Source organism: Aythya ferina, assembly GCF_964211825.1.
Source record: "Aythya ferina genome assembly, chromosome: 9".
Lineage (NCBI taxonomy): Eukaryota > Metazoa > Chordata > Aves > Anseriformes > Anatidae > Aythya > Aythya ferina.
In genome coordinates this window covers 24,493,361-24,565,449 of record NC_140305.1, presented here as the reverse complement: position 1 = coordinate 24,565,449, position 72,089 = coordinate 24,493,361, and the positions used below count along the sequence as shown (strand labels likewise).

The 72,089-nt window shown below is 37.4% G+C and overlaps 2 protein-coding genes across 21 annotated transcripts in view; both read right to left on the bottom strand.

Moving 5' to 3' along the window:
• LOC311441264 (uncharacterized protein) overlaps positions 1-11,761 on the bottom strand; it is a 119,289-nt gene extending 107,528 nt beyond the window's left edge. The window contains exons 1-5 of the mRNA XM_084529170.1: positions 11,695-11,761; positions 11,538-11,606; positions 10,534-11,328; positions 9,609-9,629; positions 9,445-9,510 (exon numbers count right to left, since the gene is read on the bottom strand). The gene's annotated coding sequence lies outside the window, so the exon portion shown is untranslated. The remainder of the gene's footprint in view (positions 1-9,444; positions 9,511-9,608; positions 9,630-10,533; positions 11,329-11,537; positions 11,607-11,694) is intronic.
• A 19,519-nt stretch (positions 11,762-31,280) lies between these two features.
• Positions 31,281-60,941, bottom strand: ZBBX (zinc finger B-box domain containing). 20 transcript variants are annotated; one of them, XM_084529157.1, is made up of 21 exons: positions 55,990-56,184; positions 55,266-55,399; positions 54,741-54,832; positions 53,547-53,634; positions 52,615-52,728; positions 50,754-50,847; positions 48,450-48,498; positions 48,185-48,294; positions 41,582-41,749; positions 40,929-41,103; positions 39,547-39,667; positions 38,899-39,035; positions 38,564-38,679; positions 38,164-38,270; positions 37,002-37,033; positions 36,178-36,425; positions 35,252-35,411; positions 34,548-34,703; positions 32,593-32,829; positions 32,115-32,253; positions 31,281-31,510 (listed from the first exon to the last, which is right to left on the bottom strand). In XM_084529157.1, exons 4-21 carry the CDS (start codon positions 53,612-53,614, stop codon positions 31,435-31,437), a joined length of 2,307 nt encoding a protein of 768 aa, XP_084385283.1. In that variant the 5' UTR covers positions 53,615-53,634; positions 54,741-54,832; positions 55,266-55,399; positions 55,990-56,184; the 3' UTR covers positions 31,281-31,434. The 20 variants fall into 20 exon arrangements, with proteins under 20 accessions (XP_084385283.1, XP_084385284.1, XP_084385280.1 ...); XM_084529154.1 differs by having other exon boundaries at positions 31,283-31,510; positions 35,252-35,405; positions 37,002-37,171; XM_084529155.1 differs by having other exon boundaries at positions 31,283-31,510; positions 37,002-37,171; positions 48,185-48,249.
• Positions 60,942-72,089: the final 11,148 nt, after the last annotated feature.

The window sequence follows — 72,089 nt, the reverse complement described above, 5'->3', positions numbered from 1 at the left end:
AGAGGAAGAACAGCACAGAAAAAGGAAAGCAAAGTAGGAAAACCTGAAGAGCACATTGCCGCAGAGAGCTCTTTGAGGATACAAATCTATAGAAGCAGAAAAAGTTCTCAGGAACTCAAAAACCAAACTTTAAAGGATGGATAACATTTAGAACTACACAGGAAATGAGTGAAAAGGAAGCAAGTAGAGAAGACTGAAAGATTAGAGTAACAGCTGGAAAATCATGTTTCCCAAAGAGAAAACGCGTTACTGGTTCTGGGATGGAGAAAAAGGAGCAGAATCTCTGGGTTAAAGTTAAAGATGGGAGTAAATAAGCAGTTTTGAAAATGTGTGTGTCACCTCAAAATTTATTCAGGTAAGAGTACTATTAGAATATAATCTGAATAAACAGAAATGTGTATTGCTATTGTGCATTAATGAGGATAAATGGTAACGTTAGAACTTACTTTTAAAAGATTTCAACACAATTTCCTACAGCTTAAAATAATGCCTTAGAGAACATGGTTCTTTCATGCTTTTAATAAGTAGCTTTTTTAGCAGATGATTTGAGAACTAATCTTTATCTTATAGACCCTTAGCACTGGAATTTTAATCAAGTTCTAGTGCTAGCCAGAACTATCACGAACTTTAATAAACTGTGCCTACCTCAGTATAGTTCATCTCCAGAACGGTAAGTAGCAAAGTCACTGAACAGGAACAAAATACCATGGATCTTGGTTATCCAGATCATTCCTATGTCATTTCATATTCAGCTTTCCAAAGACCATGATGAGTTTAAAATAATAGATGATAGCAAAAGTGGGCAAATCAACTACTTTGATACTTCCTTCAATATCTAGTAGCACATATTAAATGTTTAGCTTTCAGTTTAATGCCCAGTTTGTCTCTGGGAATTTAAGATAAATATTTGGCAATCTTAGAGTGATTTGAATAATTCCCTATTTTTTCTATTATATTCATTCACCTACAAACAGTAATAACTGTATGAAGCTGATTTGGATGCTGAGCTTATGACCAGATCTGAAGAGTGGCTCTCGTAATACATTTGACTCTTCAAAATTATATTACCTGTAAACTTTAATCCATTTCCAGAGCCATTTTCAAAATCCAGTATTAATGGAGGATTAAATTTATACAGATATTCATTGCAAAACCTTAGTGAAGGTATCCCACAGTCCTGTATGAGTTTCAAAGTACCAGACAAGGCTGGAGGTAGGTATGCAAGCTTGTAAGAAACTGGACCCTCAGCCATACTGCGTAAAAAAACTGTTTGATTCTAAATAAGGATTTCCAATTCTCCTCACAACTGAAGTCTTAAAAAAATAAAAATAAATAAATTAAAAAAAGCAGTTCTTATCATTTATTAACAAACATGTTAAGAGAATTTCTGAGACATTAAATGAATGTTATTTGTTGATTCACTTCATGATGTGTACTCTCTTTCCAACTTCCTAACCTTTAGAGTGCAAGGGACCAAGACCTTAGAAGGTATCTTCTTCCCAAAAAATACTAGATAATGAGAGTAACAGTAAGACATACTATAAAATCTTTATTTCTCATCCATATCTGAAATAGAAATTCAGTTGGAAAAGACAGAAAAATCATCTTATCTGTCTGTTCTTCAGTATTTCATAGATTTACTAGGAAGTGGCAAATGATAAGCAATTAAAAACTGTTAAAAATAGCTTTTGTAATGAAAGAGTAACAGAGCTAGGACCAGGTGAGGTTAGAAATCATTATTTACAGACTTTACTTTCAAGAAATTGTTTATATATCGTTTCTCTTTTGCCTTTTTAGACTGTCATTGCCATGAGAATTAACAACTCCAATCTCAATCAAGCAATTCTCGATTTTGAGAAGTAATATGCATTTATACACATACACACACCCCTTAAACACATATATGTATAATCCTTACATATGCCACTAACTCAGACTAGAATATATATATATATATATTCATGTGCATTTTTCAACACATATTAATAATTTTCTTGACAGCTTTTTCTTGTCTGTGTAAATATATTGCAACACTTATCTCGGTATGTCCTCTGAGTAGTCATCCCAGAAGCCAAAACATATTAATGAGAGACTGCACAGCCCAAACGCTTGTTGATTTTCTCAGTCCATCCTACGGATGATAAAATTAGCAATAGACATCTTTGGATGCATATTTAAAATTTGCAGTTTTCAGCCCCTGTGCAGAAACAAAATAAAAAAAAATAAAAATAAAATAATAATAATAATTAAAAAAAAGAACAGTAGTTATTATTCTTTGATATAAATTATTTGCAGGTTATTTCTGTATTTTTTCCACTACGACTATGATAAATATATAAAAAGTCTAAACTAAAGAACAAATCATCATGAGAAGAAAGCCCATACACAAATGACTGTTATTTGTACTCAACTGCTGTGAAAAGTTGAAACCAAATATTTCACCAATTTTGTGTCACGGATTAATAGTACATAACTGTACACAGCTTGTATGGGAAGACTTCAACCATTTCATAATCATCCTGACCAGTAAATGAACTTTAAAATGTCAAGGAGAAACCATTCCAGACACCAAAACAAGGCCTTTGATACTACAATGAACATTCAATTACTGAACAATTGTTTATAATGATGAAAAAAGTAGTGGAAAAACAAGTATAGAGAAGTAACTGACCAAGAGATTATGCAAACCAGCCTATAACCAGCAGAACAGAAAAGCCAAGTCTTCAGACTGCTGGTTGCCAGTCCCATCACAGAATTCTGCCTTACACAAGTATAAAGCTAAGAAAGCGTTCCACTTGTCTTCCTTGCCTCTCATTAAATATGCAGTTAATGATGCACAAAACTTAAGTATAAGTGAAATCAAAACTTATTTCCAATTCCACAAACACACAAAATAGCAAACAAAACCTTCCTAGCCTTAAAATACATTCAAGTACATAGTATCTTCAAAAGGATTTCATTTATCATGCTGAATGAAAACAAATGTACTTGAATGACAGTCTTCACTGTTGTTTGTTTTTTTTTTTTTCTCTACAGTTGTCTGCACCAACTCAAGAAAATAAACCAACTACAAACAACTCTGAGATACATAATCATCTTAAGGATTCATATGGCATAAGTGTTTTATTGATCCTTGTTATGAGATGCCATTTAAGACAGAACTCATTCCATTTTCAAGCACATACTTTACTAGTTCAATAAATGTTTCTATACTTTAATGATCAGATTGCATACATTAAAGCAGTCGTTGCTTTATCATATACCTTGGGGACTGAGATTCATAATGCATTGACTGAACTGCCAAATTTTCTAATAAGATGCCTGTTCTCCTGATTGAACTGTGAAGTCTAATAATATAATTCACTTGGTATGGCGTATTTTATCGATGTCTCACTATAGCTCAAACCACAATAATGCGGTGTCCAATTAGCATTTTGTAGTGCATGTTCAGCTGCTATTTTCTCAATAAGGAGAGGTTTAATGATATCTTCTATGAGAGCCTAGGCAACCGCTGGAAATTTTTCAGTTCAGCTTAGGCAGATTGGTACATAAATCCTTCCAGAGGGTGGCTTTGGCAGCCAGGTCAGAGTTCACATCTTGCATAAGGTATCAGACTTTGTTCCTCATTACCACTTGTCGAGCTCAGTAAAAACTAAATTTCTTGTTTCAACTAAGTCTCACTATGAGCTTTGTGTGTGTGTACTTTTTAATGTCATACCCCAAATTTGTTCTGCTGATACCTCAAGCACTTCTCTTTGCCTATTTTAACTCTCAGTGATATTTTTGTTTTCCACCTGCCCAAACAGAATGCAGCATGTGCACAGAGTCACACGCTCACCAGCACTGCCCTGAGATCTCTCAATTCTTAAAGTTCAGCTGCATAACAGGATCACATTGTCATATTAATGGGACAAAAACTACCCTGTAACTCACAGTTCAGCTGTATTCTAGAAATTGACACAAGAACATGAAATCCATTCCATTTTCCCATTTTCATCAACAGTGTCAAATAAATTGAAGACATAACTAGTTAATGGAATAGGTAATTCAGCTGACAGCAAATCTAATAAATCTAAGCCAGGTACCAGCTATTTTGCACAGATACAGCTTGACCAGAATATCAACAAAGACAAAAACTGACAAGTATTTTATATATATATATGCACCAGGACAAGAAGGATATGAACATAGCTGTTGAAATCTGTAAAGCAACATAGTTATGAATTATGTAATTACTCATCACTGTAAATGATAAACAGCTTCAAAATAAGCTAAATTATTACATCTTAAGGCTTGCACTGTAGATGGGAATGTCTGGTTAACAATAAATTTAAATAAGTATGAATTCTATTCTATATTGGACACAGTACATGTCACATGGACATAATATTTCTATAACTTCTACATGAAAATAATTAGGATATAAGAGGCACTTACAGCTGCATCTCACAAAAGTTACTACAAGATGTGATGACCCATACCATACTTTGAACCGCAGTGCATGTGCATTCATTCCTGATAAAGCACGGAAATGAAGCAAATGACTACATGCATTGTAGAGAAGACACAGTCTGTAGACACAGCAAGACAGTTAAGGACATTCATTGATGTTTTTAAAAAGAAAAGGTTCTTTATAATGTCCAAAATCTCAGTAAGATGATGAAAAATTCATTACCAAGTCAAAACATTTGACTGGTGCCAAGACCATCCTGTGTTACTTGCTGCTCTACTATGTTGCCAAATAATTTCTTTTGTCACAATAGGGTAGGGCTTAAACATGCCATGAACATCCCCTTTATACAAGGAATTCAAGTTCAGGTCTCACTCTAATCCCTGAGAGAAATACAGCTTCCAGTTTCATTCTGTCCTCACAACACTGGTTTCACGGCCTTCAGCATTCTGAATCAATAGTACTTTGATTTTTACAGCACATTGTAGAAAAATGAAATAAAGAAGTAGAAAGAACAAATTGTTCTAGATAATCTGTCCTGCTACATTTCCCTATTGTCTTCAGCAAGCCAAAAATTCTTTTTTTTTTTTTTTTTTTTTGGGGGGGGGGGCAAGAACCACAATCCTGGTTACATTTGTACACCGCGTTCCCAGGATTGCTTCATGTAAAGAGCATCGATCGGTCTTGTAAATTCTGAGTTTGCCTTTCCTCTCTCAGAAACAAATGAATATACCTACAAAAGCAGTAAGTGCATCACTTGAAGTCTCAGTTAAAAGAACATGGATTACAGTGCAAAGAAAACCAACCTTGCTTTCACAGCATTCAGAAGCTTGAGCTTCTATTACACTTATCTTTTTTTTTACATACAAATATGGAATTTTAGCGGTGATTCACATGTCTAATAATCAATATACCTACCACAATATATATACATACATAAACTACAAGTCTGAGTGCACTGTCTAATCAAATGAAACGTAGAAATGAAGAACTCTCTGTAGCAAATATATATAAATGGCTATGCTTTCTCTACCTTAAGACAAGTCTTCAGGAGCTTTTAAACAAGCTTGTGCTTACTCATGCATACAGTAGCTATATTTTTAAGACAACAGACAGCTATGTTAAATGAGCACTTACAGGTTTTCAGAATCAGTGCCTACAATGGAGAGTATCTGAAGACTATGTATTTTCTGTCTGGTAGTTCAAAAAACATTGAAGGTGCTGCAAAACTAATAAATAAAAATTAAAAAGCTACACACAGCTGATCAATAAAAGACAGTTTAGCTCAGTAATCCTCCTTAAATCAGCATAGGCCCCTGAAGATATATAACACCAAACTATATTTTCCTTGAGGATCTGTAAACATTTTAGAGCTATTTACATTTTAAAATTAAAGGCAAACAATGTCAATGTAACAGAAGGCAGATGGCCAATCTGTCAGTAAACTGTGATTTCTTTTAAAAAAAATTTAAAATAATTTGGATTTCCAGCTATAGCATATTCAAAGTTCACAAGATCCCAAACCTACTTACCACGTTTTTTCTTCAGGCATCTTAAGCACAAAAGCAACTTGACTTTCCTTTGTATTTAACGATTTAGCAATATTAAACTCACCAGACCATTCTTAGCAAACATTTTGCTCCCAGTAAGAACCTCAGGTCAAACTGAGCCTTTTGAGGAACTCTGAAATACCACCTTCATCAAGTTTGCTTTCTAATCCAGCCAGTGGATCCTTGCAGATCTACTTGCTTCCTCACAATGTTTTAATGCCCCCTCAAACAAACTGCAAGAATTCAGAAACTGCTAGATTCAAGGGTTCCCTTTTCTAGAACCTGCCATCAACTAAAGGAAATTATATATATATATATATATATATATATAAAATATATTCCAATTACAGTGCTCATTCTTTTATTACAACTAGGAGATAAAATCTACACGGGGCTTACATTCATGCATTCCCAAAGATTAGGAGCTTCCTTCTCAAGAACCTTAATTCAATTTCCCCTCTAAAATGGTGCTCTCTTTTTTTAGTATTACAAAAAACAATCTCTTATTCCAATACTTTGGTGCAGTTGATGACCAATTAGTATTTCATAAGGGTACAAATTTAATACAGCTCCTCTCATACAGGTTAAAGATAGTGGAGCTGACGAGGTGCATGCTGTATAATTAACAAGCCATACCTTCTCGTTGCCTGAAAAATAAACAAAAACCTAAGACATCTCATAACATCAACAATTCTTATACCAGTACAACTGAGGTCCCAACTTGTATACCAAGGACTATATAAATGAATTTATAGATAAAAAGGAAGAATATCTATTCCGATCAAAATCACACTCAGCACACATTAGGAGTGACTGAAGCCTAAATGCCTCTTCTCTTTTTTTTCAGAGCATGAAAAAAACTAGGAAAAAGCTGTTTTGCTGTCCTTACTGATGTTGACATGCAACCAAGAGAAATATAAAATAAATTGGAAAAAAAATAGTATTTGCCTTAGTTCCTTCTTAATATCAATATGATACCAAGCTGCTGCCCTCATGATGATCACTGAGGTTGCTGCACTAACACCTGCTGTAAGCATGAGACAATAGCTACTCTGGTTTCTTTATCACTGCTCTTAAGAGAAAATGCTTCAGTGATGCCAGCTGCAGATGGACCTCTTCTGTCCCCCCATGAATTTTGTGATGGAAACAAGAGAGTTCAATTGGTGGGGGTACTCCTGCCAGGGAAGGCACCACCATCACAGTGCTCCCAATGCAATTCTTGCTGGGCACTGTGTAGAACTCCACAGGTATTGAATACAAGACTGGAACCTCAATTAAAGGCTAAAGATGCCCCTTCCTTTTATCCTTCCTGCTGAGTTTTTTCAGAATTTCATCTAAAATAGAAGAATAATTTGAGCCTAAATTAAGCAGAAGAAAAATAAAGGCCCCAAAAATGCACTTTTGAACTCACTCATTTCAAGGAACAAAAGAAAAATGTAGTAAATATTTCAGAAAATATTGCTGAATACACAAAGATATTATTTTTTTTTTTAAATGGCAACTTGGTAAAAGAATTCACTAGTAGTAAGGAAGCAGTCCAGTATTTCTCTGCTGATGAAAGCTGTGCCAAAGCACAGATGGTGCTATAAACTTTCCAGATATAGAGCGTAGGTTATTTTTACCATTTTGCACCTGCATATTTCCCTCCTAAAAATCCTGCAGAAGAGCAACAACATACAGTCCATTCCTCACGCAAAAAACCCACTCCTAGTATTACTCACCCTCTCCGTCCCCCTTCTCTATTATGTTTGTGAATAGAGAGATGGACTGAGCTGTGAGAAAAACAAGCATGCAAAATGTACTGGGCGAACCGCAAAATCAAATTCTCTTCTCTTCCCACCTCTGGCTCTGAAGTTAAGGGCACAGGAACCCAGAAGACAGCTCAGGACAGGGGCAGGCAGGACAGCAGCCTGGCTGTGTGCCAGGGGAGGAAAGCCAGAGGAAACTTCTGGGAAGCTGGGAGCTGGAAACTTCTGCAGTATTTCTGGTGATGTTTACATCACCCAATGCAACGTCATGTACAAACAGCACCAGTTTGTGCTGAAGGAACACATTCAGGTGTAGAAGGCAGCTTGCCTGAAGGAGAGAAGCACTCTGCCAGAGTTAATGTGCTTGATTTCATTTCTAATTCCTTGTGTACACATAAACTTGCTCTAGCTAATTTAAGCAAGCGTATAGCAGTGCAAAATCCTGTGAGGTCTGCAATTTTAGTCTAATTTAATGGATTATTATATCTTAAGCTAACAGTGTTCCTAGCTGATTTACACTAACCTGAAATAAATGTAGTTTATGCTGAAATAAGAGTGGCAACACAGTCTATTGGACTGGTTTAATGACACTGATTTTAAATTACACCTTAATTTAAAGAGGTACAGTAATGCATATGAACAAGCCCTAATGTTATGGCAAGTAATGCTTTGAATACAGAAAGAATGAATATAAAAAGCTATAGACATTGCTAGATTGTACATCTCAGCTTCTGAAAGCACAGCTCTGAAGAACACAGCATTAAATCTGACCTGATAGTTAGTTGAGAAGAATAAATTTAGCATAAGAAACAATGTAATTAATGTTAATTTCTATGTGGACTTCCTGTAAATTATGCAAATTGAAAAACTCAGTACTTCTAAGAATCTCAATAAAAAAGGGGAAGGCCGCATTCATGATACTGCATATATTTGCTTCAGTGTGGTAGGGGGAATGCTGTCAAGTTCATTCCTTTGGGACTGATCCTAATGCTCAAAAAGTTTGAGCTGAGATACCATCAATTTCCTACTGGAAAGCAATCAAGGAACAGAAGCAAGAGAGACTGGGGCCATGCGTACGGACTGTAGTTGAAGTTATGAAAATCTGTCCTTTATTAATTGTTCTTTGGGGGAAAAAAAAAAAAAAAAAAAAGTAACTGTAAAAATAGTTTTGTTAGTTACACATATAAAGGAAATGAAGTATTAACACCTACTTCAGCTCAGTTTGCTTAACTTATGCTGTGTTTCAAACAAGAGTCGTTATTAGCTATTTCTGGAATTTTTATGTCTCCCAAGATTTAGTTCATTATGCTGACAGAGAGTGCAAATAAAATATAATAAGGAGAAAATGGCAGTATAAAACATTGTGTTGTACTAGCTTTAAGACTAGCCTTATCTTTCTTCTGCAAAGCATACTCCATTTTCTTCTTAGAATGGGATCATATATAATTTTAAGAGTTTAGAAATAAAGATTCCCATTTTAGTATCTGTTTAATGTCAGTTGCTCACTATTTCATGGTAGGCATTGTGACAGTCTAATACAGCAAGACAAGATACTCCCACTGCCTTGCTAATTTAGTCAAAGGTGGTGATCACAGACCTTAGAAGTTGACCTCAGATTCTGTAAGCTCTTTTATTTCTTTATACCCTTCAACTATAAGCAAATACAACTTTTTAAACAAATGAAAAAAAGACTTACTCCTCTCCATGGATATAGAGCAAATGCTCAATCTTGTTCTCCCGTCTCCGTCCTGCTTCTGCAAAACTGTGCAGATGCAGAGTAAAGCGTGTTCATTTTTCACAGCTAAGGGCAAATCCTTTAAGACTATGAGTAATAACTAATTAAAACAGATGAAGACTTACCCCTACATACAGTCTATGTCTCTTCCAGGGGAAAAAAAAAAAAAAAAAAAAAAAAAAGTCATAATTTTATTATATGCATGACTCCTGGGAGGATTGATCTGCATTGAATTAAAATTTTATTAAGTTAGTCAATTAACTAATGATACAAGTCTCAGAGAGGAGCAAATACCACAGCAAACTACAGTCTTCCTGTTTCTTTACTAAAGTCTCCCCACTGCTCCACTGCACTAATCCAGGTTTATGGCTGCTTTGCATCACCAGAGCAGCACAAATTAGCCAGAACATATAAATGAATATGGCCTAATACATTTAACCGAATGTTCTTGGGGTTTCTTAACCTGCTTTGGTACCTGAAGGAGGGACTGTGAAACTCAGTGGTGTATTCATGGAACACAACAGTTTGGATTAAAACTAGGTAACACAGCAGGCAGAGGTTATTAACCCAAATTATTTAGCACTACCAGCCCAGGTGTTATCTGTCAGTTTTGTTCATTCTTTATCAGTTTTCTTCTAATTCTGTAGTTCTAACTTTGCTTACTGATACAAATAATCATTGCTGACTTCTAGCATCATAGAAATTAAATTCATCACTGAAACTCAGACCACCTCTCTTGCATATAACGACCAAGATTCTGTAACTAAGATGCCAAAAATAGGTAGGACTATATATTCTTCAGTGTAAGGATCGCCTTTAAGCAATGAACTCAACTGGTTATTTTGCAATACAATTCTCCACTAGCACCTCAGTGCATGTTCTTTTACACATTTAGAAGCTCCTCATTCCACACACCTAAGTAGCTTCTTCCTATGAAACCCTGTCCCAGTTCACAGAGAAATGAAACAATCAACAGCAAAAACAACAGCAAACATTTTTGCTCCATTCCAGACACGTTAGGCCATACAAAGGGATTGGTGTTATGCAAACCTGTGGCAGGCCTCTGTTTGACCAAAGGGAGAGGCACAAGACCTGCACAAGCTTCCAAAGACCTTTTTACAAACTGTAGTTGAAGTCTGTGTGTACCCAATAAGGCAGCTGTATTAGTAACGATACTGAATGAAGGCAAGCCCTCAAGGCTAATATATCTAGGGAGCCTAAAAACTACTGCAAGAGCAGAAAGAAGACAAGCAGGAAGTAGCCTCCTCGTGAGGAGGAAGAAGGGCCAGGCCAGCATGCCCGGGAGGGGAGAGGAAGGTCCCAGGTCACTTGTAGGGGCAGGGGAGACGTAGTCCCCGAGCAGAGGACAAAAGTGAAGTCAAAGTGCATGTCTCAGCTTTACATCATTTCACAGGCTGGATCTCTAAGGAGATAAAAGCCCAGAATTTCACCCAGAAAATGCTGCCTGACAGCACAGTGGCATGCATAAGCCCACCTTTGTTGTCTCAGACTGGGCACACATTCAATTCACCATCTTCACAAGTAACACATTATTTGTATTTGCTAAATTGCTGAGGCCAATAAAGTTCAGTCTCAGACTTTGTTTTGACTGTTGAGTTTCAACTATTTATCTAGGTTGGTTGCTCATTTGTTGCTTATGCTATTGGTCAAATGACAAACATTTTTAGGAGGAAAATAATTAGGGCAGAAGGTAAATCATCTTGTTAGTGTGTTCTCTGAGTAAAACTTGAAGACTATTCCTGTTGAAAAGCTGATGGTCTTTGCATTTTAATCTTGAAACAGATCCAACAAGGTAAAACAGTATCAGAAGTTCAAGGGCTTGAGCTGTAACCAAGAAAAAAGAAAGTTAGCCAAGGTCTTTTTCAAATGCATACACAGTCTGTGAATAAAAGCAACATCCATCCATTCATCTCACAGAAGGCAAGAAGCAGACAAAAAATCCCACTAGCTCTGTGACTTAGCCTACACACAGCAGAACTTAAAGCTGTTTGTGAAGAGAGTAATAAATTTCTGTCTTCTCAAAGAGCTCTGACCTGAGACATTTGATTCTTCTGTATACACACACAACCTCATGTGGAGTATAAAGGATTATCCAATGCTGTCTGTCAAGACACCAAAAACATGAACAATCAAAGCAGAAGTAAAATAGCTAAGTGGTAAAGCCAGCCACTGTGTATAGAAATTGTTTACAATGGAGAGCCAGTGTAAGACTCCAGAGAGGTCTGGGGTGTCTAATTCTGAGTCTTCCCAAAACTCCTGCGTTTGACAAGATGTATTTATACACAGTTCTCAAGAGGATGATTTATGCCACTTTTATCAGCCTATCATCAGGAAATGCAAACGCTGAGTCAGTTCACAGCTGCAGACGGCCAGAAAGATTAACCTCTCTCGTTGCTATTGGTAGCAACTGAAGATGAAGGGAAGCCATGTAAAGTTGGACATGATGGTATTTGCTGGAGAGCTGTAAGACAAATATTAATAATGAAGAAATGAGAAAGTTGCAAGTGGCATCACTCTGGAGCCAAAGAATGGCTTAAGTCATAGGCTGTAGCAGTATTAGACCACCAAAGTATATAACCTCACAAGGAGATCTTTGGAAGGATGTGAGTTACCATAGCCAGTGCCCCTCTGAACTGGCTTCCTTGACAAGATGTTCCACTTCTGTTAAAAGAACATAAAATCTCTAAAAATTTGACGTCTGCACTATTTGCAACCCGGGATTTCTTCTATGCCCTCTAGCAAGGAAACAGTGGAGGTTACTTGTAAGAAATTAACATGGTCTGAATTCTGAACTTTTCCAGCTGATTCCTTCCCTGTTTTGATTTTGTTCAAGGAAATTTGTTCAGCGTCCTAGAGCCTTGCTGAGGCCCATGAGGTTCCAGAGTAGGAACTCTGAATTTGATTTGAACTGTAATTTCTTGTGAACAGTTATATACTTGGTAACAATTATATGTATTTCTTTCAGTAGGAGTGAAAAATAGAATAAAATTTAGAAAAACAACAAAATCTAGCTGACTCTTCTTCTATAAAAGAACTATGAAAGACTTTAAAGAGCCACACAGAATAGTTAAAATTTCTAGTTTTAAAATGCACAAATGCTCATAAAATATTAACAGATTGGTCAGTCTCATGTCTCTAGACTTCCATTTGTCACAGCAAGATTGGAGTAAGAATTAAAAATATTTTAAAATCACATATTTCAGAAATAAGTTCTTCAAGCAAGTACAAGAGATGCATGGCACCTTTAAAAATAATAGTCTGCTGTCTTCAATTAAAAAAAAAATCTTACATGTTTGATTGGAAGTAAGTGTGGAAATGCCAAAGGATGTACAAATAAGAAAAGATGAATATCAGCAACATACAAATAGCGTGTTAATGGATAAACAAAAGAGAAACTTGGTGTTTTTTTGTTGTTTTTCCTTTGTTTTCAGCTTACTTTGGAATAAGCATGGAGATGTATTTAGTTTTCAATGAATAGTCCTCTGCTCTTAAAGGAACTGAAAAAATCTTTGATCTTAAAAGAGCCTTTCTATTCCAAGTTAAAGACATGTGTGATAAGAAAACAAAGTACATAAAATCACGTTGTATCCTGTTAGTAACGCATGAAAGGTGTGAAATCAACAGCCACGGTTTGTTGTATGGCACGTGACAGAGTGAAGATTAGATAGCTGGTTTGCCTAAGCATGCAGCTAAAAATGAATCACGGTCACAATATTCACCAAAGGCAGCCACAGTCCAGTTTTTGGACAACAGTTTTAATCTCTCATCTCCTACAAAGCTGAGCAAACTGCCAGTCAAGGCTGGAAGTAAGGGTCCTGATAACACATTATGCATTGTTACACATTAAACTGCTGTTTTATTTATTTTGAAGGCACCACCTAAACAGATAGCAGTAATGTACATTATCTTTGAAAGTAATAGGATCAAACTGGCCATGGACTGCTGGACATGCAAAGAACAGTTCCAGGTCAATTGTGTGTGTGTGCCAAGTGTGACCTGCGCACTGTTAAGTAGGATTTTCCTATCCTCTAAATCAACATGGTTGTGATCATTCTTTTTTAACATCAGTATTCATCAACTTGCTGGTCCAAAATTCTCAAGGCAAAAACCTATTGCCATTTCAGGTTATTATCCCTTCCTTGCATGTACTTTTCTCTGTACCAGAAGAATAAACAACTAAACAGGGTGTCCTGATTAACCCAATTCAAGACGAAATTGAGACACAAGGTTAAGAGTTTAGCTCTCTAAGCAGTTGTACTTTACTGAAAAACAAAGCACAAAGCTAGAAAAATTGGATGTCAAATGAGTAGATTTAGTTAAGGCAGACATTAAAAAATCATTTTATGTTTTAAAGTACTTCCTTTTGCTAAGAGACATGTAAATGAAACAGCTTCAGCTCTAGGACTGGTGGTTATAGCTGCTCTGTAGTGTGCAGTAAATGCAGCACTTCGGAGATATACTGCACTTGCACAAATTATCCATAAGTCTCATGCTTTCCTGGACAGCAAGAACTGCTGTGGATCTGAGAGAAAATCTGCATAAGCATGGCAGACAGCTCTAACATTTCTGGACCAAACAGGTCACTTACAGCAGAGCACCTATGACTGATCAGGTTGCTCTGTGTCCAACACCCAGACAAAGTCAGCATATCCTCAGAGTATCCATCTGAGAAACAGGAATAATTTCTCAGGGCATTTTTGACCAACATTCAGAAGAAGATAAAAAAAAATATATATATTGAGGTAGAGCAAAATCAGGAATACCAATTGCACAAATAATCCTGTTCTTTGATTGCAAAACCTAGCAGAGTACATCAGATAATGTGGTTGTTGTTACCGTTCTTTACTAAATAACTTTTTACTCTGCGCCTAGAACTTTGCATAACCTGTACGTGGTAACTTGTCTGCAGACTATCCAGGAGTTCACCCAGCTGACACTAGATGGTGGTGTGGTGCACTACATTTTCTGATTGCAGACTGAATCTTTTTTTGGGGGGAAAGTCATAATGTGTCTTCATTCCAATGAAACTCTGATGAAATAGTTGGGATGGCTTATTTCAGGAAGAAAAAAAAAAAAAAAATCCGTAACAGCATTCAAAGAAATCAAGGAATGTAAATTTGACTATATTCCCTCTGTCCAAAATGAGGATGGTAACCTAAGGTAGTCAGAATTGTGAGACACTTGCTCTTCCATCTCCCTGTCCTTTAAAAGTATTCCACACCAAAAGAATCATCAATGACATTTAAAAATTTTGAAGGAGGAAAAAATGGTTTAATAACATTTTGCTTCAAGTTTTTATTTTTATTACAAAGACCTGAAATTATGTAGAAAAAGTAACACTTCCTATAAATATAAAAATGTCTTATGAAAATTCCATATTTTTATAAAACTTAGGTAGAAAAATTTGGTGAGAGGCTTTAAGTTCCAAGATTTGCAGTACTCTTGAACCCTAGGGGTTTCTGAGACAGGAACCATCTGTGCAAAGCTGCACCATCTTCAGCTCCCCACCCCTTCTTCCAGCTGTATGGCAGCATGACTCATGCCAAAGATACACCTGAGAATCCTTCTGCTGCCATCAGCACTAAACTCTAGGGGAGAAACTAAAGAGTGCAAAGGCAAGGCACACCACTTCAATGGAAGGCAAATCTTGAAAGAAAGCCTTGAGCCTTGAACGAAAGCTGGTAGAACTACCCCAACACTCCTGGCTAGGCTCTTCATATCATCTACATAAGGATCTCCCAAAAAGGAGCATCAGAGAGCAAAACCCGTACTCGTCCCAGATCACATATTGAAAATTGTTTGAAGTAGAAGAAAAAAGTCTGACATTTCTTTGTGATTACTCACTTACCTGTCACTGGGAATTGGAAGGAGCGAGGTCATTTTTTCAAGCATCAGCTTTAGTTACTCAATGATCTGTTCACAGAAATTTAAATATAATTGTAGAAAATAGTAAAAACTTTAAACTTAAATATCTCACTGAATAATATTTTTTCTCTTTCTAAAGACAGGGGGGAGAAATTTTCTTTTGATTAGTTTTTAAAAAGTTCATTTGCATGTGTTCTACTTTCATCTTGAACAAGAAAAATCTTAGGTTTCCATGACTGTCAGACCATTTTAATGAGTTGAAGAAAGTGTTTTCTTATAAATTATTCATTTCTTTCCTCCCCTATTTTTTCGTTCCTTCTCTTCTCGCTATACTATATTAATATTCTATATCCTGTATAACAAAGTCCTTACTTCAAGATTACCACATCAGACTTTTCCACCAAATAAGTGTAACAAATTAAGCGCTCTATAGAATCCTGACTGTAATTTCAATGTATTGTGTACAAGTTCATCCTTTTTCATCAATCCTCCTTTTTCAATTTCTTTCTTTTTATCTGGTATGAGGACAGACTAAAAACAATGAGGGAGAGTGGAATCTGAGATGGATGTAGCCCTGAGGTGTGAAGGTTCAAGAAATGCCTAGCAGCTTCAACTTATCTGCAGCACTAGCCAATATCACAAGCTTCAAATAAAAAATCTAATATCACGTGCTTCAAGTAAAATATCTAATACTGTCAAAAAAAAGAAAATGGAATTAAAGGATCTGGCTAGTACAGGAAGAAAAAAACACTGAACCTATCTAATGATCTATTTATATCCTGCAGCATGAGAACTAATAGTCTGGTAATTTTATCCTAGCTGGTGGAACAGCAGACTGTATTCGTATATTCTTGATAAATGAATTTACCCCACCAGTGATTTAGAGCCTTATTGGGACAAACAGAGATGAAGTAGTCTCTGCCAACAATAAATAACTCTATTGCTTTTGGCTAAGTAGAACAGACTCTCAGAAACATGTTTCCTTCACATTCTATTTATTATAAAGACATACACAGATAGTGAAGCTTTAACACAAAATAAGCAGCCAAAAATATATATATATCAGTAAATATTAATGCTATTTATTAGTCCTTCGAAAGCATTCACACCTATCAAATATGTATTTTAAAGGCGATCCATTATAGAAAAGCGATAACAAAAATCCCAGAAGGAAATGCTGAGCCACATTGCTCAGAAATATAGCTAGGTTCCATGAAATTACCAGAAGGTGCCTAAAGCTAATAATTAGTACTTAGACTTCAACATCCTCTCTTCTCTCCCACTATGAAGATTACAGTGTCCTGTTCTTCCTGGGGATTTACACTCCGTTATATTCTAGGGCTTGTCTCTTAAGAGAAACAACCCTAGCATGAAGGAACAATGAGTCAAAGCTACACACTGAGAATGGTCTTGGAATGTCACTCGTAAGCTATATAGCAAGTAAGATCCAAAAATGCCAGAGTAAAAAGGAAAAAAGACAGGGAAAAAAAACTTGGAGAGGTTCTAGAAGTGAAGGGGGATGGGGGAGGATCAATACAAGTGTCAAATCTTATGAATCAATTCATTAAGATAGTGCTTGAGGCTCAATGATAGGACATGGAAAGGAAACAAGCAGCTGAAGCTTGTTTCACATGTTAGCAATGGAGTGATAAAACTTGTAAAAAGTTACTAAATAAATAAATAAATAACATGATAGCTAACTGAATGTTAAACCAACATTTCACATGAAGAACAGTTTCATTTAGTGTCAGGCTACCACAGATACAGCAGCCACAGAGTGCCAATATCTGGGGCAAGTCCCCATGTAAGACGGTAAACAATTCATTTCCTTAAAATAAAGGGTTCAGATTTATCACGGTACTACTACCTGGATCAGCCTAAAGTAGTTAAAATTTACCTCATACTCTCAGTTTACCACACAGAAACACATAAAATTGCAGAAAAGTTGTCTGTAGTTTTACAAACCTGCTCATATCAGCATGTGTGTGCACCTTAGCCAAACGATTACAGAAGGATTACACTAATTCAATTTCTTTCAATAACAGTAGATCATAGTAGCTACAGGCTGGGAGACAACTCCTCTGAAAGCAGAGACCTCCAACCCCAAGAGCAATCTTCTGAAAATATCCCATTTCAAACCAGCGTAAACCAGTAGACTCAATATCAATACATTTAGAAGGCCCATATAGACACAAAAGCTCTCCTTTTATGTCCCCAAATGAGGTATTAAATCTATTTCTATTATACAGATTAAATTTTCTTTGACTTGTTTACTGAACACTTTTTCTTTCTCCTTCAAGACATGGACAAAGGTCTTTCTGTAGATTTTACACAGCACATACAAGCCCTGGATCTTAGCATGTAATTACCCGGTGTGCTAATAAGAGCCCAAATGCAAGCTTGAGATGATCTTCTCCAGTCAGACAATCAGCGCTGTTCTAGTTTCTTCTGAGCTTCACAGAGCCTCTCTATTTAATTAACTTCAAGTGCTGTACTCTCCAAGGAAGCAGAGGGAGAGTTTGTGAGGAGGTGTGGTATAAATTACATAGTAATTTGAACAGAGTGGAAATCCAAGACAGTTTGTGTGCAATAAATCCTTTTTTCTCAAACACACCTATTTCTTGAGAGGCTAGAGGCCAAAACTAGGCTTTCAGCTCTTAAATAAGACCATACGGTAGTGTGACACCTCGGTATCTCCAGCAATTTGATCCATTAGGTATACGCACAAAGGCAAGCTCCCAAAGGCTTAGTATAGACTTTTAGAGCTAAAGTCCAAACTACATCCCCCCACCCCCCCCAAAAAAATAAAAATAAAATAAAATAAAAATAAATAAATATATATATATATATATATAAATATATATATATATATATATATATATATAAAAACACCATTCTTACTGGTTTCCACCTTTTTCTGAAAGCTTTTAAGTTGTTTCTAGAAGGATCCAACCCTTAGGAGCCAGACACATAAATCCCAAGTTAGTAATTAAGCAGGGGGGGCTCTGGGCACCCTTGAGACCTTGATCTATTAAGCACATTCAAAGCACTACTGACTAGATGAACTTTATTGGTTTTAAATGATTGTCAGAGTTTCACTTCTACTTTATTAGATAATAGCTTAAAAATTAGAACAGCCCTCTAGGGAAGTGAAAACGGGTCAATACAATCTTCCTCCTGAGAGGATTCAAGGCCGCACCACTCACTGCTGAATGCGATGCCTGAGTGAGCATCCTATAGACGAGGCTATGTAAAAGAATGAAGAGGAAAGCAAATGCTTCTGCAAAATCATGCCAAATTAACGTGCCACAAGGAACGAGTGTAAAATTCATAACATTGCTGCAAGCCTTACGATTATGACACTCTGCCAGAAGGTGGAGCGGTGACCCTAGGTCTGCTCTCATTACCGCACATATGTTTTGTGCTGAACAAACATTAGGTTAAAAAGGAAATCAGTCATAATGAAGAATTCTTTCTGAAAACTGGGACTACAGCTATGGCTTCCAGCACTCCCTCCACAGCTGTGCCTTAACCAGCAGACTACCAGCAACTGATTCTTTTGGAGCTATGAATTTATACCTAAGCTAAAGTATGTCTCAAAGCTGGGTTTCCCATGTCCCATGGAATGCTCTAATATCCAGGTTGTAAGAGGCAGCCTCAAGGCGCCACCTTCAATCCCACTTTAAAATATTAAACCCTGGTTTAACAGTTCTTCAAGAATTGATGCAAGTGCATAATCTAAGAAGCAGAGAAAACACCAAGAGGAGCCAAGCAAATTTCACATTTTGAATATCTGTAAAAAGCAACACCATCAAATCCACGTATACTAATAATTTATTCCCCTCTCAGCAATCAGTTAAGTAGAAATATGGAAAGTTTTGAAACATAACACGGCTACATTTTTTTGTGCAAGGGCAAAATCTTCATTAATTGCATTAGCTCCAATTATATTAAGAACTGTTTTAACTGTCAGTATTAACATGAAGACAAAACGTAAATTATTTGGGAAGCCTTTCTTAATTGACACATAATTGTAAGGAGAAAAAAATATCTCTTGCATCAGGATCATTATTGGAAAGGATAAGTAAATAAATCTATAAAATAATTTATTCTGTTAGTTGCTGGGAAACCTCATTGTTGATATGACAACCATGGCTCAGTAAACCAGATTACAGCTTGCTTCTGATCTGCCTGTGTTCTTCTACATTTTCATTAAGGGAAATGTTTTCTATCTGCTATGCTATAGTGACACCTACAGAGAAAAAATAGTTAAAATGCGGGACTCAGGAAAGAAACAGGTTAGAAATAATTGTTAAGAGATGCCTAAGCACAGTTGTATATCTATGCAGTATGTATTGTTTTAAATGCAGCCAGAAGCTTTTGAATGCTGCGTGCTAGTCTCTTAGGACCCAATTTATAAATATTTTCAGTGTAGTCATATTAGAAAAATCAAGCTAATAGCAAGTTTCCAAGTAGAGTTGGTTATTTTAATTACTGAATATATTTTGCTAACACTTATTTGGAAGCATTAATTTTTACAGTTTTCAAGTATCAGCCTTTTTTTTTTTTTTTTCCTGCAGCACTGCTGAATTTACAAAATATGCATCTCTGGAATCTTCTATTGACTACTCTGCATTGTTGCATTGCTGTTTGTACAATGTGTTTTCTCTTGAAAATGCACTGAAGGTTTAGCTTTTGCAGAGGAAAGAAATACTTCTTTTTTTCTAGGCCTCTTCCCTTAGCAGGTAAAAATGAAATGTTCTAATTTACTACATCGATTGAGGTTAATGGTTTCTTCATCGTAGCAAGTCATTTTCAGAACTCTTGCTAATTAATTTAATATCATATTGTTGGACAGTCAAAGCCTGACACTTTAAACACTATTTTCATTTTCAACAAAAATCCTGAGGCATGTGGAGCCTATTTTCTTTTCCCGAGGCTTCATGCTCTGGCCAACAAAATCTCCTCTTCTTACTGTTCCCTTCCCAGTGGGTCTTGACACTTTTTGGTATCTATGGTTAATGAAGAGTTAAATAGTAGCATGACATCAAATGTTTCACAGAAGAGGACTCCTTCAAAGATTTTGGAAGAAGATCTTGAATCAATTTTAAAAATATATATATTTCATTTCCCAATATAAAATTGCAATTAATCTCTCTTAAAGTTAGCATCTGTTTCATGGGGAGAAAATTCAGTACTGAGGGTACTAGTAAGCTTTCTGGGATGAAAATGCAACAACCTGAATCTTCCTACTTTGTAAGAATTACAACACACACTTCTGAAAGTGGATGAAATTGTAAGAACTAGAGACAAAATGCATTAAACAACGCAATTTCAGCAAATCCATCAGACAAATGGACTCTTCAGATATACAAAATATTTTACTGCTCTCCAACCTCAGCATAACAGAATGCTTGCATGTGCTCAGAGTTTTTCATGACAAGACTACAGTGAATGACCCCACTCTGGAGGTATAACAAATCTAGGAATCTCCTGTTTCATTGATTTTTTTTTTCCAGCATCCTCATTTAATAGAGATACTATATTTTGCTTTTTAGCTGATAACAGGCCCACAACCAGAGGGACTGTCTAAAGTTTCTTCTCTCCCATCTTCAATATCTGGCTGTAATCGGAAGCAAAGCCCTAGATATGTGGGTGTGAACCTAAATGTAACACAACAAACAGGTCTTACAGTTGCCTTGATTCACTCCTATTCATTTAACCTAACTACTCCTATTCCCTTAGGAGAAATTATTTTTAATGGACTTTACTGAATGAACTTGACCTCAAATTGTACCTGTCCGAGGCATGTATCTGTTAAGTTCTACAGATGGCATTTATTTACACAGAGCAGCTACTCCCAGTAATCTGAGCAGACCATAAGGACTCCAAGCAGTGCTTAATACTCATCTTAGGACTGCAAACATTCCAGGCTGACAGCAGAAGATCTCTGTAGAGTTCCCTGTGGGTCTCCAAATAAATAGAAATTGTCACCAAAAAGTTAACAACCATAAAACATTGTTTTATTACTCCCTATATTATCATTCAAACTCACAGATTGAATGAAGTTGGAAAAGTTGCAGTAAGTGAGCAAGATGCATGATAACATTTTTGACAGACGGACATAGCCTGTGAAGGACAGACAGGAACTTTGTTTGCTGTGTGCAGCAAGACTTAAACTGACTCCATTATCTCCTTCCTTGGAAAGCTCCTCACATTCTACCTATGTTAAATTGCTCCCTGACTTAAGTAATCATCTCTTTCGAGCCCTTAAGCAATAAAAACTGACTGCAGCAAGGCTGAATGAAAACTAAATAACATCACTATCAGTGGAGGTAGCACAGCAAGAGCAGAGGTATTTCTGATATCAGTAAGTGTGGAAAATGTTCACAGTTTAGAAAGGAAGAAGTCCTTTAACATATTACAGACACGCTGCAGCTAAAATATTAAAAAACTGAGTGTTGCCTTAGGCATCCCAAAGCTTGTTGTGTGATATAATTCATTTAATAATTCTCTCAGACAAGGAAAGGAAAAAGAAAATAAATAAAAAATAGCAAGTCAGGTAAAGTGGTGGTTTTGTGGAACCCTCACAGCATGGTTCACCCAGAGCCACAGCACTTACCTGGCCTCCCCGTTCTGGTTATCTCTGCGTTTCCTATGGCAGCAAAGGCAGCTTTTGGAGTACTTGACGTGACATGGCAAGCATTTGCTGTGGCACAAGGAATGAAACAGCTCTTCCTTCTACAACTGTCTCATAGCACTGCCTGGCATTTCTCCCTTATTTCAAAACCCTAGGTGATCCATCTGGCCGTACGTCTCAGTGCAGTTGTATCCTGTATCACAACGAGCTGTATCACTGTTGGTAAAGCACTCAAGTGCCTGTATGAAAGTACTGGTGTGGGTGGGTTCAAGGATTTTAAAGCACTGGTGTCATGAGGTGTCCATCACACATCAGGCAGTATTGTCTCTATCAGAGGATGTTTCAGTTACTTTCTCCAGCTGAAGAGTTGTGACTGATATGGGATCAAATAGCAGGGCTGTCCTGAGGCCCCCACTTTGTGGTTCAGCTCTCATAAAAGTGTTGCTGCTTCAGCTTCCATTATCTTTTGACTGCTTTAATTTGCTTACATGTATCTCATACTGGTGAGGGGTTGGTTATTAGTTTTTCTCCTCTCCTAATCCTTCCCTGTAGCCAGAAGAAACAGCTGGTTTGATCGTACAATATTTTAAAGCAATATCATGCAGCAATGATAAAAACAAAAGGGGTGCAGTGTTTTCTCAGATATCTCACCTACCTCTTTTGTAGCACCTTTTGATCGTATATGGATCCATTTCTGGCAATTCAGCATGTTATGCAACAGGAAGAGAGAACTCACATCATGTCATCCTCAGTACTCAACAACTCAACAACTCAGTACTGTTGCTGTAAAATGTGGTTAGAGCTTATTTTGGTTTGCTTCTTTTTGCTCTTAATTTTGTAGGCTTTGGAGTGTAGACAAAAAGAGTGGGCTGATCACACGACAGCCAAAATACTGCTACCTCTGAACATGGACAACATTTCATTTTCCCTCAAAGCAAATTTTTTTGGTAATGGGGCTTTCGGGTTTCACTTTCTGTGCTGGATTTTATGTCAGAGCAGCATTTCAGACAGTTCCTGTTCTTTTTATCGGCCAAGATAGGAACAGGCTTATTTAATTCTGCTCACATTCATTCCTTTGCTCCATTTTCTTTCCACAAATCAGAGTCTCAAGTCCCATCTCAATGTTCAAACTACGCTATAAAAATATGCAGCACTGATCAAAATAAAAGACACATACAAATCCTCCCTCTATATTTAACCAAGCACTCCTTCACAGTAATTTCATTCCAGGAAAGTCCAAGGGTAGCTTCTAACCTCTGCTTTAGATGCTACCCATATATAAGCACGACATCAACCACGTTATAGACAGGATAGCAGTGCACAAGGCAAGAGTGTAGATTATATATTTCTGCTATAATAATGTCTTCCAAAATTAATCCTATCAACAGTTCTTTTTGCTCAGATGCCTCACTACCACGTCAGCTATCACATCTGAATATGTGGATTGAAGCACTCTCAAGAACTGGTAGACCAAGACAGCTACCTTGAGTGAAAATCTCACTCTAAATGTCCTCTGAAATCCACCACTTCTACTAAACATGGAAGAAGTTACATAGTGACAGTGTGAAAAGACAAGTTGTGAGGTACAACCATGTCAGACACATAGCACATAATGCACATAATTTAATATTATATATTAGATATAAAAATAAATTTATCCTTGCAAAGTGTTGAACACTAAATAGTAGGAAAATTAGGTAGTTTCCACTTACAGAATTCAGAAGTTTTCTCAACATGCTACAGAAGACCATTCCTCTGTAGCCAATTTTCTGAATTTTATATAAATTTCAGCCTTAATGCCTGCACCTTTTAGGCCTTTAAAACCCATTATTTAAAGTATATTTTTTGAATATTACATGCAAGCATCTATGTTCACCAGAAGAAGATTTCCCCAAAATTCCTGACTGTCTGTGACAACAGCTTCATTCTTCCTTAAACTTTGCCATTTTATATTCTCATCACTAACTTGGTACTTTGCAGTACAATTTTCCATAAGCACCTTTGATCAAAAGCGTCCAAATGCTTTCTTCTAGCTCTGCCAAATGCCAGATTTCTTATCTATGCAACAAATCAGGAATTTTGTAATTAGCATTACACAGTCAGTCTTCATAGTACCTCAAATCATTCTCTCTGCCATGTGGATAGATGCACTAAAACTCCTCTAAGCCATTTAACTACATTACTAAACAATGTGTCTAGCATACCTTTAATACTAAACATAAGAGCACATAACCAACTCATTTATGAATGCAGCTATGAGGACCAAGGGGGATCTCAAGAAGAAGAGTGCTTAGCAGTTTAGCTAAATACTATCTTTTAAGTTTTAATTGCAGCTTTTCACTAGATATAGGGAATTGAAAGAAGAGTTCTAATGGAGGGAGAAGATCCATTGAAATTAAAATGCTAACAGTAAACGAAAAATGCTATAAAAATAAAAAGCACCTCACAGACCTATAAGTGAATAAATAAAAACAAAGTTAATTTGGAAATGAGATGAAGGATCTAACTCGTCTCTTAGAGCAGCAAGGTTCTGGAAGCACCTCCTACACGTGGTACCAACAGCAAAAACCAACCAACCAAGAACAGCTTCAAGAAAGATTGTGTGACCTGCTGCCAGCAAAGCAAGTAGACTTGCTGATACAGGACTGCTTCTTCCAGGGCCTCTAATTTTAATCTTCCTTCTCTCATTACATCAGTAGTGCCGCTGTATCCTGAACAATGTAGCATAACTAGCATCTACATAAAGAGTTACATATGTGGTAGCCTGATTGCCATTCAGCCAACATTTTCAAGGAACTATAGACAATGATTATTTCCCAACTAGCAAATTTAAAGCTCATCCAGGACTTTGACTAAGGCTCCTTCCCACCCACAGACAGTACTTCATTTATCAATACCCAATTTCCTCTGTCACCCAATCATTTCTGTAAACTTCCACAGGCAGATTTAATTAGAACATTCTGAGTCATTTTATAGCAACAGCAAACTGACACCTATCTGCCTCCTTTTCCAGACCACACTTGTATAGTCCAGGCCTTATAACATTCCTCCATGTGAAGACATACAATGCTCTCCTGCAGTTCCAATTACATTTTTTAAATAAATTACAAATGCATAAAGGCCTGCTCTTCAATACAATGGTTACTCAATTTCATAAAAGTCTTTTTGTAATTTTAAGAGTCTTTTTGGAAAAATAAATAAATAAATACGTAAATAAAAATATAAGCACACTGTGTAAATTGTGTAACCCACATCAACATACGTGTTAACTTCTCCAAGGAACAAGGATCTTCCAGGTACAGTTTATCTGTTTATGTTGATGACTCTCCAACATATGTCTGTCCCTTTCTCCAACCACCGTGCTTTTTTCTTATGCTGTACTAAGTCAGACTTGTCTTTGAATTCAGCCTCCCACTGGGGCACTGAACAGGCTGGCGTAACAGTTACTCCCTGTTTCTCTTTGCAACAAGGCAGATTTAAGTGATATACCACAGCAGCGGTCTGGTAATTCCACATTTTAATTCCCTTAGAAGTCCTGAGTGAAGACCATCTGGTCCTGGTGATTTGTTACTGCTCAATTTATTGATTGGTTTCAAAACAGGAGGATTGCTAAAGAGAATAGAGCTGTGCCACAAAAGGTCAATTCAGCTCAACAAACCCTACAGAAAACTCACAATTTGCAATATAATTTACTGAGAAGAACTCAACTACAGCTGTGGTATCTGTTTTACTAGGGGATGTAGCTTTTAAATGGTGTTTCCAGCTGGATTAAGTGAGGTAAGTATATGAGGGAATCTGACCAAAGCCATAAAACTAAAGCTGCTGCGTATTCCGGAATCGCTGGGAAATGATTTGCCTTTATTAGCCGTTTACATCGCTTTTATACGCACACGCTGAAAACATATGAATGTAAGCTTGAGCATTCATAAACACACTGCTGCTCTTTCAATACGCCAGCTTGCCATTTTAGATCTAGTTCCACCTTGCCAAAATATGAAATAACTCCTTATCTACACAGCCAACTGTGTGCGTTTATACAATTAAACCTAGTCTGTCTTTCTTTCTACCCTTCCTTTGCTGACTTCCCTCATCTTCTTAAAAACTAACCCGGAACTCTTACTGCTTTTAACAGTGCTCTGTTTACATGATGCTACATTTCTAATAACCCAAGGTAAGTACAACATTCTCATTTGTGTAAAATGTGCACCTTTTAAGTTAGAATTTGTACTGGAAGAGCCGTGTCGTGTGCATCTTGGGAGAGCTTTTAGTTCTTGATTGTCGCACACACAAAAGAATAGCAATCAATTGTTTTCAAGTTTCCTGAACAAAGATCTATCTGAAGTGCTTCGATGGTACTAGCAACATCCCTGCTGAGGGCTGCTGAGCAAAGAGGAACAGCCCTGAACAAAACAAAGGCTTCAGCCTTCAAGCCTGCTGAGGAACAGAGGGCAAGGACTGGCTAACAGTGGGGAATCGAGAAAAAACACAACTTCCCCTGACTGCAGCAAGGCTGGAGTAGGGGGAGGGAGGCCTCCATGGGAAGAAAGAGAATAGATTAAGGACAAGATGCAAAGTTTGAGGAACTAGTAGATGCAAACAGGAGGCAAAAGAAATGGAGAAAGAATTGAGGAGGGTTACACAAGGATCTTTACTTGTTTTACCTTGCAGGGTGTTGCACCTTGATAAGGACTGCCGGAATGAAAGGCAGCAGGGGCTGTTGGAGAACATCACAAGAAAGCACAGAAGAATATAGGAGGGAACTGGGCTGGATCTCTAATAGTGTTCAACAGTATTCTGCATAGAAGATACAGGTTTCTTAATATTTTGGAAACAGGCAGGTGTTTTTTCAGAAATGTAGATAAAAGTTCAGCTGTTCGTTGTCAAATATGATTACCGAAAAAGTCATTTTTAATAAAAAAATTACTTTCACTAAACAAAACCAGCTACAACATTCCTCAGTTATCTTTTATATAAAATGAACCTAAGAATGGAACAGCTGCCACATTTGGCTGACAATTTAGTTGACATTTTGACATATCACTCAAATTCAGAGCATTTTTCTTTTATCTGTAGCAAATAGATTTTGCTTTAAATAGCCCACTTCATGCAGTGATACTTGCAGGCACAAATCCTTGGTTGTCATTCATGCAAAAACGTTTAACTGATTTGTAAATTATGAGGGACTTTCAAAAAGCACAGAGATTCTCACATTGTAAGACAACAGAATTTGAATCAAAATGAAGCATCAACTATAGAATAGATATTACCAAAAGGAGATGTTATGCTCTTCTAAATATTGTGGGGGGTTTTGAGTGATTTTAATTAATGAAAGATAGCAATAGCACACATGAGGATACTGAGCACTTTTCAGCCTGCTTCTTTTCAAGCACCTGTTGAATTCCTGGACGCAGTCACTGGTGGGTAGCCCTCCCCATCCCATAGAGGATTCACTGATGTGCAATTTAGTCCCACAGTTACAGAAAACAAATACTGCTAGAAAAATGCATACTGACATTATTTCTATCAGACAATTTTCTAAAAGTTTCCGAGGTTTTCCATTGGAGCTCTTCTTCCAAACGGGCTCTTCCTAGACAGGACATTTGACTCTCATCATTTTACTTACTAGATGAACTGTTACTAGTCATTACCGCCCTTACCTAGCTGTTTTCTTGTTTTCCAGAATGCAGATCAGAGAGCAGTAACAGTCTTAATACCAAAAGGGAAAAACATGGTATTACTCTGACAGTGATTTTCCTATGCCTTGACAGACTACTAAATACTGCTAATACTTTGGCGTGCCCCATAACTTTTGCTGGGTGTTTTAAATTGATTAGCTTCCTAGGCTGCTTCGGCTTCTGAGACAAGTCTTATTTTGACAACATGCTGAGAGCACAGCTGTCTGGGCAAGAGTGAGCTGCAACTAATAAAACTCTCAAATTATTTTTCTGGCATTTCACTAAATAATAACAATAATAAAAGCTTTTGTTGAGCTCTAAACATCCTATTGTGTTTAAAAAATTACCAGAAACGAAACCTTAATGTTCTTTGGTTGCCTAGCTAAATGTATATACCATACAAAACAGGAATGATAAACGCCTGTCATCAGACCTAAGTCCTGTAAGCAATAGGCAAACCCCACAGCTGAGACACAGTTTGTATAGTCAGTAGGTTGACTGACTAGGGTGAAAGCAGATGAAGTCCAGTACACAGTAGCTAATGCAGGCAGTAGAATCCATTACAATGACGGAGAAGATATTGCATAATGTAGTAGGTCTTATAAAATGGATTCCAAAGTCATTTAAACGTTAAAAGCAAAAATGTGACTAAGAACATTATGTGCTTTTCACTGGCAAGACTCCCCGAGACTTTATTAAGAAGAGATAGGCTGTCCCTGGATGTTCTTAAGATTCCATCATTCAAAATTAAGCCATTTGCATAATCTCTGCTGAAAGGAAGGCCAGGATACTGCCTTCTTTTTAAAGAAAGTAAAAAGTATGCAGTCCGTAACCTTGTTCCCATTCCCACCTTCTCCTAAATATACAACAAAACCAATTGACATCTTTTTAATGAATGCAAATTTCAAAGTCACCTTTAAAAATGCAGAAATTAGGCTATGAGAGGAAAGCTGTAGTTGTAGCTACAACTATGGCTAATATAACTAGGCTACAGTTATAGCCATTACTACTCTAAAAATGTCCTAATTGTTTCCTGACTCATTTCTGGCCTGTTTCCAAGGCTTAGTTACTGATGCTGTTTACAACGAACATAATTTCTGTTTTCACAACCTTAAGAGCGCACAGAGTGACTGAAGGCCAATTCTGACATACTTTGGTGTAGAAAAGCAGCATTCCACCATCCTGTTTCCAACACCTACTTCAAGGGCTCAGACATTTGTCTCTCTGGAGTCTGCCAGACTACTGAAGTAGATGTATCTACACGAATGCTAGAATAATTTAATATATATACTGATTTTGATGTCCACTTCAAAATAGATTACAAAAACCAAATTGATTGCCATTGTAATTCCTAAGATATAAGATCTATGTTGTATAACATCAGGTCATTTTAAATGTTACTAAAAGTCAATATACACCAAAAAGACATGTAGGCTCACCCTAGAAGCTCAGAAATATAAGCTGCTATTTAATCTTTGTCCTTCTTTTCTCTTTCTCTATTGGCCAGAAGAGATCGTTTTTCTGTGCAAGTCCATTGACATGGGTTCAGCTCCAGCCACCCTTACAAATGGCACAGGAGGAAGAAGCAAAACCAACACTAAACCATAACCAATTGCACAACACATTTGTATCAAGGAAGTAATGCAGATTAAATCACATCCACTAACTGTTGAAAGCCATGAGCTTCCAGCACCGGATTTGTTCTATATGCAACAGAAAACAAGCAATCAATGTCACAGAACTGCATCAGGTCTGATGTTCTTTTTGGTCTTCTAGTTAGGATAGCAGTCCTACTACTATGTCTTGAAGAAAAAATCCTTATAACAAAAACATCTCGAGGTGTGTTAAAACTAGGAATATAAAACTGAGATGTGTTTAAATTATCACTAAACAGGGAGATTACTATTACTTTGAAATAAACTCATTTTCTGTCCAAAGTTTTGTCAGAAACATTTTTTCTTTCAGGAAAAAGGAATGGCATGGGAGAGCTGTTAAAATCAGATGTGGACAATAGACTGTGACTTTTTGTTTTTCTCTTACAATCTCAAACACAAAGGTTTAATATGGTTGTTGAGGGGTCTAGGCACACAATACAGTAGCACCTACACCAGTGGTTTACAAGTTAAAATGGGTTGCGAACAGCATGGAAGCAGCCAGCCTATCTGTTCCCTTTCTGCAAGGGAAATGAGTGTAATAGGAATATTTAGAAAAGTAACTCAGAAAGAAAGAAAAGGTTACAGCCATGAGAGAGAAGCATTGACCTTAATCTACAAAGCAGGAAACCTGCTTTCTGATTTTATTCTTAGAATTCTTGGCAAACTACTGTAATAAAATATCAATATATGGTAAACTTTGTTGAGAAAACTAAAGTGAAAAACTAAGCCCTCACCTTAAAGAGGCGAAATGAGGCAGGAGGTCAAATCAATGGCCTGTTCAGCCCAACAGTTCTAGTTTTTGTGAACTAGGGATACTCAAGTACTTCTTCCTGTAGAAAGAAATTGTTCATGCTGTGTGGTACTAGTGCATAACTGAGGAGCGGAATAGAAAACAAATGCACACTACATTAGAGTTCTGTGGCATTAAGGAGAATGCAAACAAGTATTTAATTATCAGAATCCAAATAATATATTGGAATGTTTCCACTGTTACATTAATGAAGGTCATTTGCCACCTGAACATAAAATCACAAGGCTTTCAGGATGAGCAGTCAATGATGTCTTTAAACAGTTGAGGCTATAAACAAAATTAACTTCTTTAAACTACCTATATTTGTTAATTAACCAATGTAGTGATGAAAATCATGACCTTTAATAAAAGGCCTCTAACATGAAATTTTGTGTCACTGTTGCTGTGGTGAGTAATGACTAAAGTAGATGCATAATCCTTTCATTAAACATAAAATGGATAATAATATAGTCCAAACTATGTACAGTGTTGGTCTTTGAATTGCATCTTATGCAAACTCCCCATGTAAACCAGTTATGAGATAACAGTGAAATGTAGATGGAAGATGTAAGCCAGGATGTAAAGTTTCTATTTCTATAGGAAAGCTTCTGTGAGCATTAACCATTAATTTTAACCATGGCAAGTGATTTATCCAAAAACAGGTGAGAGCAATTATCAGACCAAAGCTTTTAGTTAATCCTGCTTTAAAAATTTCCCAACACAATCAGACAGAAATCTTACATTCTGCCAAATCCACACACAGCTATAAAACAACCAAACTTTTTTTTACATGACAGTATCATGTCAGCACACAGCACGTAACAGTCAAGCAGCTTTTACTGAAGTTATATTGGTTTTATGAACCTTATATTGTCTGGGAAGGTGGAAAGAACTACAACTACCCTTAAACACACAGATCAGACAGCCAAAAATCTGCTCTAGCATTATTTTGTAAATACTGTTGTTTTTAGTTTTCCACTTAAATAATACTTTGTTTTGGCATAGAAAACATGGAGTTCAGTTCATTTGATGCCTACCTAAAAACCCTAAACCTTTTGATACAACAGAGATGCAAGTTCAACACTAGAATAATAAATAATACAAGACTCAAGTTTTCTATTATTCTGTTGCTTCGTCGTACCAGGAAAAAGTCAAAACCAAGTGAATTTTAACATTTTTTTTATTCACAGGTTTACAAAATAATCTTTAATAAATAATATCAGCAGCATTCAAGATACCTCTCTGTCTGCTTCTTGATTTCATATGATATGCAAAGATAAAAATTACATTAAATTCTTTGCATGTTCACTGTAATGCAAGAACCTGTCGTTTATCCTCTAGAATTTCTTCCTTATCATCCATTTGGCCTTCATCACAGCCCCTTAAAAGAAATACACAACAGTGATTATCAGCAGCTCAAATTCCTCAAGCTACTCTAGCTAACGCAATTCAGACATGTTCACATACACAGAAATAAAAGGCAGAAAAACAGTTTTTACTGTATACATACAAGTATGCAAGTATACATAACTGCAAGCTACTATATTCATTATATCCCCCTCAGCTTTTATCACATATATTTTCACCTCTTAAACAAGAAGGCAAAAGAACACTGTCACTATTAGGCCTAGGTACAGAAAGCCCACGTCCTAGAATGGGTAAATTAGGAAAGCGAACTTCTTTTCAGGGAAAAAAAAAAAAAAAAAAAAAAAAAAGTTAGTGACTTAATTTTTCAGAATTTTCAGAAATACCCAAATTTATAACTTAGGGTGTCAACAACAAAATCTATCACTTTACTCTAAATTTGAGAGTACTGACTTAAAACACCAGGATACAAAATAGGTCATGCTAACATTTGTAAACAGGATGAAAAGTAAAATCAGAAAGTTAAGACTTTATTTTTCAGTACTGGCAATATGTTTGTCTAATATGCATATTAACCATTTTACAGTACCATAAAAACATACTTGGGGAGTTTAACTTACCCAGGCATATCATCTCTGTTCTGGTCTTTTAGTTCCAAGTTTTTATGGAAATCTGTAATGTTTCCATATATCTTCCTCAAGCATCTGCTAGAAGAGGTTACATCTTCAGAAGTTAAGCTGTAAAGTTTTTCTTGTGAACCTGAAATATTTTCAATTATTTCAGTAACAAATATAAACAAAAAATTCGGGATACTTATTTAAAATAAATCCATGCTCTGAAAGAGTACCTATCATATTCTGTAGATTTCTCAAACAAAATTGAGGAAAGTAGAAAAAAAAATAAGAAAGCTGCATGAAACAGTTTGCTTCTACTAAATTAAGGGTAGGTTGAAGTATGATCAAAAAGAAATAAATCAATCTTCAATTATATACATCCCAATATCAGTTAGATCTAATAATAACAAAATAAATAGCTACTTGTTTTCATTATATAACTTACAAGCATAAAAGGGGAAAAAAAGGCAATATTGCCACTTACTTGCATAACTTTGTAATTCTTTTTCCAGAGTAAGTAGGGCTTCTTGGTCAGCAATATATTTCCAATGATCCTCATCTTGCTTAGTTACATCAATGCACTGATGCTTTGGTATCTCAGTATCAACTCTAAATGTATGTATAGGTGAACTCTTTGGTCTTGGCTGAACGTTTTTTGGACAATTTCTAGTCAGTTTATGCTGTAGCATATCTGCCGAATGAGGTCTTTTGGAATCATTCCCTGAAATCACACGAAGTCACAACTTCTAACAAATTGCTATATATATGTCATTTTACCCAAAATACAAATGTATAGATGAAGTTATAAAAATCACCTAAAATCAAAACAATCACCACAGAGCAAGCTTCTAATTTTATTTATATATTTAAATAACCAGATCAGAAGTCCACACAGGACAAAACATTGAGCAAAAAAATTGCTGAAATCTTCTTGCAGAAGAAAACTTTACTCCCATCACTTTTTAAATTCTTAAATTATTTTAACGGGTATTTTAAAAATCTCAAAATGGGAAGAAAAAAAAAAAAAAAAAAGAGGCATAATTTTCCTCTCATATTTAAAACAATGTTTCATGACATTCATAAAAGCTCAAAGATTTAGACATGCAGATTGTCACTGAAAAAGAGAACTTCTGTTATGATAGGTGTTACAAGTGTGCCTTGTGCAACTGGTGGTTATGTTGTCAATGTATTAGCAACCACATTTGACATTGCATTTAATTTTGTAATATTATCAATGCTTACGTAAAACAGTAGTTTTAATGAGTGAAAATATGATTTATATAATCAGAAGAAAGGCAAGAACAGTTATGAACAGCCAGTACAGACAAATCTCAAACTGTGCTTCTTCCTAGCTGGAACAAATCAGACTGATATTTCCGTGACTGTTCATATTCTGCTCATTTAAAGCACTGCAAGACTGTGAAGAACATTTATAAAAGAAAAACGTTATAAAAGTATTGGTTAATGTCTTCCTATTAGCAGCTGAATCCATCATGGTGATTTAAATATCTGCCAAAACTCCAGAACGCCTGCAATATTAATGGTTTGTTGTTTGTTTTTCTGCTTCTGTTCACCATATGGAACAAAAAGTCACCTGTCAGTTCCACATCTCTAAACACAAGAACAGGGGGATACATTCTCTCTCTTTTTTTTTCCCCTCTATGTGTTACTATCAATCCCCTAATGGAGTTTTTTGAGGAATGTTTTCTGAGTATTTGGTATAGAGACAAAGTAATGATGAATTTTTGATAGTTAAATCTTTGGTACAAAGGTTTCTTTTACAAAGGCTGAATTCCTATGTAAGTGCCAATTATAAGTTTTCAAATGATTTCATCATAAATTCTGTAAAACTTCACACACTTTGCACTACATTCAGGAGGGGGAGACCACTACAGACATCATGGTATGTAATGAAGAGGAATACACAAGCTCTATCAAACACAAGTTATAGGCATGTCTCCTGTTGAATAATACAACTGAAGAAAGCAAATCTTCAAATATTTGTTTTCATCTCTGGGAAGCAGCAGTTTGCTTACCAGGCCTGACCACAGCCAAATCTGCTTAATGGTGGTGCATTAGGGGGAGTCACACACTGCGCACTGACAGTCGCATGCTGTTTTACAGATTTCAACTTAATGTTGTTTTCTCTGAAATAACGTAAGATTCTGTGCTGTCAGATTCTGCCTTATCAGTTGTTGCCATTCAAAAGACTAATTAAAAATTGACAGATTCCAAAAATATTTGTTATACATAAATATTACAATCCTAACAGAGGAGAAGCCAGTGCTACAACTCCCATCTCACAGGCATGAGCACCTAAACTGAGTAGATCACTAAACTATATTCTTTGCTTAAAATAAACAAGGTTACAAACATCCTTAAAAATAAGTATGAGGTAAAATAACCTGTTAAAGTAGGGTCTCATTTATTTATCCTTACCTGAGTATGATCTGCACACTACCATCAGAGGAGAAATTCTATTTTGAGTCTCAAGACCACTTGAAGATCTATTCAGTTGACTTTCTATGACACCTTGAACTACAGAGTCATCAGCGCATTCACTTAAGCTCCTGTCAGCAACCCACTTCTCATATCCTGAAATAAGAAGTAGTAGAGGAAAATCTTTGTTGATTTTGTGTTTACACATATTTACTGTTACTATATTTGCTGCATTTAATTTCTGTGATTTAAAGAAGTCATGCATCAAGTTTTCTGCACATAATATAATCAAGCATTTAACAATAATAATTTTTTAATTCAAGTGATATACTAAATCAAATTAATACTCATGTTTGCCAATCATGCCACATGTTGTTTCATATACCATTAGAAGCAATAGCATAACGATGCCTTTTGGTGATGTATATTATGCACAAGGAAAAGCAGAAATTTCCAGAAATACTGGAACCAAATTTTCAGGTGATACAGAGAAGGATACAAATGTATGGCTCTAAATTAATGTGATTTAATAGTGGTAGTGAATTTGTTTCATCTTTTCACACCACCAGTTGTGTATGCTGGCGTAATTGTTACTCCAAAGTGACTTCTAAAAGTAAGCTGGATCCAAGCTACATAAAGTGAGGGGTGTCTTACAATGGCAGTGATAAATAAGTATTGTGTTTGAGGATTTCATACGCCATTACCTGGAAATGAGATACTTCTTTTCATTGCGCATGAGTCAGCAGGCAGTGAAGAACTTGCTTCCAGCATTACTTGTTTAGGGTTTACACCTACAACAAAGAAACCTTCAAGTCCCCGATACTGTGGAGAAGCAGATTTCTGTATTTTGGATACATCCTGTAACTTGAATAAAACACAAACAGATTAGAAACAGGAAAATGCTTCATAAATTGCCCTGGCAAATTTATATTCATAAAATGCTCATTTTATAAAACTTAGAATGATTCTGATAGCCTAGTGTAATGGATATTCAAAAGGCTGGTGGCTTTACATGATACAATGCTTTCAAATCCTATAAGCTTCCATTGCTAACTTTGCAAGAGTTTGAGTCTCTTCTTCTGTTGACTGACTGTGGACATTAGAAGTGGCTCTTTGATTGTTAACAAATATCTTTGTAAACATCAGCTAAAGCAATACAGTGACTCTAAATCTAGTGTTCCAACTTTCTCCAGATTTTTTTTCTTTCCACTTTTTTTTTTTTTTTTTTTTTTAACTGAAAGAACATTTTGAATATTTTAGATTAGGTAGGTGTATCAACCTTGATACTAACATGGGAAGGGCTATTTTATCTTCTCAGATAAGCCCTTTAAAAAAAAATAAAAAAATATATCAACAGAAGACTGACAACACAAAGCAGAAGGTATGAAAGCCTCCATCCCCTTAGATGAAATATGGAAGCAATAACAATCCTCTGAATAAAACTAGACTGTTGGTTGCTTTGAGGGATTTTCTGGAGGAAGATGGGAAATAGAGGTAGAGTATTTTGCGGTAACTATACATCTATCACTGTCTCTCAACCGATTCAGCAACAGGGTATGTTCCTCACGATAACCTGGGAAAGTATAAGCTACAGTTTATATATCTTTAATTGCTAAGCATAACATTTTACCGCTGAGGACGTTGTAATTCCAGGCATAACCAAACTCTGGCTGTTGCAGCCACCATCCAGTTCTTGTGAATCTTTATCATTTTTCTGCAATTGTATCTTGAAGAGATAATTGTTGCTCTTTAGTTCATTAGGGTCAGAGGTCTTCTCAGGTAGTTTACAGGAGCTGAGTGATCTTCCCGCAGTCTTTAGTTCGATAGTGTCCTTTTGTTCAGCATTTCTTTCAAGAACATTGCAGACAACCATTTTTCCTACAAGAGTAAAAACAAAATTGTGCCTTTTTTTTTCTTAAATGGAAACTGCTATGAATTACAATCTGCAAGTCTACTATATTTTATGAGATTAGAATACAAAACCTCCATTCAAACTTTACATTTTAATTTTCATAGGGCTTTCATTATGGCATAAAATAAAAAGAACAGTTAATATTCATCAGCTTCCTGACTGATATCCTGAGATGCTAACATACCCAGAGCAGACTTACCAGCTAGTAGGACCTGTTCCATATCTAATGCATATGTTCCCATACATCACTGTTCATGAAAAGAGTAAATCTTGATAATACTCTTAACATACTTCCAACTAGTCCACGATAATACATTTCACAGTTACCATTATAGTCTAGGTAGAGTCAACACAAAAACTCCAATAATAGCAATTTTGAAATCTTTCTTTAAAAATTGTAATAATGGTTTGAAATTCATTTTATTAGACTGTGAATAATTCTACATACTGCTTTGCTTTGTTTATACAAGACATAGCCATTTTACTATTTTGTCACAGGATAAAAAGTAATTTATATAGTAAAAATAGTTTTCAAAATTTACCATGCAAAATTTCTTCAGAAGAAACAGGATTTCTGTCAAGAGGAAGATGTAAAAGATACAGAGTGTCAGCTGTGGCAGTTAAATGACACGATGACTTCCTCATCGTGCCCACAGTTTCTTCTGGCAAAAGGTCTAGTAGTGTGTTGTTCTGACCTGCAACTGCTGGAAAACTTTGAAACAGACGAAGCAGGAAAGATCAGAAGAGCAAAAGAAAATATAGCACATCTTATCATGAATATATTGTGGCATGTCAGAAGAATCACACGTATCATTTAAAATGACAGTCAATATTAGGGCTCTAAGTTTCATCAGGATTTACAAAATTAGTTATATGAGTATCAGAGCATAACACTGACATGTTACATATTTGCCTGCATGTAGTCCCTGCTCCTACTTAGTTAAGAGCATACAGAAGAGTAATTTTACCTTTAATTCCAAACATATGAAGGAATATATCTTAGACGGTTTAACAGGAAGGAATATATCTTAGATGGTTTAACATTTGGAGTGATCAAGCAAATAAAATACATTTCAAAGTGATATATCTCCAGTTACAGACAGTCAACAGTATAGTCATCATATCATTAGGTCACTCAAACAACAAGAAAACTAAGAGTAGATTTAAATTAGATAATAGGAAGCAATTATTTACTATGAGGGAGGTGAGGCACTGGAATAGGTTGCCCAGAGAAGTTGTAGATGTCCCATCCCTGGAAGTGTTCAAGGCCAGGTTGGATGGGGCTTTGGGCAGCCTGATCTAGAGGAAGGTGTCCCTGCCCATGGCAGAGGATTGGAACCGGATTGGATTTAAAGTCCCTTTCAATCCAAACCAGTCTGTGATTCTATGAAATGGAGGAGGAGGTGGAGAGAACAACTTTCAAGGACAACAAACATCATTCAGACAGTATCTTGGAAGAAATGTAAAGGAAGGGAAAGTAGTAACTGACAGTGTCATGACACTGCCAAAGACTATGTCTTGTGATGAGGATGAGCAGACATATATTTAACTGTGCTTTAAAACAATTTACAATCAAGGATTCTCCCCATTCATATGAAGTATGATCGTCTGCAAAGAAAAGAACCTGCTATTTATGAATATAACTAAATCAGAAGTTAGGATTACTTCCTTTTCTGTTCCAAATAATCTCTGTATTTCTCATACCTTTCAAACTCTTCAAGTGGTTCAGTTTTTCTTTGGTTATTCATTTCTATAGCCCCAGCTTCTGTCACCAAAAAGTTACATGATTCTTCCAAGTCCGTGCAATAAGACTAAGTTATAAAAATATATATTCAGCAATTGATTATGATTACAAAAAGGAATATGAACTCAAGTGATTAAAAGTGTATAGAATTTTTTTTTTGTATAATTTCTATACATTAAGAGTCCATGGACACAACAGGAGAAAACTATTGTAAAAGGGAACAGGTATGTATAGATATATATTTTATTTAGAAATTATTTAACTGTTGTTAATTTAAGTTTTTAATAGTAGTTTTCACTACTTGAACAAATCATTTAAGATCACTCTGAAGATCCATGAAGTTCTTGACTACATACTTACATCATCAAGAAATTCAATTTTCAGAGTGGGCTCTGCACTTTCAGGAACAGTTTCAGGAACAGTTTTAGGTACCGGCTCTCTAAATACAGATGTCCAATATCTCTTCACCTCTTCAACTATGAAATATAATTAATTTGATGCATTTTTTTTTTTTCTCACCTATGATACACTTGTAAAAAGGCAAAACTTGTATTTTTCTACTTTCTTCATTATTGTTACTCTTTTTTTTAAAAGGTAGAAAGGGCTTAAGTAACTGTTCAGAAATCATACTCAAAAAAAAATCCCCCCAAAATATTTAATAGTTAGTTTCAATAAAAAAAAAAAAACTATTATACCTGTTAAATCATTGACATCATCATCATCATCATCTCCTTTTTCACTTCCTCCAATCGCAGCCTGATGTGGCACTGTCTGTGTTTGCATAGGCCTTAAATCTTTAATGCAACTACCAGATATTTCATCAACAGCAGCTCTACAAAAAAAAAAATGAAAAGAAAAAAAAAAAAAAAAAAAAACAGATTAAAAAAAGAAGTCTTCTTATGTCAATAAAGAAAATCCACACTATTTACTGCATCAGTATTTACCACTGCTAAAAAGCAGCAACTCCTAATTTCCGTGCAATGACCTCACACCTCAGGGACTAACAAAGTAATTCTGCTATATTTATGGAAGTATCATGAAGATCTTCCTTCTTTTTCTCTATAAAACTCCTGTAGCAAAAACAGGCTTCCAAATATCATTATTGCTCTTCAAATTCTACAACACACTGATAGCAGAGAGAATCTCTCCAAATATTCCCTCTGCTGTAATTCTGATACACGAAGTCATCAACTCTGGCTATAATTATTACTTTTTAAGATCAAGTACTTTGTCACCTTAATTAACTCTTGGTAATATAGCTAATATTAAAAAGTTTCAATGCAATTTTGTTAATGCTATAAAGCGTTTCTGACCTTCACCAGCACCAGCAATTTCTACAATACCTTCTGTATTTCTTAAGCAAGAGTTTCTCCATGTAGCTCAGGCCACCCTCCTTGAATTGAATTTGGAAACGTTCTTTCACACTAGTCAGATTGGTCTGTACCTCACAAATTCCAACAGATTCTAGTAGAATTATTTAAAAAAAAAAAAAAAAAAAAGTTCAAATTTATAAACCTGCTATTTAGATACATTATTTTTGAATGAATGTCACATTAGTAGCTTATGCCTAGCTAAGTCTTTGCATAATTCTAAAATTTAAAGTGTCAGGATAATTCTAGTAGACAAAAAGAAACAGGGAGTTTGGAGTCACATAAATAATTTGCAAACTTGTTTGGATTTACTGGATTCAGCTGGAAAGAATTCACGGACTGTCAGAATCTGCAGAAAATATGGTCTTCGCTTAGATTTAGATAGGACTGCATATCTAAAGGTTACCCAGCTTCTCCTTTTATGACTAAAAGGTCAGTAAATAAATTTCAAGACACACATAAATATTCTACAGATAAGCAGCAACATATGCAAGCATTCCTTGCACCTAATGATATATAACACATTTCTCATTGCACCTGTAAATCCTTTGACATATACGATTGCCTTTAATTCACAGAAATCTACTTTCTAGATGCATGAGATCTTAAAAAACATATTTACACAAAATATTTAGCAGTAGCAGTAGCCAGTAAAACCTCATTCCTTGCAACTTCGCATATAAAGGGAGACTACTACAAACTGGGGAAAGCCAAAACAGTGCAGGGGGAAACAACGGTATTGTGTATTTTTGTACGAAAATCCAAGAATGAAGACAATGAACGAAGACAAATGAATGAAGACAATTTGCACAAATCCAATCAGACAAGAGTTATTTTGTATTTTTCCATGAATACTTGAAGTGATTGCATCTTTTCACTGGAACAAAGAAATATTAGGAGCCTGTGGAATGTAAACAGAAAATATACTTTGATACAACATACAAAGTCCCAAGCCACGCACGTTCTTTGTCTTAGTTAAAAACTTGGACTTTATGGTTTGGCATTACCATTCACATTAAATTCCTAAATGAGAAAAAAATGCTATAGAAAAGTATAGACACAGATTGAACAATCCGGCTAAGGTAACAGTTAATTACAAAAATTCTAATACAACAACAACATGTACATTATATATATCTAGGAAAAAAAAAAATAATAATAAAAAAAAATAAAACTTCAGAGGTTGATGGTAATATATAACAGAATGCAGAGAAAAAAAAAAGAAAAAAAATAAGAAGAAAAAACATTTACTACTCTAACAGAACACCTATCTTCACTAGCTGCTAACTAGCTGCTAACTCATCAAAATGGCCACTCGAGTTTTTAATGTGCAATTAAAATAGAAAAATTCATACCTGATAGGACCTTGCCAGCATGCTGTTCTTTTCTGTGATCACAACTACCCTTTCTCCATTGAATCAAAGCTTCCTGAAAAGACTTTGCAGATTCCTCCTCATTAAATGTACCATTTAGTAATAACCCTTTGTCCTGATCGTCAAGGCCTGTCCAGGCTGATTCCGAGAAGAGTTCCTAAATCAGTTCCACAACATAATTAATACAGCACTTGTAATGATCCTCTCCCCAGCACCAACATTTTTATTATTAGCTATGGAAATGGAGCACCCTGTTTTCTGGCCTTAGTTTAGCTACCCTGGTAAACAGAGTCACTCGATTTTCAAGTGATCTTGCTCATGACTGAATTGCAATGTTCTATCAAGAGCAAAAAAAGCAAAACAAACAAACAAACAAAAAAAAAAACCTGGTATAAGCACATAAAAGTATATATTTAAATACTTTTAGTAGGCAGAAAGCAGTAGTCACAGGTAGCCTACATCCTATGTATAGGATAGATATTATGCCTAGAGACATAAACAGAGGTTAACAGACTGAGCAAGTCTGATAGCCTGATCCATCATTTGGTACAATGTGAGAAACCTAAGACCACTCCGTTTAAGATGTCACAAACATTGACAATATTTTTATTTTTTGTTTCTGAACTGTGTACTACCTCAGCACTGCTCACTGACACTGGCAAAGATGAAAATCTGTTTGAAGTGACCTGATGTTTGCAGTTTACTTTCTTCTCCTCATGATTAATTTTAGATTCATTCAGATTTACTTCGTTGGTGAAGTGATGGACAACTTCCAATTTTCCAAAATGCATATTGGCTTCTGTCTGTTGATAGAATATTACAAAACCTTTAATTTAATATAAATATAATCCAACTTTCCACCAAACAGCAAAATAGAAGGTAGCAAGAGAACTGCATATTGAAAACAGAATGATAGCAATGCAAACACATACTAATTTTAATAATTCCAGTGCAAAAACGTGAACAAAAGTCAATAATCTGAATACTCCACTGGGTATGACACAGGACAAACCAACTGGAATATCAATTCGCACTTAAAAATCCAGGAAAGTCCGAGGAAGAACTAGATAACTGACTAAAAATTGCTACAGAACAAGAGTTTTGCTCCACTGGAACTTCACTGATGTGTAACCTATAGTAGAACAAAAAAAAAAAAATTACTGTTAAAATGTAATATGAAGATTTTGATTACCAACTCTTGAATGATTATCAAGCAGGAATGAAAATTATTTTATGTCAATCCTTTCTACACACAGAGAAAGGCCAAAAGGGAAGATAATTTGTCTATAAAGTCAAAGTAAAGCATGGCACATACTCTTACCACCAAAACACATGAGCAGAAGAGGTACAGGCAGAACGTTTAATCTTAGAGTCACAAGATGTCAAGCAGTCATTGCAAAACTAGAATTTACTCACATCTTCTCATTTCCACCTACTCTACACTATAATCAACCCAGCAACTTTGCAATTCCTGGTTACGCATTAAATGGTACTTTGACATACCAGCGAGCATGCCAGGACACTAACTGCTTCAAATAGCTGTTACTTTTTTCCTTTTGCTGTCTTCCTCTGTTCCTTATACTGCACTTCTGGATGAATAAGTTTCAATGGCTACTGTATGAACATGCATGTTTTGTCATGTTCCTTAATCATGATTGTTTTTTCACCAACATGTTGCTAAAACACATAAAGATGACAAACATACACTAAAGGAGAAACAGTTAAATTTGTCTCTGTAATTGCCATTCTCCTTGTCTCATTCTGTTTTCTAATGTACATGCATCCAAAAGTACACAGCTAAAGATTGTGTTGATTTCTTTTTCACCACATGAAGAAAATAATCTTAGACTACAGTAGAATTCAGAAGTCACGTTTGAAGGAAATAGTTTTACTGATGTAGCTTTATGCAACTACTCTCCTTGAGAAAGAACAGTTGCATTATGTATGGTTCTTTTTGGTAGTCTAGCACACAGTATGTAATAATTGATCAATGTTTGTAAGACTTAGCTTGCTGCATTATTTATTTAAACAACATGGCATTTTAATTCACATACTGCTCAATTGCTTCAAAAAAGAAGCTAGATTTTGCAATTTGTAAGAATTGCAAAGCTGATTTGTTTTGGCCTCATGTTAAACTGCCCAGCAGCTGAACTCAGGTGCTAATTTTCTCCCAGTACGATGCCAAACCAACACAGGTATCAAATTCTCCCGAAGTACCAGGAGTAAGGGGACAAGAAAGAGAGGCAGCAGCAATGGGACCCATAAAGAAATTTAGAAAACACGATTCTAGATTCTCACTAGACTGACTGCCTTTAAATTTTCTGCTGTGTAATTTCTCTAAAAACATCCAATACTCCTCAATTATACAGCTAAAATTCTAGATTAATAATTGCAGAATCTCACTTGGACTGCAATAATCTTTCTCCCTACGAAAAACTGAATTATAGCTACTGTTTTCTATTCCAAATACAAAAAAAAAAAAAACAAAAAACAAAAAAAAAAAAAAACACTTTTTGCATCTGTGCAAAACTGCAGTGTTGTTTTGTTAGCTCCCTTTATTAATAGAAACAATTACTAATTAGTTTCAGAGTAGGATTGGATAGAAGAGGGAAGAAGACAAGTAAAAGACAACACAAAAAGGAGGACTAAGGAGAATCTCCATCCTTTACTGGATACGGGGGGAAACTTAGTTACAAGAGATGAGGAAAAGGCGGAGGTGCTCAATGCCTTCTTTGCCTCAGTCTTTAGCGGCAATACCGGATGTTCTCTGGATACCCAGTACCCTGAGCTGGTGGAAGGGGATGGGGAGCAGGATGTGGCCCTCATTATCCATGAAGAACTGGTTGGTGACCTACTACGGCACTTAGATGTGCACAAGTCGATGGGGCCAGATGGGATCCACCCAAGGGTACTGAGGGAACTGGCAGAGGAGCTGGCCAAGCCGCTGTCCATCATTTATCAACAGTCCTGGCTATCGGGGGAGGTCCCAATCGACTGGCGGCTAGCAAACGTGACGCCCATCTACAAGAAGGGCCGGAGGGCAGACCCAGGAAACTACAGGCCTGTCAGTTTGACCTCAGTGCCAGGAAAGCTCATGGAGCAGATCCTCCTGAGAGTCATCATGCAGCACTTGAAGGGGAAGCAGGCGATCAGGCCCAGTCAGCATGGCTTTATGAAAGGCAGGTCATGCCTGACGAACCTGATCTCCTTCTATGACAGAGTGACGCGCTGGGTGGATGAGGGAAAGGCTGTGGATGTGGTCTACCTTGACTTCAGCAAGGCTTTTGACACCGTCTCCCACAGCATTCTCCTCAAGAAACTGGCTGCTCTTGGCTTGGACTGGCGCACGCTTCGTTGGGTTAGAAACTGGCTGGATAGCCGGGCCCAAAGAGTCGTGGTGAATGGAGCCAAGTCCAGTTGGAGGCCAGTCACTAGTGGCGTCCCCCAGGGCTCGGTGCTGGGGCCGGTCCTCTTTAATATCTTCATCGATGATCTGGACGAGGGCATCGAGTGCACCCTCAGTAAGTTCGCAGATGACACCAAGTTAGGTGCGTGTGTCGATCTGCTTGAGGGTAGGAAAGCTCTGCAGGAGGATCTGGATAGGCTGCACCGATGGGCTGAGGTCAACTGCATGAAGTTTAACAAGGCCAAGTGCCGGGTCCTGCACCTGGGGCGCAATAACCCCAAGCAGAGCTACAGGCTGGGAGAGGAATGGTTGGAAAGCTGCCAGGCAGAGAAGGACCTGGGAGTGATGGTGGACAGTCGGCTGAATATGAGCCAGCAGTGTGCTCAGGTGGCCAAGAAGGCCAACGGCATCCTGGCTTGTATTAGGAACAGCGTGACCAGCAGGGCTAGGGAGGTGATCGTCCCCCTGTACTCAGCTCTGGTGAGGCCGCACCTCGAGTACTGTGTTCAGTTTTGGGCCCCTCGCTACAAGAAGGACATCGAGGTGCTTGAGCGGGTGCAGAGAAGGGCGACGAAGCTGGTGAGGGGCCTGGAGAACAAGTCCTACGAGGAGCGGCTGAGGGAGCTGGGCTTGTTCAGCCTGGAGAAGAGGAGGCTCAGGGGTGACCTTATCGCTCTTTACAGATACCTTAAAGGAGGCTGTAGAGAGGTGGGGGTTGGCCTGTTCTCCCACGTGCCTGGTGACAGGACGAGGGGGAATGGGCTTAAGTTGAGCCAGGGGAGTTTTAGGCTAGGTGTTAGGAAGAACTTCTTTACAGAAAGGGTTGTGAGGCATTGGAACAGGCTGCCCAGGGAAGTGGTGGAGTCACCATCCCTGGAAGTCTTCAAAAGACGCTTAGATGTAGAGCTTAGGGATATGGTTTAGTGGAGGGCTGTTAGCGTTAGGTTGGAGGTTGGACTCGATGACCTTGAGGTCTCTTCCAACCTAGAAAATTCTGTGATTCTGTGATTCTGTGAAAAGGGGAAAAAAATAAATCAAGACAATTAAGGTGAAACTCTCCTCACACAGATGAAGTGCTCACAGCACTCTATGACTCTCATTTTAAATCCTTGTATTCTTCCATCAAACTGCTGCATGACCTTTAATCCCCACAAATATACTTCCAACATCTCAATTCAGTTTGTTTACCGCTAAAAAATGAGATAAATAGCATTTCCTTTTAAAAAAGCATCTAAAAAAGAATGCATTACAAATGTCAAGATATATCATTGTTATCTTACTACTGCCACCACCCAGTTTTCAGTTCTAGGTTCAAAAGACTTGCTACAGTAGATTAAAAATAATAATAATAATAATCCTAAAGAGCCTGCCTTTAAGTATGTGTGGTGAAATATTTTTATAACTCAGTATAACATGTCATGCCAAAAATATTATTTATTGCTGGCATTTCTATACTCAGTAGATGTTGTAACCTTCTGTAACTGCCTTAAATTCCACCTGAATTTTTTGTACCAAATGATGTCATCTTTCTTCTAAAATACTGTAAGCAAGTATCCTTTTGACAGGGATGCATTTATCAGACCAACAACTTTTAAAATTTTCTGCATTACTGAAAGGACTACCTCTCTAGGAAGAAGGAATAAAACAAACAAATTTTAGAGGAATAACAGGACACTATATCGAGTGATTATTGAAAAGCAAAATCTGTCTTCGTGAAAACCTCATATTGTAGAACAGAAAGAGTTAAATTGGCTTGCGCTCAGTCAAGCCCCTACCAACATTTTCTCTATTTTTGTTACTTTTATTCTCGCAATAAAGTAACCTTGATTCTTTCTAATCACAATTTTTAACTGTAAAAGTTACTAGTGGATAAGAAACTCACATTCAATAGTGTCAAAGTAATGCCTTTGTAACCTAAGGTGTGATAAAACACCACCTTGCTATCCACCCGCTTTGTCTTCAAAGCCAGTGGTAGCACAGGAGACCTCCTGGGATCAGGAGCTGAGCGCTCTGAAGCACAGCTCCAGGTGAATTTAGGGAGGCGGGAAAAGCAAGCAGTAGTTTCACTCATCCCAGAAGCAAGGATTTCTAGCTCAGGGACAATTTCAAATATTTCTGAGGTGAAAGAGCTGCTGCCTCAGACACACACACACAACCACACTCAGGCATTCAGGGCGGGCCGGGCCGGGGCCTGCCCGGCGGCGGCAGCACCGTGGAGCCGCAGCGGCCCCTGGCGGCCCGGCCCGGCCCCGCCGCCCCTGAGGGAGCCCTGAGGGGCTGGGGGCAGCCGGAGCCGGCCGGCTCCCCACACCCGGCCGCTGAAGAGGGGTGAAAGGGGAAGGGGAAGCAGTCAAAGAATCCAAGGGAGCAAAACGCAGGTGGCTTTGGTGCGCAGGGATCTTCACGGGGATTTCAAATCCACACGTGTTTTTTTCCCAAAGGAAGCGGAAAAATAAATAAATAAATAAATAAATAAATAAATAAATAAAAGGTCTTTTCCTTTTGAGAACTAGCATCTCCAAGTGTTCTAATTTGCCATAAAAGTGATTCAAATATATTGTAGCATGTATTACATGAAGAAAAAAAAAAATACTGCATTCTTTAAAAGAAAGTGTCATTTCTTCATTCAACAACAGATCTACTCTCTTTCCACAAACTACTTCAGAAATTAAATAACTGAATAGTAAGGGGCTATCATATTTTGGAGGTTAGGCTTTCTATGTACACTTGCTAAGAGGCAAACTCTCTTTATTAAATAAAAATAACCTCATACTTGATAATACTAATTTCCACTGTAACATAGCCAGAAAATACCAGCTCAGAAAGCAGCCAGAATTAACCATTTGCCCTGGTGCTTATCAAAGTACTTTAAATTACAGAGTGTGCACAGACTATTCAATTTGCCCTATTTGCCTGCAACCCTACAGCTTATTTTAAACACATGGTGTGGTCTTAGTCTTCTTCAGCTATGTTCACATGCTGAGTCAATTAAAAAAAAATACAACTTAAAGAAACACCCTGTTAAAGAACAGATAACAGTTATTTATCTGTTTCTTTGCCATTCATGAGATCAGGATGTAAAACTTTCCTTTACCTCATGTGAACTAAGTAGTTATCACTGAGGAATCATAAAATTAACATGGATATAATCATATAGAACATACAAAAATATTTTGACAAACAAGTGAAAAAAAATTTACTGTAACTTCAATTCCAGCAAGGTAAGGTTATATTAAATAAAGTATGATCAAAATAGTTTCAAAAATTTTAACTATATTTTTCCTCTTTTTAAATTGCTGTGCATAGCTGAATTTGGCAGCTCAAATGGACCTTTTTAAGAGAATTAGAGAATCCTTTTAATGACTTACTTGTCCCAGCAGCTGAACAAAAGGCAAAAACAAAGTATAAAAATCTTGCATTAGCCTTACCTTCTCTGGTGAAAAGTTCAGACCAGTTCCCTGACATTATAATTTCAAAGTGGCAACACTGTCATTAAAATAATTCCTTTTAATAAAAGGGCAGGAGGCAACTAATACAACTTCCATTAACTACCATAGTACAAGCACAATGTACAAAAAAGCTGGCACACGCAACACTAACATAACATTTAGACTTGCCCTTGTGTTTTAGGTGTATACGTACATATTTTCATGAAGGAGCCTGAAAGTGAATCCCACATCAGATGACTTGTCTCTGTAGACTACATACAGTTTACAGCTTAGAAAAATCCAAGATAAATCATTTTGCTATACATTATAAGTACATCTGGATACTACTACACAGCTATTATGTATACTCTGTAGCAGCAGAATATAGTGTGTAATTTACTTACCAGCAGCGTGCTCTTAGTTTCACATTGTCCACATGCTAGCTCCTTCACTTCAGATTTCTCATGAGCTACAGAATTTGACATTTCATGCTTAAATGGTTCTTTCACTGGCTCTGGAAAAAAAATATATATATATATATATTTATATATATAAAAATAAAAATGATTCCAATCTCTGATTTCCTCCTTATTATTTAATTGCAGCAACCTCCCAGAATCAAACACTATCAGAATTTTGTGAGTTTTAATTTAACAAAGATGCCTTTACCTTTCGTCTGTTCTTTCAGTATTTGCAACTTCACTTTTCCTGAATAAACCTATATGAAAAAATATTTATGTACATTTATATAAACATTAAGGTATTAGAGTATGAATATTAAAAAGAAGCTTAAGGTGCTAATGAAAATGAATGCACGTATAACTTATAAAATTAAAAAATTACTGTTTCTAGGAAAATAGCTAGGCACGTATTATTTACTAGGTACACAGCAAGTGTATTCCACATGTACAGACCTGCAGAACTTTCACAACCGTAGTGACCTAACCTCAAAATTCAACCAGTGAAGTCATTTGCACAGACTGAAAATCTGTCCAGCCGTCTGCACATATACCTACCTATAGATCTTGGGGGCCGGAAGGGAGGAATTAGATGGTTTTCATTCTGCTTCCCCTCATCATCCTTCCAAGATTTTGCACCCCAGTAACTGACCGTTTTCAACATTTTTTTTTTCCTTCCACAGGGTCCACACTGCACCCTCACCCCTCTACCCCCACCCCCCTGTGAATCTGCAGGCATTTTAATTTTGAAAGTTTTGCCTCTTCTCCTTTGCCAACACAGCTGAAATCTGAAGACTTTGAAGTAGTAACAGCTCTAAGCTACTTGTCTCAGAGAAGTGGAAGGAGAAAGAGGTGGGTTAAAGAAAACCCTTTCATTCCGATCCTCTCTCTTCTACTCAGAGGCAAGTAGGCAATTTTATTGAAATTGAGTGCGTTGGCTGAAAAAGACCTTCACACCAAACTGCTGCTGCTTCAAAAGACTTCAAATAGCAACTGTGATGGCTTAGTCTGAAGTTGTCATTGTCTGCTTTTCTTTTAAGACTTACACAGGCTTCATTTCAGCCAGTTTTGAATGGTCTCCCTTAATTAACAGCTCCCATTTCACCACAACATACATAGCATAGCTTCCAGAAAAAAAATCATAAAGCTCTCTTTTTATGTCCCATTCAGACCTATTGTGCCTCTTCAGACACATCAATGTCTGCTAAAGGAAATAGGAAGTATCTCTAAATTGAAGTAGTTTGGATTGGAAATCTCCTACAGATTTTTCACACTAATTCAGGGAATGAGTAAAAACCATCAGTTCTGTTATCATAATTGGTATTTTAACAGCATTCATGAACATTGTTTGATCGTGGATATACCTAATGCTTGCTTCCAGGATGTATAAAGCTTCAAGGACAAAAGCCTAAGCTATTAAAGTGATGATTTTATTTCACCACAGAAGGAAATATTGAGAGTAGGTTATTGCAGTTTGAAGTGATAACACTGTCTGAAAGGCTGCTTATAAATTTGACCAACTTTAACCACTTTCAGCTCAAGTTTCTTAAGACACATCTGCTTTATGCTTAATATGTTTGGAGAGTTTCTGCAAAATTGTCCTAGCCATGTTAAAAAAGAAATAAGGAAATACCCTATTTTGTACATATTAAAAAGCAAACCTCTTTCAATGGCTGACTAGAAAAGTTCTACACCCCTCTCCAGGGCCGAGCGAGGACCTCATAGAACAAGACTCCATAGACAAATTTAATCCACATTTCAAAATATCCAGTCTTTGTTGGCCCTTGTTAAAAAGAATGCTTCAGAGATCTGGTTAGCCTGCATTTGACCCATTAGCATTAGTCCTCGAGGGACAAATGTAGGAATCCTCCCGTGTACTATGGACCACATGACAAGTTGTGTTCCCCTTCTGTGCTTACTGAGAAGGAAGAAATGCAGAAGCATCTTAAGACATACGGAAGTGGAAAAAAAAAAAAAAAAAAGAACCACATTTCATTCATCAAAAAGAACAGCCATTCATATGACGGTACTACTTTACACAGTGACTGAGGAAAAGAAAAAGATGTACCTGTATTATTTTTAAATATGGTGTGCCTTTCTCAGAGTTAATATCTGTGAAGATCGTAAACTTGTGCTCAAAACTTCACATGGAGTCTTTTATTACAGATTCACAATAGACACTAGACAAGGCCTAATTAATTTGAAAGACAGGCTCCCGATGACTTCCACCAGTACCAAATTAAACTCTTACAATAGCAAATAATCATTACTTCTACCAATTCAGTATCTATTACAATCAAAAAACAACAGATCACCAAACAGAACTTGATGTTCCTCCAGCTCAAAGGGAAACATAAGATTGGCATGGAAAAATAAACAGCTACAAATTCTACTCAGAATTGCTCAATCTTTTATTTTTACAGTATTTAAAATTACCATATTTTGTAGCATTAATTTTCTAAACCTTCTTTTGTTTAAAATAGCTTTATCTGCGAATATACTGATAGCCTATTACCTTATTATTTTTTTCTTTGCTTTGTGACAAAACTCGGGCTTGGATGGTCATTGGTCCTGCCTGTCCAGATTTCCAGTGATAAGCGCTTGATTTCCTATGAAGCAAGGCAAGAAAGAGTTTACTCATCATGTCTTCTGGAAACAAGAGAAGCATATACATTTTCTTTGGGGATTTTAAACAAGAACAGAGCATCAGAAAAAACACTGGTTTATACGGTCACCAATTACCCATAACACAAGACCCTCCCTTCCACTGAATTTTAACTGATGAATAAACATGTAACAGAAGTGCATTTTAGATAAGTCTTCATTATCCCAATTTACCCTAGGGCATTCATCCAGCACAGCTGAAACACAACATCTTTTAACAAGCCATGCATACACACCTAAAATACAGATTTCAGGGAATGTCAGTTTAGATATTAACTACTATGACTAATGTGGAAGACAGTGGGGAAGAATTTAAGACTAAGGGAGGTGAGATGGTATTTTTCAGCTTTAGCACACTGTTGCATAAAGATTGTTAGGACAGGTTCACTCACAAAGAGATTTATTAGCAGACTCCATAGCTGATGGCACCACCAACTCTAATAGTGAAGGTTACTTTGGGAATATATGACATATATTTATATATGTGACATATATATATTTAAAAGGGAGATGAAAAAGGACAGGGAAAAAAACTTTTTTGGGGGGCCAGCTGAGAAGAGCAGTACCAAGGTCCCCAGAGGAACTGGTCGTGAGGGTGTTGATTATTTTCAGCCTGCTTTTTCCTACTGCTGTATACTTTTCATCATTCCCGTTTACAGTGCTATTTGCACTGTAGTATGCTAGTTGAGCACAAGTTCTTCACATTCATGGGGTTTTAAGCTTCAATGCAGATACACTACTGCATAATATTTTTCAGGTATTTAAATGACTATAATCTACCTTGTTTTACATTGTGTTTGGTTTCCTGTAAAATAATAATAAAGCATACAAAACAAGAAGGCAAACTTATTGGAGGGGAAAGAAACAATCTTCCCAGCTGTGGTGCAAATGCCAATGATTCCTATCATTTGAACTCACTGTAACAACACCATCAGGGTTTGCAGGTACAAGGCCAGGAAAACAATATGGGGAAAAACAATGCCACACACTATCTGGAAAACATTGCTTCAACAGCAAAATTAAAAGCTAACAGAGCTGCCAAAAGCAAGTCTTTAGAATTACCAAGACTAAGGCACTAATGTATCCAAGGCACTGTGCAACAGTAGGTGTGCCTCCAGGGTCAAAATACATCAGGAAGAAATACAAAGAAGCAGAAGCAGATGTTGCAGAGATTTGCTAACATTTAGAGTGCATCAGTAACAGGGCCAACGCTTAAAACTTCCACCCTAGCACTTGCATCATTACATTATGCTTACTTTCTGAGCCATGTTTTCCATCACACAGAAAACAGCTTTCCAAGAAGCTATACGGATGCATGCAAAACAGGATTAAAGCAATATTAAGAACAGGATCCTCTCCAGAAATGTCAAAAGACAGGAATAGTGCAAGAGCAACAACTTTTTGTATCCTTCTTTAAAACCAAGTTGACAAATCCAATGGCACATGGAAAAAAGAAGAAAATAAAATAAATGAGGAAAAGGGATCTCTGCCTCTGAAGGAATATCCCTGTTGGGAATTTGTTAATTTACTTCTAAAAAATCAAAGTTTCACATGGGAGTTTAAAAATAGCAAGTTTATCACTGAAAAAGAAAGATTGGAGAGAGGAGACTGAATACCATTGTGAATTCTACACTTTGCAAAAGATCTGTCTGGGAGGGATGCAAAGGCAGCACCACATTGGATTCCATCTTTTAAACAGAAATTTCACCTACTTTCTCTCTTCTTTTTCTCTGCTCATGTTGGATTGCAGTTGCCGTAATTTCTTCTCCGTCTCTTTATTCTCCATTTCTAACTGCACCTTCTCCAACCGCAATTCTCGAACAGTTCTAGAAAAGTTAAAATGATCAAATATGCAATAGAAATTATGTGAAAGACAGTAAGATAGCTGAAAGAGTTTAAAGCAGCAAGACGGGAAAAAAAAAAAAAATGTTATTAAAGGCAGGACACCTTTCTGACTGAAAACAACAAAGGAAAATGAACTGCAGGTCAGGTGCAAAATCCTTGCACCCAAGAATACCTCGTCACAGAGCGGTTTTTACAGTTCAAATGGCACAGTCATCCTATTAGACAGACAAGCTAAGTTTCTGCCAAGTTGCATGCCCTCTCACGATATAGACATAGGAACAGAAAGATTATACAGCAAAACCCACACTGCTATAAAGATATTTGTGGTTTGTTGGTGTTTGTTCTGTTTGTTTCTGGTTTGGGTTTTTTTTTGTTTGGTTTGGTTTTCACAGTGATACTGGCTCCTCCAATATAAACTTATAGTGCCAATGTAAAGTGATGTAATTGTGTCTGTATTCAGAAAGACTTGTTGTTTAATGATGATGAAATAAACTATCCCAGTGAATGCTTTATTAGTATTTCTTTATATATGTTAGCATACAGAGTCATAAGACCTGTACCTTACTCAGAAAGTAGATTAAAACCTAAGAAAGAAGAAAGGCTCAAGCATAAAAGCGTAGGGAAAATGCCAGAAGTGAAACGTAAGTGAAAGTTGTGAAGATTGCATGATCAATTTTATGTTTTAATGATAATTCTCTGTGCTCTTACACAAATAAGTTCTTCTACTTTAATGCTTCATTAAAACATATTGAAAATGCTGAAACAATATCTCTATCATATTCAGATAAAATGCACTTACTTTGCTTTTAATCTCACTGAGGTTCCACTTTTTGAACCTGGGAGTATTACAAAACCACTGCTGTTCATGATTCCCAGTACAATCTATTCTGAGAGAGAGAGAGAATTTGAATGATCTACGGTTAGCAACCTGTTGAAATGGGAATTTGATTGAAATTAAAATGGTAAAAATTTGTTACAAAGCAAAGAACTATTAATACACAGAAAGAGAGGAACAAAGAGTAGAAGCGGTTTATATGAAATTCAATAAAAACCTAAACCAACCCTAGATTAAATCTAACTGAAAGAAAAACTTTTTATTACATTTATGGTACCAGGGAAAATATTTACTTGTCTGTTTCTTTTGGGCAATTCCCTAAAGTTCAAAGAAAGCAGCTTAATATTAAACAAATTTCAGCTTTCTTGAACCAGACTCATAGAAAGCACAGAGAAGGAGAAAATAGTAACAATAGCTGCAAAACCATCTCATCTGATTTGGAATGACAAATGTCTTCAATCCTAGACAAATTGATTCAAAATAGCATAATAACTTGCAGAGCAGACAGAGTTATTACCTACTCTCAAAATTTCAAGACAGTGATGTTTTAAAGATATTTTTTTTCCCCAAGGTTGTAAAATACTCTTCCAACGAGCAAATCTATATAGCAAAGAGTCCAAAACAAAACTTAATATCCATACCCTCCCTGCACTTGAATGTTTGCAGTATAACTAGTACAGGCTAAATAGGCTGCTGGAAGAAACATGCCAACACTCAATTTCAAGCACAGTGCCAAAGTCCAGAGACTTCCAGCTGACAGGCCATTTGGAAACTGTTCTTCAACGGTTGGCTAACAGATTCCAGCTGAAAGCAAGACTTAAATGATGTGGAGAAGCTTAGTATTTGAAATACATCAAATGTATCTGAGCTCAAGAGCAAAAGTTCAGCAGTATGTTCACACCTAAACCTGAAAATGCCCATTAGTGGCCATGCTCACGACACCCCCATTCATGAAGCAAAATGCACATCAATAGTGTATAACCTAGGTTGAAAGCATCTGGTGGAACCAATGATGTTTCAGCCCAGACAGAAACGTCAGATGTGCACACAAAACATGTTTCTTACTGTGCTGGAAAAAGCAAGCACTTCCTTCTTCCCCATCTTCCCAATAACAATTATTCTTTTATTATACTGTAAGATAAAATGAGATTCTATTACCTTAGAACAGAAGGTTCTTCCAGTGTGCTAGCGGGACTAGTGCAGCTAGACAGGCAGGATAACGCTCTGGTTTAGATGTAGCCTGAAGACTACTGGAAAGTAAAAATGGAGGTAAATGACTGGGGCCAGCTTAACAAGCTCAAGGAGGGAAAGACTTATGTCATGAACATTATTTCCATAAACTTTAACTTGTTCCATTGGAAGCAAACATTTAAAGAGGTAGCTTTCAAGTTCTGATAGTGTCAGACAGAAAACAATCCACAAAGTTTCAAGAATATTGTAATATTGGTTGAAATAAAAGCATGAAGTTATTGATAGCAGGTGTCATGGACAGACAGCGGGTGATCATAAACCTGAATTGTTCCAAGAAAATACATGAACTCATTTAACCATTATTAAATATTAGTCAATTGTAATAGCAAATGCAACCCTAATGTTCATGAGAACAGCTGTTAAACATTGAATGTTATGGTCTCAATGTAAGAGTCTGAAAGTTAAACATGCACCATTTGGGGAAACACACACCCTCTTAAGCTTGTAGGATGTCCTTAAGTACCCACGCGATGGGCTGTGAGGACTGCCAGAGAACTCCACTGAAAGCAAGTTAAGTACTTCTGTGGAAAACCCAAACTGTAACTCCTCATAAACCAAGACAGTACCTGCAAACAAAGTTGTAATTCAGAAACAGATGAGAGTTCCCTTTTTCTGAGAGGTTGTTGTCTGCCTATGGATCCCTTCTCTTTCTAACATATAAAACATTTTTTTAGTGAGGCAGAGAGTAAAGCAACTCATCAATGCAGATAAATCAAGCAGTAAATATCACCTCCTTTCTGCCTGCTCTCGTACACACTCCAGTACTCAAATTTCATCGTTCTAGCAGATTCCTCAGTGCTGCTAATTGATATGCAGTGCAACTGAAGAAAGCAAAAACTGGTGCTTCTGCTAAATGAAGTTTAAGTCTGCAAAGCTAAATGAACACAAACACCATCTACCCTGTATCTCAGCTTAGCTCAATTTTCTTCCTAATCAAATGATAACTTCATAACTTAAAACAGCTAAAGATTACTGCAGTTTATTTCTAAATACATGAGTTTTACTAGAGCTGATGAAATTCCTACAGCTTTTTCATATCAATAAACCCATAAAATCCAAGAGGATTTTACATGCATACAGTATATGTTATAACTTGCATCTAATTATCATTCCCATGAACACGGATTTCATGCTAGACTGAGTCCTGGCCATTTACCAATAATTCAAACGTCACTATTCTTCATTTATTTTGAAGACTTCTTAATGTAACCAAGATTTTTTCTAACATCACTCATCAGCCACCCATTTGAAGTTAATGTTATCACACACTGGAAAGATGTCACAGGGACTGAGAAGCAAACACCTGAGAAGCGCGTACCACCTGTGGTATATCTTCACCATTTAAACAAAGAACTACGATTTCAACTTTATTCTAATTCCAAATACAGACCATGCTACCAGGATAGTTTCTCCATGCAGAATCCTCAAAAAATAAAAAATCACCGAGGACATTTTGCGATAACCGCCGGCTCATCAGTGTCACAGAGCCCCAGCAAGGGCCCTGTGGGGTCCCTGCAGAGCGGGGACAGCAGGGGTGCATGAGGGGATGGATGGAGGGCAGCACTTGCCTTGAGCAGCCTGGAGGCTCTGCCAGGCGAGGCTGTTACCCAAAACGTTACCGAACGGCCTTCTTTCTTTGCTCGTTTATTTCGCTACCGGTGGCTCTGGGGTTTGTTTGTCGTCCCACCCCCCGAAGCAAGGCAGCAGCAAACAGCCGCAGCCCTGACCCACGGGCAGGACGCCGGGCCCTGCCCCGACACGGGCTGGGCTCCCCGGCCCCCAGCTCCCTCCCCACCGACCCCCGGCGGCCCGGCCCGGCCCGGTCCCGTCCCCGTCCCCGTCCCCGTCCCCGTCGCCGTTGCCCTGGCAGCGGGACGCGCGGAGGAGGAGAGTCCATTCGGCTGAAGGGGATTGCGGGGAGAGCCTACTGCCTGCAGGGGGGGGCAGGCGGGGCCGCGCTGAGGTGTCCGCCCCTCGGCAGAGAGGGGCCGTGGAAGGGCTGTGGGGCCCTGGTCCTCTGCCATTCCCCATGGGGACGCGTTGGGTTTTAGATAAAGTCACACCCGGGGCCAGCGCTGTGAGCTGCCCCATTCGGCAGCCACCCGTCTGCAGGCTGTGATATCCATCAACCCTGCTGATATTTCTATGTGGGGCTCCAGAGCTAGAAGCCCCAGCCGCTGAAGAGCGGGGCCCAGCCCTTGTGACACAGATCATAGAATTGTGGTTGGAAAAGACCTCCAAGATCAGTTGGTCCAACCATCACCGTATCACCAATGTCACCCACTAAACCGTGTCCCTAAGCATTAGGTCCAACCTTTCCTTGAATACCTCCAGGGATGGTGACTCTACCACCTCCCTGGGCAACCTGTTCCAATGCCTGACCACTCTTTTTGAGAATAAATGTTATAATGTCCAACCTTGGTGCCTGGGCCTCTCAGCTTCCCACCCAGGTGGATTAAATTTGGCCCTCAGGGTCCTCTCACATCAAGTAAACCCAGTGCTGGTGTTGGCACACACAGCGGCCACCAGGCCCAGGAGCCAAGAGCAAGGCCCACCAAGAACCCAGAGCCACAATAATACTTTCACAGCACTTCTATCCTTTGACTTTCCGAGTTTTCAGGACGTACTTTCTTCACATTTTTTCCCCCACAAGAAGTGCAGAGGTTTCTATTCAGTAAAAACAGTAATATGTGGCAGGTGCTTTTTAGACCACTGAATGAGGTGATATTTCTATTAACTGCCTTCCTCCAAGCAGAAGTGGTAACTTTAGGTACCCTAAAAAGCTTGGCAGCACTGGGATTATCTCAAATTGTATCTGACACAGACTTTCCCTGGGGCAGGGATGCGTGTCTGTGCTGCGAAAGGAGGCCACATCCTCTTCACAACATCCATGCTGTTTATGCCACAAGTGTTCCCATCTCATTTCAGCCATGATACCCTAGGCCCCAATGAAGTATGCCTCATTTATGTTTGAATGTGGACTCTTCCATATTTTCATTCAAAATTATTGTTTATTTAGAACTTCCTCTCTAGAAGAATCAATATACACTTCTTACTGATTAGCTCCATGCTATAAGAAGCTAAACCTAAATCAACCTAGAGCTTCTAAAAACTTTTCATACAAGTTGTCCCATTAGCAGAACCCTGAGAACTATAGGGCTTGCTTGAGACATTTAACTTTTGGGGAAAGTTCTATGCACACACATCCCGTAGATATGTGTAGCCCTAACATCACGTCTTGGATATTCCAGACCAGGAATTTATGTATCTGCCAGTAAGCAATAACCCCCGAACCATCCCCTCCAAGGATACCTAGAATATATGACAGAATAATCATGTTCTAATCAATCATGTCTTCCAGTTTATTTGCTTTGAGTCTAGCCCTTCCAATATTGGTGGCTAAACCATTATTTATAATGGATGCTCCTTTAGGGGAAAAAAAAAAAAAAAAAAAAAAAAAAAAAAAAAAAAGTCTTTACAGAAAAGCTGGCATTTGATGAAAAAAAAAAAAAACACTCTGTTTATGATCCAAGCCAAGCTTTAATAAGTGCAAACTACTATCTGTTTGAAATTTATGTACTCTGAGCTGTACTTCATCTGGAGAATTTGCATTTGTCCCATATGTAGTCAAGCTAGGAGGCACAAAATAAGTTACACAGTTTTTCTTGACTGTATAATCTGTCTGGCAGTAATTTTCCTTCATCATCTTGGTTACAGTACAGTTTTCAAGATTTTACTGTGACAGGCAATTTGTGTTGAGAGCCTGTGGAAACACATATGGATTTTTTGTTCTTGAGAAGGAATCATAGTTTGCATAATATGTGTAAATTTAAAAATATGTCCTAATGCTCTCTTCTCTGAAACAAATTTGGAGATGTTTTCTGTTTCATCAAGGATGTTTTGATGAAAAAGTACAAATAAATTGATATTCATTTTAATAAAATAATTTCAAACTATGCAAACTGTAACTAGTTTAGGCTCTGTTATGACTGCACAGAGCAGGTGTTTCCAGTGCAATATATATCGTTAGCAATAGCTGATGTGTATTCTGGACCATATTTGGAGCACATTTGTAGCATTTAAACACATTCTTTCCTGTAGGAAAATCCTAAGTAGCCACCTAAATACAGTTCTTCATATCACATCTTCTATAATGATGTCTTTCAGTAGCCTGTACATGAGACCCTTAATGCTATTCTAGATGAATTATGTCTGAATCACTGTTACAATGCTCAGGACTACTTTTAATTTCAAAGTTTCCACTCAGAAAAATGCAAAACTTTCAGTTTATAATGTAAGATAACTTTCTGCAGAAAAACTGGCATCTTATTTCCAAAATTTAAGTGATTCATACTGACTTTGTGGGCTTTGGATCAAGTACTTTAGCTGGAAGAGTATCAAGAGCCTATTTTGTATGAGACTTGGACCATTAGATTTACATAGATGGGAGATGAAGTAATGCAGAATTTGATTCTACACATCAACATATTTATAATTAGATTATTTATACTTCAGCCATTTTATGTGTCTTCCCCAGTGTTCAGTTCTATACTTTGTTTTACATAATTAGATCTGATATTCATAATCAAATATCATTTCATACTTTTGCATTCAACTTTCACAAATGCAGATCACATAGAATAAAGGAGTGGATGCATAGTTTCTCTCAGAGTCACTTGTTTTGGTACTAAACATAAAGTTTATAAGGACAAAAAAACAACTGAAATTCAACTAAAATCCATCTGGTGGAGTTGTGCTATAAGTTATAAACCTTCTCTGTTTCTTAAGGCTCTGCTTGTTACCATTATCTGCCTTTGTACCCATACCGATCTTCTCAACAAGCAAAACCAGATTTTTTAACTTCATAGGTTTTGTCTATTCAATCCATGTTAAAATATTGTGGAACATAATATTTTAAACTCTGTATTTGAAGACACAGTTAGAAAGAATACCTGAGCACAGAGGCAAAATAACCTTACCAACATTTCCATGCAGGGTTTAGTACCAACCCACATTCCTATTTTGATTTGCAATCCCTTAAATTGGTTTCGGTTTCAAACAAAATCAAATAACGTTTATTCCTGTTGTGGAATAATTGGAAGCAGCTTTAACTAGATCATTACTGAGGAACTCTGAAACTGAAGTAATTTTTAATGGATTTCCCCTGTACTTTTAGGTAGGATACATAGGACAGCACTCTTATTGCAAAGGCAGAAAGAGCTGGAAGACACATGGTAAATAAAGTAAGGAAGTCTGTTTGGTTCAGTACTGGGCATCTTACACATTGCTAAAAACCAGTTATTTGGGCCTTCCAAGTCAGCTCTCTGCATCACATTGTCTGACCACATTTCCATACCATGAACAAGGCTCAACCCTTGAGACAAATGAATATTAAATGGTTTGTGGCCCTCAGGCTTGATTTGTCCGATTTTACTTCCACCCAGCCTCCTGCCGTTCTCGGAGGAGATGAGTCACTGCATGCAGCTGCACGCCAGTACGGAGAGGTGGGCTGCAGGGGGGAGATGCCAGAGGAGGAGAGGAGGCTCTGCTCCACGAAAGATCCCATCCTCATCCCGCCTGCGTAGCACCGTGTGCCTACAGCAGAGACTGATAAAAACATAGGAGACACTGCCTTCTGTGAAGGCAAGGTCCCAAACCCAAAATTTCAGGCCTGCTATGCTGGGGAGCGATAAGTTAGGTTAATACTCAAAATGAAGAAAATACCCCCTTTTTTTTCTTTTTTTTTCTTTTTTTTTTTTTTCTTTTTTTTTTTTCTGAAGATCCCTTTCCACAAGTATTCTTGCAGTTCAAATCCCAGTTTCATGAACCAAAAGCTAGTTTTAAAATCTCATATACAAATATTTGGAGGAAATGAACTTTAAATTTGCTCTGGAACTGCTTGGTCTCATGACTGGGCAAAAAATAGAAATAATTTTGTTTTATTTACCTGACCACGCACTTCTAATACACTTCCAATAAAAGCAGAGTTTTTTCAGTCTTCAGGAGTAGACCAGGGTAGTTATGAGTTGTGAATTACTTGCTCCACTTTGTCGTACAGCAACAACCTTGTTTTTCCCCTTCCTCCACCACTGCACCATTTGGGGCTGCAGATAGATGCACGGAATGAAAGATGCCAACCAACCAGCTGTGAAGCATGTTACACTTTTCATCACATCAGATCCCATTTAGGGAGTATTAAAGCTATTTAACTGCCAGCTGACCCCTGAACAGCATTATCCCTTTTGCTTGATGGGCAAGGGCTGGTTAAGTCTGCTGGGAAGTCCAACCAATGCAGGGTGCACATGCAAGGAAGATGGTGGGGGAAACATGCCAGTTACCCAGGGAGCTTACATGACCACTGCGGTCTGTGTGCTGAAACTCACGCTCCTTGTCATAAAATACTCATTCCAGTATTTCAGCTTGTCATTCAGTAAAAACCCTGAGATCAAAGACTATTACGTGTTTGGTTTGGTGTCAAAACTGTCCTTCAGACTTCCCAGAACTCCAGGGCTACATTGTCATGTACAATAATTTTTTACCATTCTTCATAAATTGGGATTACCTTGCTTAGGCAGAGCTCCTTGTTCGTTTAAAAAACCTTGGGCTCAGCTAAGCACATTCAGAACTGAACTCAAAACAGCACAGAGGGATGCACATCAAAGCATCTGAGTTTACGTGACAAAAGGAGATATCACTCACCTTGAGGAGTGGTGCGAAGACTAGATAATTAATTTATGCTTATAAATGCCTCAGAGAAGAAAACACTAGTGCTATTATTGGCCTTGCTTCACCCGAAATTCAATCAAAACTATAAAAAACAGCAAGGCTTTGGGTTTGATGTGAGACCAGGTGAGCTTCAGGTTTCATTACGAAGTTTCAGGCAGCTCTGTAATCTGCAGCCTACACATCTGAAAGTAAAGCAGGCTGATACTTAAAAAGAAAAGCACTTTGCAATAATAAATGGAAGGGATTATCTTCAGTGCTTCCTGTGAATACAGCTGCTGGATAGTGTTTTATTTGTTCACTTTGTAAGGATAAAAAAAAAATGAACTCGTCTTAAGCCATCCAGGTTTAAGACAGGCTTTATCTCCCTGGTTGGAGGGAAAGATTAGCAGTTATTAGAGCCTAATCTTAATCATATCCATTTATAAATAGGGCTTCAAATTGTCTAAAATATTTAAACATGATGAAATGGAAAGACTTAAGACAGCTAAGGTCTTAAGAGGAAAAAAAATCCACAAACCTGAAGATTTATCTACAAAGATTAAAGTAGCTTTCATTGCAAGGCCCTAAGAAAATAAATATATATATATGTATATTAATAAAATAAAAGATCAAAAGAGTGAAAATAGCAGCCAAAACAGTTTCTTTAGAAGGCAAATTAAGTTATAGATGGCTTAAGAAATTATAAAGGCTTAACCATTTAGTTGCTGTTTCATAGCCAAGGACAACACAACTGTTTTCTTTGGCCACTCCTTTATTTGTCTGTCTTTAGACAATCTTCCTTTTTCATATAAGAATATTAAAGTAATCAGGCATATTCAAGTTTTACAAATAGAAACAGCATTTTTTCTCTCAAGCCATAGGAGAGAGGAAACAGAGCTTCTTGTTTGTACATTGATATTATAGTGGGAGAATCAAGAGTTACTTGCGGAACACATGGTGAGGCGCGTTGGCAGTCATCGCCTTGAAAGATTTCCAAATTTCAGCACCCTGACATTTCCACCTCTGCCTAGAACCACAGCCCCCCCTATCACTTAAAATCTTCATGGTCAGAGAGGAAAATTCTTTCTTAGGCCCAAACCTCCAAGGAGGCTGGATGTAAAAGGCCTTTTCCTGAAGGTGTTGCAGTGGAGACTGGGTGGGCAGAGCAGGATGGCAAGATAAGCCCAGTGATACCAGTGGTTGAATGGGGTTTGCTATCACATTCATACCAAAAAATGGCTTTTCCAGGTGTGTGCATCATGCGATGCAGCCAGCCTGGCTGAAGACTACCACGTAAGAACTGTATTCAAACAAGATAGATAGTTTTTTTAATTATTTTTTTTTATTTTCTGGCTAGACACAGAATTGGCAGTTGTATTTCTTAAGGAAGGATAGGGTGAATTTGGTTGTCTCCTTCTCCTCGGTTACTGATCTACACATTTTTTATGTAGTCATTAATACAGGTCCACCTCATGAGTTCAGAGCTGCTGTCACAGCCAAATTTCTCACTCACACCAAATTTCCACAGCCTGAAACCAATGCAACTTTCAGCAGAGGGCCCCAGAGGGTATTGTCAGGAGAGCTTTCTTTTCTCTGTTACAAGATAAGATAAGATAAGTGATAAGATCTTACCTGTTTTACAGCAGTGTTTACCTAAACTGAACTGCACAATTTGGATGTTTGAAGTGGTTAATAACGTTTTCCTCCAAATTTCACAACTGGAGCAACTTAATTTCTCTCAGTTCTGGAATGAGCAAAACCAGAAGTCAGGAGACACCTTGCCTAAGATGAATTTTGTTTACAAGAACTTCCTAGAAAGATTCAAACTACCAAATCATCAACTGAACATTATATATTGACTTCCACTTGACACAGTTACTGAATGCTCCTCAGTTTTGTAATTTATTTCTGCAATAGTTCCATAGAGCTTCTTCAAAGTCTTGCCAAGGTATTTCTATGTCATCATCAATATTTTATTCAAAAATTGGATATGAGAAACATTAAGTGAGCTGTATATAGATGAATAATGACTGGTTTTAACAGCAATACCAAGTTATTTCCCTTAGCCCTAGTAGAAATAGCTCCATTTTTTCATACATATAAAAAAGTGAAGGAATAAGACACAGAGGAATGCAGATCACAGTAAAGTTTTACAGCCAGAACGCCAACATATCATCTTTTAAAGAACTTACACTGTCGTTGGTAACAATTTTAAGAAAGTATATCTTATTTAGCAGGTCTGTAGAGAAAGTGAGAGATGCTTCTCTAGAAAAGAAGGTTTTTAATATAATTTTTAAGATAATGCAGTCTTGCAAAAGTTTACAGTTTTGCAATTTTTTATAGACTTTTTTCCTTTACAAGACTGTAGTCTTGCAAACTTTTGCTAGGCTTTTACTATTCACTTATTTCAGCTCCAATGTGCTCAGTACAATGTGTGCAAAATGTCGATAAGGATGGTTGGGTCTGCCTGTATTAAAGCCCTTTCACTGCACAGTCCCTGCAGTGGCATATTGAAATGGGCAAAATCAAAAGCCCAGATCCTGTTTTTCTGGGCTTGTAGGGACATGAGCTCTTAGGAACAAATGTATCTTAGGTCACATTGCTATCATTTCTCACTTGCTGAATAACTTTTAACAAGCTGTTGAGAAAGCGTTGTGATCAACAGACAAATATGACCGGTCACTGACATTGCTACTACTGTTAGGTGGGACAGGAAAGGTGATGGAGCAAAAATTCTGCATTGAGATACCGATTTTTGCATTGCCAAAGTCTTTGTTATATTAAAGGAAGAACTGGCCTGCTTCCTGTGTTTAAGTTGCTGGGAAACTTTCCATTACAAAGATTTAAAAAATAAATAAAAAAATAAAAAAATAAAAATAAAAATCCTTGTTACTTTCCTAGTTCTGTAATTAATTCTTGAATTGTTTGCAGCCAGCCTTCAGCAATCAGAAAGCCTAGAGAAATTACTCTTATTAATTCTCTACAGGTTTGCAAGATATAAACTTTGGAACATTTTCTCCCCTCTAACTATTTAATAACAGATATGCTTAGCTCCCTTTAGGCTCCCAGAGTGGTATCTCTCCCTGGATAAGATATCTAAATGCAGTACACAATGCATGGGAGAGGCAAGCATCTCAGGCAACCGATCTAAAGCAACAATTATCTGAATTCTTTCATTCTATACAATAATTTCTTCTCATTTTAAGAGTAAGTATATCCACCTCTAAAAATTCTCTGTTTTATATCCCTCCAAAAAAGGAGAAAAAATGTGCCTTGATAATCTCAGTCAAGGAGGTCTCAAATGAACATTTTCCCCTTCCTAAGAGCTCTTCCTTTCCATAATTAGCAATTTAGATAAAAACATTTTGCATTCTTCTATTGGTGTGTGGGTTTTCCCCAGTTTCCTTAAGGCTCTGGTTCTGTGCTTTGTTCTGAGCTGGTGTTGGTGGCCTCTTTTTAAGTGACCAGCTTTATGTTTGTCTAACTGTGCCTGCTTTAATAATGAATAAGAGATTCAGCCAAGGAAATGTTTGGATCCCAGTTATGTTAACCTGATAATGAACATCAAGCTAATCAGACTGGGACACCCCCGAGCAGAGGCTGAACTGAGAACTTTAGTATCAAAGTTAACTATTCATTTTTTTATTATTATTTTTTTTATTATTATTTATAACTTAGGCGTTTCAGTCTGCCTAAATACCACTATAGATGCCAAAAGCATTTACTGGATAGATATTTTAGATTCATTGCTCTTCACAGAAAACTATTTACAGAATGCCGTAATTGAACATCATCATTCTAATCACCAGTACCCTACAAATGAACCCTCTCTCTGAATAAAATCCTAGCAGAGCCCACAGAAAAAGTACTTACTCATGACTAACTAAGGTCAGGATAGGGGGTGGCTGCTAGCCACACCTATGTTAAAATTACAGCTTTGGTCATGGCCCCACCAGAAACTTAATAGCAAGAAAACAGCATGTGTTAGATATTTGCCTATAAACACAGATCTCTTTATAGTGTAAATGTTGTAGTCTAATTATTGGATCATTACTGAGAAAAGACAAGACAGAAGATCTAACAGGAAATTGCTGACAATACCACAAATAAAGAAGAAAAAGATTCAAGTGGTGTCTAAAAAAAAAATCAAAAAAATAAACAGGCAAGCACAAAGCGGCTGTGGTGTTAAGAACAAAAGAAAGAAAGAAAAAGAAGTTTCACTGTAGAAGATCTTCACTGGAGTCCCTTTTTGTCCCAAAAAGCAAAAGCAATAGAATTTAATCATCTCTGCTGGCATGCCAGAGCTAGAGACTAAAACATTAGTGCTGCAAGTATATACAAGTGAAGATCTCATTGTTAGAAAATTCACAGAAAAGTCATTACAGCAGAGGAATAAGATCAGACATTTTTTTCCAATTCCAGCAAGCTGACAAAAGAAAGAATTAGATATCAAGTCGCAGTGTGCATGAATTAATCAATACAGAGTTCAAATACATCTTCTTGATAGTTGTATTAAGATGAACAAGCAGACAGTTATTGTATGGACAAAGAATAAGCTTCAAGAGAAATATCTTTTTTTATATTATTCTGAACTTCAACATTTCTTACCATTTTAGCATTAAATGAATAAAAGCAGTTCTTAACTATTAATGATCGGATTGTAATTTCAGGAAATTATATCCTTTTAGCTTTATGTGATTACCCCACTTCCCCCTTTATTATCTGGTCAGCTTTTTCAGTGTTCCCCCCAAAAACCACTCGAAGGAGAAGAAAACTTAGTTAAAAGTAAACATTACTGTGAACTTTGTTTTTTCATCAGTTATTAAATTTCCTTGGCATTACAAAATACCATAGTGAAATGTAATGTCACAGAACATTAAAAATTCCATTTCACTTACCAATTAAACTGACCTGCCCTGCCCTTGATATTTATTTGAACAAGAAAATCTAAACGTATAACATGTGTTATAGTCAAACTAGTGTTGCACATCTCTCAAGTTGATGTAAAGTTGACTGCTTTTGTGCTACCTATTAGGGTTTTTTCAGTTTTTGTTTGGTACAGAACTGCTGTTAAGGTACAATTACTGGCATGTAATTCCTCACGTTGCTCCTTGCTTTCATTGCTCCCTGAAGTTTACATTTTTACCGTGTTCTGACTCCAGTTTTCTGACACTGATCAGCATCACCAAAGGCTCTGCTCACAGATACAAGAGGAGATGGACCAACTGTACCATCTGCCTGTTATTTTCCACCCCGAAGTGTGGTGTCTGATCATCATCCTGAGCTGCACTTGCATCTGTCAGAGTGCTTCACTCTTCTCTGTGAAGAACACGGAAATTTAGCATTTTGGAGCAGGAAGGTATGGCAGGAAGGAAATGACCAGCGTTGCCCCAATCCTTCAGAACAACCACGCAATGTTAGACACATTCATCTATCTGAATCTATCTGTGATGAGACACATTAGCCCTACATAGTTTCCTAAATGCCTGTCATTACCAGAGACTCTCCATAATTCATTTCTGAAGACACGCCGACAAAAATACCGATTGTGTAATCATTAAAAATAACAGTAATTTCTCTGCTTTTTATGGCAGCCATTTGCATCTCCCATGAATGATCTGTCATTGATTCAAACCCATAATTTAAGAAGTATCTTAGTTTTGACATTTTAAATCCAACGCAGATCATAAAACAGTATAAATTTTCATTAAAGGCATATTGTTAAAAATTGTAGTGTGTAAGGGTGTGGGGAATTTCCTGTTTCCCCCTCCACAGTCATTTGCTGATTGCCATCATATGGTGCTGTGCAGAAGTGCCAGAATTGCTGCCTTCTAGCAGTGAAATAAAGAAATGAAACACGATTACTGCTCCCCAGCTGAGCACTGCCAAACCCTCGCATTAGGATACTACAGTGCTAAAGTTCTTCAACTGTCTCGGGATGAAGAACAAGGAAAGCTGAGATAAGGGATTAGGATTTTTCTTCTGACAAATATTCCAGTATAAGTGCTTGTTTGTTTTAATGCTTAATTGTATTTAGAGAAGGTGAAAAATCTCAGCAGAAGGACAATTCCAAGGAAGAAAAGCTCTCTCAGTCTTTATCTGGATGCTGTGTAACTTGTTTTTTCTTTAAGACCTAGCACAAATAATCATTGATAGTAACTGCCTTAAAATAGCAAATGATTTTAACTTCTTCCACTCAAGACATGGCATTTCATTTTAAAACTTATCCACAGGGCATATTGTAACTATATTCTGCTTTAACTACAGTTATTACTTTCTCTGTAGGCATTTGGCAAATGGAAGGCTTAAAAAGGCCCATTTAAGTGATGAAGGATATGCTCAAGAACAGTGGTTTACAACTGAAAATGTGCTGGTTAAGAATTAAAATTTGATACTGACAAACTCCGTCATTAAAATAAAGTCATGTTATCTCCAGTTCCCTATTAACATCCTCGCTACGTGTAGTAAATCACTTCTCCTGCATTAAAACAAGTTCATGAGCAGCCTAAGGACCAGAAAACTAGAGCAGAAATTAATTTAAATGCAAAATTAACATTCCCAAGGTGTAATACAAAAGTAGTGGCAGCCAACAGAGCTCAGCAGCCCAGGGTTCACTGGTGCTGTGCAGTGCAGGAGAGTTCCTTGTTCCCAGGCTGCAATATTCAGAAGAAAGCAGGGTTTTCTGTGTACACAGAACAGGGGTCCTTGCCTGTCTGGGATGGATGGCAATGAGCCCAGGAGGAACTGGATCTTCTGCTTGCCAAAAACAATGGGAAAGTTCCCATTAAATTCAGAGAAGCAAGATGAGAGCTTGACACCACAAACATCCTCATCATTTCTGTATGTTAGACCTTCTATTTTTACTTACAGGAAAACCAACGAAAGGTAATGGAAAGAAGTACAATACCAAAAATATATCTGGAAGACTTACTTCCAACTCTTCCTCCAGAATTTCAGTAAGCCAGCCTCAAATCAACTGAACTGAAAAATGCGTTTATCTACTACATCTGCAGCTATAGCTGCTGCTGAAGCATTAGGGCTAAGCTGAACTCTTCTTCTTTTGTGGCAGTTCCAAACCCCAACAGCTCTCCTGACAGTCAGAAAAATAGCTAGAATAAAGGCAAAGTGGTATGCCTGGTATTCGGCAATAGTTAATATTTGATATATGTGAAGAACCCCACTTATATTAAAATAGCAGTTTTCATTCTCTGGGGAAAATGCCTCCTTGATACCTCAGCTATGAAGAATTCTTCCTTAATGAAGCTGCTCGCGGGCAGCTTCTGCTCCGACACTGCTTCACTCGCCTGTGAAGTGCACTTCACCGGGACAAGACTAGCCAGCCCAAATTCCCCACTCAGGATGATTTTCTCATATTAATTTGCCCAGAGAAAGAAAATTTGCAGTCATCTCCTATGGAACAATCACAACAGCATCATCCGCCGTCTTTTAATGAGAATTAACATCAAAAGCGGATAGTACACAGAGCCTGTCTGCAGGAGTCTGTCACTCCTGCCAGAAGAAAATTTCTCCTTACTCGTGTAAGTGAGCTGAAGTGTTGATACGTGTGAAGAAAACTCATTTGTGCTCATGGCAAGAATTTGCGACACTTGCCAGCACATATCCTTTCAGAGAAGCAGATGATTATCTTTGCATCAGTACCACACCATCTTCCAGAGTTTAAAAACCTTTGACTATAAAGAAAATTTCCCTCCTGAGAGTCAAATCTGGGGTTGCAGTAACGTTCTGGTGCATCCTTAGAAGTCATTTACAGCACGGGCACTCTTTGCATGGTGAGAAGTAACTGTCCCCAGTATCACAACCCCTTAAGCTCTAGGAAATATCATTGGATATAACAGTATTAAGAAATGTTTCAGGTGGCTGAGAATGAAAAGATCATCACTGGTGTTTTCAGAGCAGCTCAGGAGCTCCCCTGTCCTTTACAGATTAGCCACTCATCTGGACAGGCGATGGTGGAAAAAGAGGTGCTGACTTCCAGTCCCACCGAGCAAAGTCTTGAATCTGTCATGGATCACAAATTCGTTGTAAAACAAACATTTAGGACATGGGAGAAACTGGCAAAAAATGATTCTGCAAAAGCTGTGGAGAATTTACCATCTGTTTTGTTTTCTATCCAGGTACTTCTGGGCTCTGAGCAAGCTTTTGTGTCTTGGAAATTCACCAGGTTTATAGCCGTCTGAAAAAAAAAGTCCTCGTTGCTATGGCAATGCAATCCTTTCACAATGAATCCTTCTTGAAGGTAGAGGACATTGGCAAGATGAAATGTTAATTTTTTTAAATTTTTTTGTTTGAAGTGTGACAGACAGCAGTGGCTGGAGGGGGACAGTTCCTCACCCCCAAAACATAACTGGTTTGTATCGTCTTCACTGGAACAACATAAAGCAGCTGTGTCAGGGCATTGTTAGCCATACACAAAACCCACTCCATAATCCCCTGAAACTCGCAGTACGGCACCACTAAGGCTGCTCTCAGAATGAGCAGCAACGGGCTGAACATTGCCTTTATGCCAGGAGGTCTGTTTTAATGAAACAAAGTTGAGAGCGATCAATAACGATCTCTCCTTCCAAACAGTACAATCTTTGTAAAGGTGATAGGCAAGGAAATTTGATGTCTGGGGAAACTGGCAACATCCTTGTCTGGTTCACACAAAAGAGGATGCCCTGTCGTTTTCTGGCAGCCCCAGCAGGTGGAAGCTACCTGCAGCTACAGGGAAAGCAACAAAGGCTCGAGAGTGTGAAAAGAATGAGAAAGCAAATGCTTTTTTGTTTGTTTTGCATGCGCTCTCTGCCTGCACTCCACCATGCCTCCAGCTGCAAGCACCCCGGCTCTGACCCTCACGATGAGCAGCATGACAGAAAGACAGAGGCGGTCAGATTAGCTTTGTCTCCTGGCCCCCACCCAGAGCCCTCCCATAAATACAATCTGATGGCTTCTGAAACCGCTATCGACCCTGCCTGTGTAGAGCGGAAAATGAAATGAAGCCACCCCTTCAGCATTAAGACCTAATCTATCCTTCTGCAACTCAGACATGTGAAGTGATTTATGGCCAAATTCATTCCTCCCCTAAAACGCACTTCACATCACAAGCAGGCTCAGGGACTACTCAGAAAATTAACACACAGCTCAGCATAGGCATGGCAAAGTCTGGCTGGTAACCTGATGAGTTTCTTCAAGGCGCAATGCTAAATAATAATATGAATAAAACTCATTTCAAAAGCAAAACATGAAAAATGCAACTTAAAGGCAACGTGCCAATTAGATTCCTAGGTTCTGTAATAAATTGATGCTGGGAGCTGAAAATTTCAAGTGTTTGACTGTCTTTGATTGGTTTCCAGTGCATAAAGGTGATTTTTTAAGTCACTTATGTGCTTTGGCTGTCATTGTTGATAATACTTGTATTTTGAAATCCTTACCTTATTGATTACATATTTGATTCTAATTTCTATTTTTGAAGCCTGTATCAGCTGCACTTCCAAAGCACCTCTACTGATGTCACTAGCATTACGGCTAAACTGCCTTATGCCAGTAACTTGGCAGTTCAGCTTATTACAGTATTTTTTCCTCTCTTAAATTCCATCCTCATCTTCCAGTCTTCTGATGCTGTCATTTTATAAGCACACAGGATAAGAAATTCATTTAGTGTGCTGGCCACCTACTGTCAGTGCTCTGTTTGTGCCATGTTGCATCCACAGGCAGCCTGGAAAGGGACCTTCCTGCCAGGGGCTGACTGCGGGGCACTTGGCAACAGGCAGAGAGGTGGTGTTTAATGCGACTTGTCTGCTGAAATATTTCTGATGGGAACAAGTTATAATAGCTAGTAATCATCTGTCTGAATGAGTAGACTAACATCATGGACCCGATGTCTATGAACACATGACAAAAGCCTTGGCAAGTTATTATTTTTGTGAGTCTAGAAAAGGCAACGGTAGGAAATAGTGGCACTAAACATGCCTCCGACTTTTTATTCCAAGTGCAAATCAGTGACTGTACTTGTTAAGATGGTATTAGAATTATAAAATCTAATTAAAATAGTCTTGTTGTGCTTTCCAAATTTTGAGATTCAAATAGCCCTGCTTTTAAAAACATGAATTCACCTTTTCTATACAGGTTGACAACAGCAGATCAAGAGATCCTCACCATCATTGCTTCCCAATGTCCTTGGCATCCCAAAGCTCACTTGAAGTGCTCATCCCTCTCGCCCCATTGCCCCACGTGAAGAAGCAGAGTGGCAGGACAGGTGAAGGGCCCAACAGACACCCACAGCCAGGTGCACAGCACTCAGCATCACAGGGCCTGGGATGGTCTCTGAGCCAGGGACGTCGCAACAGCAGTGCAAGCAGAGCTTTGCGATTAAGCACTTGTCATTATAGCGCAGTTTATTGCAGCTTTTTCCCCTCTGAATGATTGAAACAAATTAAATTATTGAAAGCAGAAAAATGACTTTACAGCACTACGCCTGTCTGAGAAAATTAGATAAAATAGTACTGACTTTTCTGAAGCCTTATTGTTCAGTCTTTTTGGCTCACGTGTAAA

Bases quoted from the DNA above. Each gene is read 5' to 3' on its own strand.
- ZBBX (XM_084529151.1), bottom strand. From the start codon at position 53,614: ATGAACAGCAGTGGTTTTGTAATACTCCCAGGTTCAAAAAGTGGAACC. The intron at 38,680-38,898 runs GTATAATAGTTT...TATATTTCATAG, and splicing joins TGATGTCAATGATTTAACAG to TTGAAGAGGTGAAGAGATAT. The intron at 34,704-35,251 runs GTAATGGCGTAT...TTCTTATTTCAG, and splicing joins AAGAAGTATCTCATTTCCAG to GATATGAGAAGTGGGTTGCT.